The sequence below is a fragment of the Salmo salar genome, chromosome ssa12 (genome assembly GCF_905237065.1).
Source record: "Salmo salar chromosome ssa12, Ssal_v3.1, whole genome shotgun sequence".
Classification (NCBI taxonomy): domain Eukaryota; kingdom Metazoa; phylum Chordata; class Actinopteri; order Salmoniformes; family Salmonidae; genus Salmo; species Salmo salar.
The window spans coordinates 70,934,163-71,002,901 of record NC_059453.1 but is presented as its reverse complement, the minus strand read 5'-3'; the positions used below and the strand labels follow the sequence as shown (position 1 = coordinate 71,002,901).

The window sequence follows — 68,739 nt, the reverse complement described above, 5'->3', positions numbered from 1 at the left end:
TGAAAAACATCTCCACAGCATGATACTGCCACCACCATGCTTCACCGTAGGGTTGGTCCCAGGTTTCCTCATGACGTGACGCTTGGCATTCTGACCAAAGATTCAATCTTGGTTTCATCAAACCACAGAATCTTGTTTCTCATGGTTTGAGTATTTTAGGTGCCTTTTGGTAAACTCCAAGTGGGCTGTCACGTGCCTTTTACTAAGGAGTGGCTACCGTCTGGCCACTCTACCATAAAGGCCTGATTGGTAGAGTGCTGCAGAGATGGTTGTCCTTCTGGAAGTTTCTCCCATCTCCACAGAGGAACTCAGGAGGTCTGTCAGAGTGACCATCGGGTTTTTGGTCACCTCCCTGACCAAGGCCCTTCTCCCCAGATTTCTCAGTTTGGTCAGGCGGCCAGCTCTAGGAAGAGTCTTGGTGTTTCCAAACTTCTTCCATTTAAGAATGATGGAGGACATTGTGTTCTTGGGGACCTTCAATGCTGCAGACATTTTTTGTACTCTTCGCAGATCTGTGCCTCGACACAATACTGTCTCAGAGCTCTACGGACAATTCCTTAGACCTCCCACCTTATGTAGACAGGTGTCCAATCAATTAATTTACCACATGTGGACTCCAATCAAGTTGTAGAAACATCTCAACGGTGATCAATGGAAACAGGATGCACCTGAGCTCAATTTCGAGTCTAATAGTAAAGGGTCTGAATATATACAGTACCAGTCAAAAGTTTGGACACACCTACCCATTCAAGGGTTTTTCTTTATTTTTACTATTGTCTACATTGTAGAATAATAGTGAAGACATCAAAACTATGAAATAACACATATGAAATCATGTAGTAACCAAATAAGTATTAAACAAATCGAAATATATTTGTATTTTATATTGAGATTATGCAGTTATCTCAAATGAACTTATCATCTGCAGCAGAGGTAACTCTGGGTCTTCCTTTCCTGTGGCGGTCCTCATGAGAGACAGTTTCATCATAGCGTTTGATGGTTTTTGCAACTGCACTTGAAGGAACTTTCAAAGTTCTTCAAATGTTCCTGATTGACTGACCTTCATCTCTTTCTCTTTGCTTATTTGAGCTGTTCTTGCCATAATATGGTCTTGGTCTTTTACCAAACAGGGCTATAATCTGGAAAAATAAATTCCACAAATTAACTTTTAACAGGCACACCTGTTAATTTAAATGCATTCCAGGTGACTACCTCATGAAGCTGGTTGAGAGAATGCCAAGAGTGTGCAAAGCTGTCATCCAGGCAAAGGGTGGCTACTTTGAAGAATATCAAATAGAAAATATATTTGTTTAACACTCTTTTGGTTACTACATGATTCCATATGTGTTATTTCATAATTTTTTCTTCTACAATGTAGAAAATAGTAAACATAACAAAAAAACCTTGAATGAGTAGGTGTGTGCAAACCTTTGACTGGTACTTTATGTAAATAAGATATTTCTGGAAAGAATTCTAAAAAACAATTTCTGCTTTGTCATTGTGGGGTATTTTGTGTAGATTGATGAGGAAATAATTGTATTTAATCCATTTTAGAGTAAGGCTGTAACATAGCACAATTTGGAAAAAGTCAAGGGGTCTGAATAGTTTCCGAATGGACTGTATGTACTTTTTGAAAAAAAAAATCCTATCTGTGATCTGAACCGTTCATCAAAAAAAGTATTATTATAATTTGCAGTAAAACCAGGACACGGGCAGATGGATGTTTCTATAGAGCAGAGGCTGAAGGTTATTTCCATTACAGTATGTGGGTCTAGGTCTGTTCAGCCCTGCTGCTTCTCAGAAAATATTAGGGTCAGGCCCTACAGAAAAGAACAGGGCTTTTCCTGTGCAGAGGAGTCAGGGGTGCACACTCATTAAAAATACATTTGTGACAGCAGAGTAAAAAATGACTGTGCCACTGCTCTGGGCCTCCTTTGCCTCCCCGTGGTCGTATATCATCTCCCCTCATTGAACCACTGGCTCCTCTTCCTCTCTCTACACACTTACTGGTTGGTTATTGTGCTCCAGATCATTCTTGCAACAGCCTTAAACACAAACTTCTGTAACCTTTACAGTTGTGTACATGCATGACAGAATGATATTCTATTGCATAATATTGCACAAATCCATTGGAAAAGTCGACAGAGGTTAAAGGACCAAAATGATCCTCAGAACCTATATTCTTTTTCTGGGATATAGGCCACTTAACCAAACCTTATTTCATCCCTGTCCACTATAGAGGACGTGATGTTGACGAGCCGTGACTGATCCCAGCCTGATGGCCAGTGTTGGACAGTAATTGGAATCAATGTTGATGCCCTCATCACCATGGTGACAGGTGCAGGGGCAGCCATGTAAAAAGGTCAGAGGGAGAGAGAGTAGTCCCATGGGATTGTCGATCTTTAAGGAAAAAACATATCTCACTAGCACCAAACCAACCTCTTCACGTACACACTCACAGACACACAGACACTCAACATGCGCACACACGCACAGACACGTGCACGCACACACACTCACTGACAATGTCAATGCAAGTTAATGCAAGTCAATTTCCTTTACTAGTCCCTGTCTCTTCGCTGTATAATTGAAGGTTGTCTTTCAGCATAGGGTTTCTAATCTGACCCCTGTCTCTGTGAAGGTCATACTGTCCTCTGTCGCCAAGGCTCCGACTAGGAGCTGAGATTCTGATGGAACAGAGTGACACGAACACAGTGCCCAGGCCACACTGTGGATCCCACTGGATCCACTGACACCAGGGCAGGAACACACACACCGTTTGGGTCACTCACACACAGAGGAGTGATGGAAGGCCTTTCTCCAGCTGTCTGTATTGTCACACTCCTGTGGAGAACAGATAAATACATAATAATATAGCAGTGTGTTACAGCTCAAGACAATACACTGGAACCTTGGCCTTCTCTTGATTCCCTTCTATCTGTAGTAGGAGGAGAAAAGAGGGACCTATTGACCCCTCCTAACAATAACCACATGCGTAGTGGTAAATACTGTATGCCTTGTATGTGAGGCTGACATGGTGTGCATGGTTAGTTATCTTCTTTAGGGAACAGCCTCATTGTCATTCCTTCTTCTTTTACACAGAATACTTACGAAATTCCAAGGTAATGCTAAAACAAGCATAAATATGGTCAATCCAATACTGATGAGGCATTTTCAACAATGCTGAAAATCCACAGTTTTATGGCTTTGGAATTCACTCACAGAAAGCCTCTCTGGAGGATTATTTCTAATGCAATGCGAGCTCTTTTTAATGCTCAGAACAACAAAGGCAGCCACCGTGTCCTTGACTGGGAGGAATCACAGGTGTGAGTGCCTGAGGATGTGTCACCCAGCAGGGCGCCATGCAGGACTCAGGAGACACAGCTCAGCAGCCCCTGTATTAATCAACAGCTCGTTGGGGCTGCCAGCCCCCTGCTCTCCTCCTCCTTCTCTTCCCCATTCTCCTCCTCCTCCTCCTCCCGGACATCAGCCTCCGTTCTCGTTAGGAGCTCAGCAGGAATGAATCATTAACAGATTGGTTACTCGTTAATTAAGACCTCTCCCAGATGCTCTCACAGAGGGGAGAGAGAAAAGAAAGAAAGGAAGAGAAAAAGGAGGAAGGATGAAGAAGAAGAAAGGTACTCACAACTAGGGTTGCAAAGGGAGGGTATATTACTTTTCGAAGTTTATCAATAAACTACCAGAATTTTGGCATTGTTCAAGGATTTTATGTAATCTATCACAATCTAGCACATCTCAAATCAATTCAAATCACATTTTATTCGTCACATGCACCAAATACAACAGGTACAACCTTACCGCAAAATACAACAGGTACAATACAACCTTACCGCAAAATGCTTACTTACAAGCCCTTAACCAACCATGCAATTTTAAGAAAAATAAGAGCTAAGAAAATATTTACTGAATAAACTAAAGTAAGAAAGAAAGTAACACAATAAAATAATAATAACGAGGCTATATACAGGGGGTACCGGTACCAACTCAATGTGCGGGGGTATAGGTTAGTCCAGGTAATTGGGGTAATATCTACATGTAGGTGGGGTAAAGTGACTATGCATAGATAATAAACAAATAGTCCGGGTAGCCATTAGATGAACTGTTCAGCAGTCTTATGGCTTGAGGGTAGAAGCTGTTAAGGAGCCTTTTGGAACTAGACTTGACGCGCAGGTACCGCTTGCTGTGCGGTAGCAGAGAGAACAGTCTATGACTATAGGGTGGCTGGAGTCATTGACAATTTTTACGGCCTTCCTCTGACACCACCTGGTATAGAAGTTCTGGATGGCAGGAAGCTTGGCCCCAGTGATATACTGGGCCGACCGCTCTACCCTCTGTAGCGCCTTGCAGTCAGATGCCAAGCAGTTGCCATATAAGGCAGTGATGCAACCAGTCAGAATGCTCTCGATGGTGCAGCTGTAGAACTTTTTGAGGATCTGAATGTTGACCTGTTTGAAGGTCTTAAACAGGTGTCATGGCCCTTTTGGGTACTTCAGATGATTACAGGTATATGTAATTATCTCTGGCCCTCTGTGTGGCCTTATCACATGTAAAATATATTAAATAATTAAATAAGATAATTACAAAATAAAATGACAAAGCTGTATCAAATTATCCTAAATATAAACAATCAACTTAGTGAATAACATTGGTGTTTAATATTGTTAGATTCTAGCTTGAAATATACTTATTCATGTTACCAGACTAGAACTTATTGATTACTTTACACGTATAAGGAATCTATATGTTGGGGTCAATGAATGGTAAATAGGGACTTGGTGTATGGAAAGCTACTGAGTGAGAAAATGGGAAGTGCAGAAAGCTCATATTCTGTTCCATGTTTCTAAGGAGGGAGGCGAAGGGAAATAGTTAGTCTCTGATAAGGCAGGCCAGCTGCGAAAACTAGGGAGAAGTGAGGAATTCAGCTTGAGGTCAAGTCAACAGATTGTCACAGGTTCCGTTTATTTGATTGTTGTTCCCTTGGGTTACCGCTGGAGGGCACCCTTGCCTTGTGTTCTGGTTTTCAGGTTACCCTAATTATTACTTATTGGTTTCACCTGGTTTTGATTACCTTCTCTGTTCACCTGGTTGCCTTGCTATTTAGGTTCCTCGGTTGCGTGTATCTGTGCTTAGGGCTTATGTTTTGTTTAGTGCACTCCTGTGCTGTTGCCTTGTTTTTGTCAAGACTTTAAGTAAAGAGCTGAATTTACCTTTACCTCTGCTTGCTGTGTTTCTCTGTGACTGGGTTCGAGTTTGTACAAGCATCATTGTAGCACTGATGAAGTGAGAAGAAACCTCTGGGAGGGGGTCCAGAAGGTCCCACCACAACGATCCTCCAACTACAGTTATATCTCACACACATACACTTCCACGCCCACGACGGTTCCAGCATCAGAAAGGGCCATGACTACACCAGTGAGATGAACCAATTAAGTTCCTGCCTAGCAACAGAGATGAATTGGCTGTCTACATGTGTAAGGAGTTGACTCCGCCTATTAGGAGGTTATAAATATATATGCTTGTGTAATCACACCTTGTCTTTGCAGCTGTATGACCCAGTGGGTGAATAAACTTAGTTTGAGCTTTTTCTAGTCGTCCGTTTGAGTTTGTACTCTTTATCAAATAAAATAGTATTTATCACATGCGCAGAATACAACTGGTGTAGCCTTCACTGTGAAATTGTTGCTTACAAACCTTTCTCAACGATGTAGAGTTTTATGAAATAAAAAATAATAATAATTAGTAACTAAGACAAGAGGAATAAAATAAAATACACAAGAATGGAGATATATACAGGGAGTACCAGTACCAGATCACTGTGGAGCTATATACAGGGAGTACCAGTACCAGATCAATGTGGAGCTATATACAGGGAGTACCAGTACCAGATCAATGTGGAGCTATATACATGGAGTACCAGTACCAGATCAATGTGGAGCTATATACAGGGAGTACCAGTACCAGATCAATGTGGAGCTATATACAGGGAGTACCAGATCAATGTGGAGCTATATACAGGAAGTACCAGTACCAGATCAATGTGGAGCTATATACAGGAAGTACCAGTACCAGATCAATGTGGAGCTATATACAGGGAGTACCAGATCAATGTGGAGCTATATACAGGGAGTACCAGTACCAGATCAATGTGGAGCTATATACAGGGAGTACCAGTACCAGATCAATGTGGAGCTATATACAGGGAGTACCAGATCAATGTGGAGCTATATACAGGGAGTACCAGTACCAGATCAATGTGGAGCTATATACAGGGAGTACCAGATCAATGTGGAGCTATATACAGGGAGTACCAGTACCAGATCAATGTGAAGCTATATACAGGGAGTACCAGTACCAGATCAATGTGGAGCTATATACAGGGAGTACCAGTACCAGTACCAGATCAATGTGGAGCTATATACAGGGAGTACCAGTACCAGATCAATGTGCAGGGTTACAAGGTACTTGAGGAAGATACAGTGCAGTTGGAAAGTGTTCAGACCACTTCCCTTTTTCCACAGTTTGTTACCTTACAGCCTTATTCTAAAATGGATTGAATTATTTGTTTCCCTCATCAATCTTCACACAATACCTCATAATGACAAAGCAAAAACAGGTTTTTAGACATTTTTGCAAATGTATTACAAATATAAAACAGAAATACCTTATTTACATAAGTATCCAGACCCTTTGCTAGGAGACTCGAAATTGAGCTCAGGTGCATCCTGTTTCCATTGATCATCCTTGAGATGTTTCTACAACTTGATTGGAGTCCACCTGTGGTAAATTCAATTGATTAGACATGATTTGGAAAGGCACACACCTGTCTATAAAAGGTTTCACAGTTGACAGTGCATGTCAGAGTAAAAACCAAGCCATGAGGTCGAAGGAATTGTCCATTGAGCTCTGAGACAGGACTGTGTCGAGGCACAGATCGGGGGAAGGGTACCAAAACCTTTCTGCAGCATTGAAGGTCCCAAAGAACACAATGCCTTCCATCATTCTTAAATGGAAGAAGTTTGGAACCACCAATACTCTTCCTAGAGCTGGCCACCTGGCCAAACTGAGCATTCAGGGGAGAAGGGCCTTGGTCAGGTTGGTGACCAAGAACCCGATGGTCACTCTGACAGAGCTCCAGAGTTTCTCTGTGGAGATGAGAGAACCTTCCAGAAGGACAACCATCTCTGCAGCACTCCACCAATCAGGCCTTTATGGTAGAGTGTCCAGACGGAAGCCAGGTTCACCTTCCAACAGGACAACGACCCTAAGCACACAGCCAAGACAATGCATTAGTGGCTTTGGGACAAGTCTCTGTCTGAATGTCCTTGAGTGGCCCAGCCAGAGCCCGGACTTGAACCTGATCGAACATCTCTGGAGAGACCTGAAAATAGCTGCGCAACGACGCTCCCCATCCAATCTGACAGAGCTTTAGAGGATCTGCAGAGAAGAATGGTAGCAGAGTGAACGGTCTATGGCCTTAGTGGCTGGTGTCTTTGGCAATTTTTCAGGCCTTCCTCTGACACCGCCTGGTATAGTCCTTGATGGCAGGGAGTTCGGCACCAGTAATGTGCTGGGCTGTCCGCACCACCCGTTGTAACGCTTTGTGGTCAAGGCCGGTGCAATTGCCATACCAAGCAGGGATGCAGCCAGTCAAGATGCTCTCAATGGTGCAGCTGTAGAACTTTTTGAGGATCTGAAGGCCCCTGCCAAATCTTTTCAGCCTCCTGAGGGGAAAAGGTGCTGCCGTACCCTCTTCACGACTGTGCATGTGTGTGTGGACCATGTTAAGTCCTTAGTGATTTGGACGCCAACGAACTTAAAGCGCTCGACCTGCTCCACAACAGCCCTGCCGATGTGGAAGGGGGCGTGCTCTCACCTCTTTCTCCTATAGTCCACGATCAGCTCCTTGGTCTTACTGACGTTGAAAGAGAGGTTGCTGTCATGGCACCACATTGCTAAGTCTCTGACCTCCTCCCTGTAGACTGACTCATCGGTGTCGGTGATCAGGTCTACCACTGTTGTGTCATCAGCAAACCTAATGATGGTGTTGGAGTCGTGCCTGGCCGTGCAGTCATGAGTGAACAGGGAGTACAGGAGGGGACTGAGCACTCACCCTGTGGGGCCCCCTTGTATGTGTATGTGCCAAATAAAATTTGATTTGTTGAGGGTCAGCGAGGTGGAGGTGGTGTTGCCTACCCTCACCACGCGGGGCCGACCTGTCAGGAAGTCCAGGATTTGTATTTGTATTTATTATGGATCCCCATTAGCTGCTGCAAAGGCAGCAGGTACTCTTCCTGGGGCCCAGCAAAATGAAGGCAGTATATTTCACAACAGATTTCACAACACATTAAGTGTCTGCCCTCAGGCCACTACTCTACTATCACATATCTACAACACAAAATCCATGTGTACATGTGTGTATAGTGAGTATGTTATCGTGTGTGTACGCGTGTGTCTGTGCCTGTGTGTTTGTCTCTAAACAGTCCCCGCTGTTCCATAAAGTGTATTTTTATCAGATTTCTATCTGATTTTAATGCCTGCATGAGTTACTTGATGTGGAATAGAGTTCCATGTAGTCATGGCTCTATGTAGTACTGTGTGCCTCCCATGGTCTGTTCTGGACTTGGGGACTGTGAAGAGACCTCTGGTGGCATGTCTTGTTGGGTATGCATGAGTGTCTGAGCAATTGGCCCAGAATGGAGCAGCACTGCTGGCCCTTAAATGTACATGGACCATATGCATGTCAATCTCTCCTAGCTAAAGTAGTAAAGTAGTAGTAATTTAAACAGACAGCTCTTGCATTCAACATGTCAAGACTTCTCACAAATACAAGTATTGATGAAGGTCAATCTCTCTTCAACTTTTAGCTAGGAGAGATTGACATGCATATTGTCCATGTACATTTAAGGGCCAGCAGTGCTGCTCCATTCTGGGCCAATTGTTATTTTCCAAAGTCCCTCTTTGTGGCACCTGACCACACGACTGGACAGTAGTCCAGGTGGGACAAAACTGGGGCCTGTAGGACCTGCCTTGTTGATAGCGTTGTTAAGAAGGCAGAGCAACGCTTTATTATGGACAGGCCTCTCCCCATCTTAGCTACTGTTGCATCAATATGTTTTGACCATGACAGTTTACAATCCAGGGTTACTCCAACTTGTTCAATTTCCACATTATTCATTACAAGATTTAGTTGAGGTTTAGGGTTTAGTGGAATGATTTGTCCCAAATACAATGCTTTTATTTTTTTGTATTTTTTTATATTTAGGACTAATTTATTTATTGCCACCCATTCTGAAACTGACTGCAGTTCTTTGTTAAGTGTTGTAGTGATTTCACTTGCTGTGGTATCTGACGTGTATAGTGTTGAGTCATCAGCATACATAGACACACAGGCTTTACTCAGAGCCAATGGCAGGTCATTAGTAAAGATTGAAAAAAGTAAGTGGCCTAGACAGCTGCCCTAGACTCTACTTGGATTATGTTGGAGAGGCTTCCATTAACACCCTCTGGATCCAGATGCAGAGGGAGGGGTTCTGTCCCAGCGTCCCTAGCTTGGTGATGAGCTTGGAGGGGAATGAACAGCATTCCCACATTGTTATTTCCCCTCTTGTAAAGGTGGGAGATGGCAATATGAAGTGCAATTGAAATTGCATCATCTGTGGTTCTGTTGCAGCGGTATGCAAATTGGAGTGGGTCACGGGTGAGGGTTTCAGCATGAAATATCCTTTATATTTTTTTTACACAACTTTATTTAGTTTACTATGTCAATAGTTTGAAGAGTTGCAGAGTTAATTGAAAGTAATGCCATTGTTGATTAGATGCTTTTTTTCATTAATTAGGCTAATTTATCTTGAACCATAAGGTCTATCTACTAGAAATTCATGGAAAATATGGAGACAGATGTAAAAAATGAATACAATATATGAATAATTCTGAAAAATAACAGTTATTCAAGTATAAATTACTAAAGTTACGATAGAGTGCCATAGATTTTCTGTTAATTACCAAAATGGCTGAAGATTCTGGTAACTTTGGTAAACTAACAGTAGCAGCAGAATTGCATACCAGAGTGATCTCTCCCCAAAAGCCAATTAATAAATTCTTCCTAGATTCCTAGATTTTTCGAGTTTAAATAAGCTTTGACAATGTATTAAATATAATACCTACAGAATAAATACAGTTGAGTGTAAAAGGGGCAGGGCTGTAAACCAAGGCAGATCAGTGTCCTGTCCAGTCTATGATAAATCAAAGCAGTGGTGGGGCTGTGGAGTGGCTCCTGGCAGGGAAGAGCAGTGCCAAGGTTATCAGAGATATGTCTGAGAGGAGAGACAGATTGAAAGAGAGGGAAGAAGAAAAAGGAAGGGACATGGTGGGAACATCATTATGATGCATGAGGGAGATGTATGATATGGTAAAGCCTGTTTAGGGGTCACCTTAATAAAAAGTACTGTAAGGGAATTTTAATGTTTGTGCTTTTCTGATAACTAATTTCTGTGTTCTATTCATGTGCTGTTCTAATAGCCAATTTATGTGTTCATGCAAGTGACTAATTTAACGAATCCTCACTTATCAGTATCTGCAATTTGGCATGAAAGAAAGATATCTCAATTTCAAGGTCTCAGCCTAGAGAGAAGCCTCGTGGGGTGTTGGTCTGTCACATGTTATGAACCATTATTGGTCGGTCACATTAATGAAAAAACGGTAATGATTAATTAATTATGCTAAATCATGCAAATATAAGTTGTCTGTGAATAGCCGTATATAAGACAACTGCTGGGACTGCCCAAGCAGAGCTCCTGATTGACATGTGTACTATGGGGCATTGAGTTGGTTGGAACCTCTCCAGTGGCCTGACAAATAAAGGGTGATTCATTTAAGATTGACTTCGAGTGTCCCTGTGTAAGAATTTCCACGACACTACTTTGAAAATCATACAGCACTATAAATTGTCAATGATATGTTTAAGAAGAGCTCAAGTGGGTTCTATTATAATGCCTGTCAGACAGGCTCTCCTATAGAGTCAACGGAAACAACTTAGCCAACAATAGCCATGTTGTCTTGTACTGTGCACCTTGTAGAAACAGTGCTCTGTATTGTCTTATATAAAGACAAATGTAAAAGATCTGTTGTTTACACTGAACGAAAATATAAACACAACATGTAAAGTGTTGGTGCCATATTTCATGAGCTGAAATAAAAGATCCCAGAAATGTTCCATAAGCACAAAAAGCGTATTGTTCAAAAAATGTGCACAGAATTGTTAACTTCCCTGTTAGTGAGCATTTCTCCTTTGCCAAGATAATCCATCCACCTGACAGGTGTGGAATATCAAGAACCTGATTAAACAGCATGATCATTACACAGGTGGACCTTGTGCTGGTGACAATAAAAGGCCACTCTAAAATGTGCTGTTTTGTGACACTACACAATGCCACAGATGTCTCAAGTTTTGAGGGAGCGTGCAATTGGCAAGCTGACTGCAGGAATGTCCATCAGAGCTGTTGCCAGAGAATTGAATGTTAACAGCCTGATGAACTTCATACGAAGATGTGTTGTGCTGCATGAGGCAAATGGTGGTCACACCAGACACTAAATGGTTTTCTGATCCACGCCCCTACCTTTTTGTTTAAGGTCTATGTCACCAACAGATGCATATCTGTATTCCCAGTCATGTGAAATCCATAGATTAGGGCCTAATTTATTTCAATTGAATGAATTCCTTATATGAACTATAACTCAGTAAAATCTTTGAAATTGTTGCATTAATATTTTTGTTAAGTGTAGAAAACGGTTTCATTGTCTAGTGTATTCATAGACAAGTGCAAGGGTATAGCATTTGGTTGTAAGTGCAAGTACTGCAGCATTTAGTTTCTAAAAAGTACATTATGCATATATATTTCTCAACCCTGGATAATACTTCAATAAAACACTCCATGAAAAATGTAAATGATATGTCAGAGCTGTAGTTTTTTTTATTAACTTGTCGATAGAATTGCAAGGTTGTGAATGTTTGGTATTCACCCATGTTACTCAAATCAATATGGCTTGTAACTCATTCAGATCAATAAAGAGTTTCTGTATTTTATCAAGAGAACAACTCAACACTGCTGGAACAAACACATTAGTTGTTCAAAAACAGTCAATGTAAAGCTAAGAGTAGTGCTCTTTGACGAAGGCTTAAGTGCATTTACACATGAAAGGCAAAGACAAAAATCATACAAAATTGATCAGGTACATAAAAAAAATATGCATTTAGAATGATTGAGGACACAAGTGATAACATTCTACAAGGAATGTGCCCTGTTAAACACTGACAAAACTATGCAAATCACAACCGGGAATATAGTTGTTCTTCCTGGTTCAAATTTACTGGGCTGTAACAGGCATCTGCTTCTCTCTCAGCTCAGAGGTAAATCCTACCCGTAAGGTATAGAAGGCAGAAAGTCTCTCATATTCTTAATTCTGATTTTAAAAGTATACTCACAGTGAACTAGTTTCAAAAAAGAATGTCAAAGAATCGTTACAGATCAAATAACTTGCACGCTTTCTACATCTTGACCTTTTCAAAACACTCCTGATCCTGAAACAGGATCTAACAGAGGATTATATTTCACTTTACAACAAGAGATACACATCCTCCCTGAAAGCTGTAATGCTCTGTCACATAGTGAGGTAAACCTGGAAATGGCTGACAGCACTGTGTTAAAATGAATAGTCGAATGGAAGGGTTTCCAAACTGTACCACCATTATCCTCTGTATTTGACATTATCTTCAATATCTTTTGATTTGAGTAGATGGTGGTGCTGAGAATTGCTTATGATACACTAACATAAGGCTTACTAAAATAACACAAAACCAGAGCACTGGTTATTCCAAACACTGGCAATAATACTGTTGTAAACGCTCATGTCCATCTTTAAGGGTTAGGACAACACAGACCTTTCATCAGGCATCTTTTAAATAAAGTCACAAAGTAAGAAATATAGTAGCATTTAGGACAGGGTAGATATTAGTAAGAGGGCAGGCAAACGCCACTGTATAATTCTGTATTATCCCACTGTTACTACACCCTAAAATTAAAAAACTTCACTTCTCTCATTTTAGTGTTGGGCTTGTGTCCAAGGTATTTCCAGTGTATGTGACATTACCCTGAGCATCAAGCATACAGTAAGCAGATCATATTATTTTACCATGACAGTGAGTATTTAGAACGAGGCATTACTGGTAAGGGATTGAATAAAGCTCAGGACAAAGGTCTTCTGCAGTTCGCAAATACCCATATGAAAGGAAAAAAAATACATATGGAAAAGCATTATGGATGTCTTCATGACACCATGTAATTCCAAGAGAATAAAGTGAGTGCTGTATCTCAGTAGGAGTGTGGTGGTCCAGGCTTGGTGCCCTCGGCCTGGTTGAAGGGGTTAGCTGAGCTGGTGGACTGGTCCTGCTGGTCAATGGACTGGTAAGCATCTCTGTTTCGTGTTACACTGGGGAAGCCTGCTGTGTAGAGACAAGACAGACCTTTAAAAATATAGCTGATACACAGAACATTAAACTGTCAAATGTTTTTATCATTGTTTCAACATAAAACCCAACATCAACCTCCATGTTAAGGTTGAAAGTTCATACAGAAAATGGCAAATTACATTCAATGACTCCAAGCTGCAGGACTCACACACACAATCATAGCTGTGTTAGACTACCACAGTCAGGTGAGCCAAATGAAAAGGGAGGAACAGAACACCACCCAGGAGATAAAAGGAATGAATATCTACAAAGCCAAACTCCTTGGGAATAGTTTACACTGAAAACCCTGTATATGAGAGTCCCTTCAAAACACCACATCGCAAACAAACTTGATTTATAACACACTTTTGAAGAGGAAATATGTGGGGATAATCCTACAGGCTGCAGTATTCACTCATGATGAACCACTAGTGCATACTGAACAGTCACCCAGTCCTGTATGGTCACTCTGACAGAATACCAATGGCTGCCTAAAACCAAACCTGGGAACATAGAATTGAGTGCCCGACGTGATCAATCTTATAAGATCCAACCTTAATGAAAATCAGATAACGAAAACACTGACGCAAAAATAGATTGAGCATTTTCACTTAAATAGCGTTTATTAAAAATATGACTTTAAAATGTCTGCATAAATTCATTTTCGAAAGTCTAACACTGCAATATTTAAGTGCACAAAGTTGTTAAAATCTCAAATCATCCATTTATGACCTTAAATATTCAACCTTATTCTGATAAATACAGATGCAGTCCAAAATATTCTTTACTTCGTAAAGTCATAAAAACATTAAAATCAAACAAAAGCACAAACGTCAAGCAAGAATATGTAAAGATCATGTTCATGGAGTGAAGCAGATGTCACTTTCAGAATTTTAGGAAGGAGTGACAAGCAGATATGATGTGTGATTGGCAGAGGAGGATGATGGGACACAAACACAGATACTGGAGTCATGTGGCAAGAGGTAAGACTGGACAGTCAGAAAACAGGACAGGAAGTAGAGGCATGCCTGTAGTTCTTCAGCCCAGCAGTTTCCCTTACTTCCTGTGTGAGGGGAGGAGAGGATTGATGGAAATAAAGGAATGATGAAAAAGAAGATGAGGATCAGTAGCGGCGGCCGATAAAGGCACTGTCGGCACTATCCGTGGTGCAGTGACTGTCCACTGAGGTGTCTAAGTCTGAGGGGTCAGAGGCAAGCAGCAGAGGGGGGAAAGATGGAGACAAAACGCAAACAGGGTCAGAACAGAGATACAACAGACAAGACAGAGGATTGTTTCCACTCACAGACAGAAAGCTAAAGACAACATTCAATCACTGGTAGTGCGACAGAGTGCGGTTTAGTGAAATGGTGACAATTGGATGTTTGGTATGGGATGACAAAAGCTGACTATAACAGGGTTTTGTGCCCTGACTTAAAGTTAGACTAAGATATGATGCAGAAAGTAAACAGCATAGTTGGTCAATTTCCACAACAACTGAGAGCATTGAAGTGCGAGGTTCAACTTCTCTGTTTTGGTGCCCAGGCTACCATGCTGCGAACAGCGTGAAGCGAACCCGTGCACGTGCACAGATACTGTGTGTGTGTGGGCGAAGTCTTGCATCTAGTCTCAATATCTGCAGTGCTGCTGATGGCAATGTAATTTTGCTGAGTTTACCTTTAATATTCATGATGAAAGTGGAATAAATAAATGGTTTACTTACTCTGTTATCATGTGTAATAATGTAGAAGGGTGATGCACTTGAATGCTTATAGAAACGCTGGTACAAGAAATAGACTACAGCCTAGTTTCTTGTAAGTAATGTCAAGGGGCAAAGTAATGCGAGAAGTGTTTTTATGACTGTCAATCAAAATACTAACTTCTGGTATTGTAATTCTACATAATGTACTGTACTTATCAGCGTTAAATGGTTTTAAATTGACACACCTTGATTGCCTTGTCCTTGGTGTATAGCACTGCAGGACGCCACCTTGATCCCAGAGCCCCCCCCCCCCCCCCCCATGTCAAGCAATCAGAGAGCATTTAAAAGAGACCTTGAAAACTTAGAACATTAACTATATTAATCACCTAGTTTCCAATCAGTCACATGTACCTGCTGTGCATCATTCAACTTTACCACAGACTTCATTAATGCGCTATTCTTATTTGAATAAACAAGGGAGTCAAATTGGGTTGATCAACTCATACAACTTTTGACAAAACATATCTTTGTCTATTCAGGGTAACAAGGCCTGACAGAACCATCAAATTATCTAGTATGAACACACCATTCAAAAGGATTTCAGGCATGCCCTACTGCTCTATGGGGCAACATAACATGCCATTCCTGTTCCAGTAGGTTTTGAGAACAGTCACCAAACCTCTGCAAAAACACACAGGACTTGTGTTGTGCCAACATCTCAGTTTGACTTAGATCAAGTTGAGAAGGGAATGGTTCTGCCACTGCCATTATAGATTCCACTGTCTAATTGTCCTTTACTGTATTCTTCCAATTAACTGGGAAAGACAGGAACTCCAATCAGATTATTTTGCTAATCGATGATATGTGACCTGGCTAGGATGGTCCACTAGTTAGTGGGCGTCTCAGGCGCATTTGTCTTGTGACCATCTCTGTAACTCAATTAGCTTGACTCTGGTTTGATCTGTCTGCAGTACAGTTTTACACAAAGGCTCTGAGCAGCCAGCCTGTGCACTACAATCCTCTCATGGCCAACGACACGAAACAGCCCAGACAAGATTACAGCCTGGAGAATGTTATTTCCTGTCAACAACTCCTTGGCACTAGGATGATATCACATCACACCATGCTTCGGACTTTGTCCATACCAGTCCAGGGATAGTCCTGAGACTATTTCTACAAACCCCAAAACCTTATTTCTACCATTAGAAGTGACAGTGAGTAACTAGCCCTACTGTAAACTAATGGTTAACGCCTGCTGTCTCTACTCACACCTAGTCATACTCACCAAAGTTGACATTGTAATCTCCTCCGCGCTCTCTGTACATTTGGTAGACGAAGAAGCAAGAGACAGGTTTGAGTAGCAGGCCCAGGATGGCCATGCCCGCACTGAAGCGGAATGTGTCCCTGTTCCTCTCTGCTAGACCCTCGGCCAGCGGATAGTAGATCCCAAAATGGATGATGTCCGTCAGTATCGTCACTGCAATCCCGATAAGAAACTGGAGGAGAAATGCAGAAACTAGACAAATGTGTATAAGAGCCTGATGAGGTAGGATGATTCTTATTGATAGCTAGCCGACTAAACTCAACTCCATGATTTACTATGGTGTTGAGCAGCAACTAATGTGGGCTGACTGGAAATCCGATGTCATTTTATGTAATGTTGTGTGTAATTGAGGGGTTATTCTTTGGCATTTTCTGTCTGAGATGGTACAGGAGTTTTGAGGAAGTGATTCACCATAAGTACAGCATCGATGGAGTCCCTCTGAGCGACGGCCCACACACCCACAGCCAGGACACTGAAGTTACCCCAGGCATAGGAGGGGGGCAGCCAGGCCATGCAGCCCCTAGGAACCACACACAGTACAAAATACCAACACACACTTCCAAATGTTCAGCATACACTAGCGTCTCTAAAAGAGTAGGCCTAATATATATCTCCAAATTGACAATTGTATTTGACAAACTCTGGAGGCAAAGCATGTAGGTGAGAAATGGTTCATTATCAGCCAGTGGTTAAAGTCTGCCTCTTGTGTGACTGACTAACTATGAAGTCTTCAGGTAGAGCATTATCTTTGTGCAGCCATCCACAGAGAAAACGCAACACAAGTGAACCATGTAGACCACTTTCCTCAGTTAGAGTCGGCAACAAGCGAAATTCCACAGGTGTATGAAAAACCCTTGAGGAGCCAACCCACCCACCCACTTACTCACCAGATGGTCAGTAGCCAGTGCATTAGTACTATGGCCTGTGGGGACAAAGAAAGTCAACATCACACACGTGATTTTCAAATTTTTGTGCCCAATGAGGCAATTTGCGTCAACTCCACTTGAATTGATAACGGATGCCTGACATTTCATTAAACGATCAGTGATTTACAATAAATTAAGAACGTGAATTGATTGGAGAAGTTTAAACCACGAACTCAGCATCTCGTGATAAGCCCTGACTGAGTCATTTCACGCACGATAGATTGTTACACAATTGTTGCTATTTTTTAGTCTACAATGACAGAGCGCTTATGTTCCTGTAACTGTAACCGGGCTGATGTGACACGTTAATAAAATAATGTAAATACTGTCGAAGTGCGTATCAAGGAAGAGCAATGTAAATAAAGTCAGCATTGTATGTACGACTTACAACTATTGCAAACATGTTAACAACCGACTTTACCTTGAGGTTTACGGCAGGAATTTCCATATTTTCAGGCCAATGCAGATGTTGTGGTCCCCTTCAACTTGTGAGGTTTCTGAAGATTTAATACATAACTGTCCAACCACTCCCACTAACCAGGCAGCAAACACAAACCATGTGACAACAGCCTGACTCCTTCCACCTAACCCTTTGCACCCCCCATTATTTCATACTGCAAAAAACACACGTGAGCATCAGCTGCTTGGTCTTGTTCACCATTCTGTAAATCAATTATCATAAACATTAGACCATGTAGGCAGTCTAATATGGGCAAATATGTTCTGTTCAAACATACCAACTGTATTACGAGCATTCTGGCTGAGCTGGTTACAGTGGCCACTTTTCATAGGCTACATGTCACAATAGTAAGGTGTTCAGGATAATATAAATCACAAGTTAAATATCTGGTGTTGTTCCCATGAGTCTATAAATGACTGTTCCAGGACAGAAGACAAATAAAATCTTTCTGATAATTTTATTTTCCACTGTCTCTCACCCAGGTGTCTTCCGTCAGCCTGGTCTCATAGACTAGACTTAACATAGTAAACGTAAATCCGGGACACTCAAATTAGTATGATATGTTATGTTTGGTATGGTTGTGAGTGGATGGGTGGCCATAGAACATAAATGTCTAGCAACCCAAAGGTTGTGAGTTTGAATCTCTTCATGAAAATGTTTTGCTGATTTGCAACTTTTCAACAACTTACTACTTTTTTGCTACGGATGGGTGGGCATATAATGTAAACATCCAGCAACCCATAGGTTGCAAGTTTGAATCTCTTCACGGACAACTTAAGCATTTTAGCTAATTAGCAACTTTTCCACTACTTAATACTTTTGAGCTACTTTGCAACTACTTAACATGTTAGCTCACCCTTCCCCTAACCCTAACCCTAAACCTAACCTTAACCCTTAGCCTCGCTAACATTAGCCAGCTACCTAACGTTAGCCACCTAGCCACCTAGCTAGAATTCGTAAGATATAATACATTTGGCAAATTCTTAACATATAGTACATTTTGGAAATTCATAACATATTGTTCGTTTGCAAATTTATAACATATAATATGAATTGAAATTCCTAACATATCATAAGAAATGTGTAATGGACATCGACAAATTAATAAATACCATACGAAATGTAACATATAATACTAAATGGAGTCTCGGATTTACGTACATAATAATAATACGAAATGCTCTAAGACCAGGTTGGTAATATGATTCTATCAGCTCATAACTGCAGAGGGAAGTGCAAACCCACGGTAGACGTATGATATGTTACATATTCTAGCCGGGTGGTTAACGTTAGCCAGCTGAACACACCCCGGTATTCCATCTGTTTAAAACCTCTTGAGGATACCCTAGGATAGGGGGCGCCACAGCGCATTTTGAAAAAAAATCGTTCCCATTTTCAACGGCCTACTAATCAAACTCAGAAGATAGGGCATGCATATACTTATTATATATGGATAGAAAACACTCTAAAGTTTCTAAAACTGTTTGAATGGTGTCTGTGAGTATAACAGAACTCATTTGGCAGGCAAAACCCTGAGACATTTTCTGACAGGAAGTGGATACCTGATGTGTTGTATTGAGTTGAAACCTATCCCATTGAAAAACACAGGGGTTTAGGAATATTTTGGCACTTCCTATTGCTTCCACTAGATGTCGCCAGTCCTTTCACAGTGGTTTGAGCCTTATAGAGTCAAAACTCAGTGAATGACAGGAGTTTGAAATTGGTCACAGGGGATGGGCCATCACCATTATGACGCCGGCGGCCATGTCTGCCCCCACCTTTGGAAACGGTTTTAAAGGCAATGAAATCATCCCCCTCGAATCTTATTGGCTCTCTTGGTGTTAGAGGCCCTGAACATTTATTTTATACAACGTTTGACATGTTTGAACGAACCTACATGCGCGAGGATTACTTTCAGTATGAAGTGCAGAGCTGCGTTTGGAGAGAGCCATAGGACGCGCTACCAACATCAGGCTAATGGAACGTGAAGTATGGCCTTTTTGACCGAAAATACATCTGTTGTGGACCTGGGATGCTTTCTGATGAAGACAACTAAAGGTAGGCGATTATTGACAATATTATTGAAGATGAGATGGTTCATACTGTTGCGTCCAAGATGGCGCCGAGCACTGTATATTAGCTGATTTTCTGAGTATCGCATCTCCTTTTATCGCAAAGTGTGATTACCCAGTAAAGTTAATTTAAAATCTGGTATGACGGGTGTTCTCAAGAGATATTCATCTATAAATGTTAGATTGACAATATACATTTAAAAAATCGTTATAGTATAGCAATTTATTGAAACGTAGCATTGTTTACCGGGACGCTTTTGAGGGGAAATTAGGTAGTCAACGTCAGACAGAGATGTAAAATGCTGTTTTTATATATAAATATGACCTTTATTGAACAAAAGAATGCATGCATTGTATAACATGATGTCCTAGGGGTGCCATCTGATGAAGTTTGTAAAAGGTTAGTGCTACATTTAGCTGTTTATTGATAATATGTGATGGAAGTGGTTGGTCGGAAAATGGCTATGAAGCTGCTTTTTACGATGGACTCATCTAATATAATCTAATGATTTGCTTTTCCTGTAAAACCTTTTTGAAATCGGACGACGTGGGTCGATTCAGGAGAGGTGTATCTATAAAAAAAAAAAAAAAAATTTTTTTATTTTTGTAAAAAATTATGATAATTTTTTAATGCTAATTGGCGATATGATTTTTCGCTGGATTTTGATCCCGCAAACGGGATCAGATGCTCAAGAGGTTTTAATTGACCCACAGTCCCACACAGTGACATGATATCATTGACGTGACATGCAAATAGGGCCAAATGACGTCCCCGTGACATGCAAATGACATGCAAAAAACGTCCCTTTTTCAGGACACTGTCTTTCAAAGATAATTCGTGAAAATCCAAATAACTTCACAGATCTTCATTGTAAAGGGTTTAAACACTGTTTCCCATGCTTGTTCAATGAATCATAAACAATTAATGAACATGCACCTGTGGAACACTAACAGCTTACAGACGGTAGGCAATTAAGGTCACAGTTATGAAAACTTAGGACACTAAAGAGGCCTTTCTACTGACTCTGAAAAACACCAAAAGAAAGATGACCAGGGTCCCTGTTCATCTGTGTGAACGTGCCTTAGGCATGCTGCAAGGAGGCATGAGGGTCAGTCTGTTATATCTGGAGTATTTCTCCTGTCTTATCTGGTGTCCTGTGTGAATTTAAGTATGCTCTCTCTAATTCTCTCTTTCTCTCTTTCTTTCTTTCTCTCTCTCAGAGGATCTGAGCCCTAGGACCATGCCTCAGGACTACCTGGCATGATGACTCCTTGTTGTCCCCAGTCCACCTGGCCGTGCTGCTGCTCCAGTTTCAACTGTTCTGCCTGCGGCTATGGAACCCTGACCTGTTCACCGGACGTGCTACCTGTCCCAGACCTGCTGTTTTCAACTCTCTAGAGACAGCAGGAGCGGTAGAGATACTCTCAATGATCGGCTATGAAAAGCCAACTGACATTTACTCTTGAGGTGCTGACTTGTTGCACCCTCGACAACTACTGTGAATTATTATTATTTGACCATGCTGGTCATTTATGAACATTTGAACATCTTGGCCATGTTTTGTTATAATCTCCACCCGGCACAGCCAGAAGAGGACTGGCCACCCCTCATAGCCTGGTTCCTCTCTAGGTTTCTTCCTAGGTTTTGGCCTTTCTAGGGAGTTTTTCCTAGCCACCGTGCTTCTACACCGGCATTACTTGCTGTTTGGGGTTTTAGGCTGGGTTTCTGTACAGCACTTTGAGATATCAGCTGATGTAATTGGAATTTATTGCCTTGGCCTTGATTTGATTTGATTTAATGAGGACTGCAGATGTGGCCAAGGCAATAAATTCCAATGTCCGTACTGTGAGACGCCTAAGACAGCGCTACAGGGAGACAGGACAGACAGCTGATCATCCTCACAGTGGCAGACCACGTGTTACAACATAGACCTGCACAGGATTGGTACCTGCAGGACAGGTACAGGATGGCAACAACAACTGCCCAAGTTACACCAGGAACACACAATCCCTCCATCAGTGCTCAGGCTGTCCGCAATAGGCTGAGAGAGGCTGGACTGAGGGCTTGTAGGCCTGTTGTAAGGCCTATTTTACCAGGCAAGTCAGTTAAGAACAAATTCTTATTTTCAATGACAGCCTAGGAACAGTGGGTTAACTGCCTTGTTCAGGGGCAGAACGGCAGATTTTTACCTGGTCAGCTCGGGGATTCAATCTCACAACCTTTCGGTTACTAGTCCAACGCTCTAACCACTAGGCTACCTGCCGCCCCGGCAACATGACCAGCAACAACGTCACCTATGGGCACAAACCCACCGCCGCTGGACCAGACAGGACTGGCAAAAAGTGCTCTTCACTGACGAGTCGCGGTTTTGTCTCACCAGGGGTAATGATCGGATTTGCGTTTATCGTCGAAGGAATGAGCGTTACACTGAGGCCTATACTCTGGAGCCACACTGCTCGTTCTTTGCGTGATTTCCTGCAAGACAGGAATGTCAGTGTTCTGCCATGGCCAGCGAAGAGCCCGGATTTCAATCCCATTGAGCACGTCGGGGATCTGTTGGATCGGAGGGTGAGGGCTAGGGCCATTCCCCCTAGAAATGTCCAGGAATTTGCAGGTGCCTTAGTGGAAGAGTGGGGTAACATCTCACAGCAAGAACTGGCAAGTCTTGTGCAGTCCATGAGGAGGAGATGCAGTGCAGTACTTAATGCAGCTGGTGGCCACACCAGATACTGACTGTTACTTTTGATTTTCACCCCCCCCTCCTTTGTTCAGGGACATGTCTATGGAACTTGTTCAGTTTATGTCTCAGTTGTTGAATCTTGATATGTTCATACAAATATTTACACATGTTACATTTGCTGAAAATAAACGCAGTTGACAATGAGAGGACGTTTATTTTTTTGCTGAGTTTATCATACTAAATTGAGTGTCTCGGATTTACATTTACTATGTTATGTCTAGTCTATGAGACCAGGCTGGCCACCTGCTGTACTGGAGTCCTGAACCAAATCTTGTACGTCATTAATATATTGTGGCCACTAGATGGAGGTGATATAGCTTAAAGCCATTTAGAAACCATAGCACCCAATTTGAAGAAGAAGACAATTCTCTGATCAGAGAAACACTCTTTTCACGCCACTTCGATAATGGTCTCCTAACCTGCTACGAAAATCACGTCCAGTCATAGCTGTGTCGATGCCGCTTGAAAAGAGTGTGTCTCGATCTGATATATGGGAAGGTCTCAATTTCATACTCTTCTCTCCTTGTCTCCTTCTCAAAACCAATTGATGAGAAAGGCACAAGTCCCTCCCCTCTGACCTTCTCCTTCAATGGGATTTGAGGAGGATGCAAATGAGATTTTCCCATTGGCTGATTGCTCCCAACCCATTGGGATCCCCATCCAGTTGACTACTTTAAAATGGTGGTAGCCTTCAATGGCAATGTCCATGCTAAAACTATTTAGAAACCAAGTTGAGTCCTCTAACTATCGCTAATGGTGTGACAGGGATTAGACAGTCCTGGTTATCATTAGTGTCCCCCAATTCTTTTAAGGTGTCTGTCCTCTCGCACCCTGCTGGTAATGAACCCATTTGTTGTGACAGTAACATGGCAGATGGCCACTGGCCAACCGTAGCAGGTGCAACCCCTGACCTGACCTCTTGTTGACCTCTTTGACCTCTGTGACATCAGCAACAGTAACCAACGTAGAATTCATGCAATAATGTTTCTATTCAAAGCAGGTATAATTTCTATCATTTTAATTTAAAGACGTATTTAATCTCAAAATGTCGTAGAAACAGCCACATCTGTCTCGTTGCACGTTGGTCGGGTATCCTCTATTACATTTACATTTAAGTCATTTAGCAGACGCTCTTATCCAGAGCGACTTACAAATTGGTGGATTCACCTTATGATATCCAGTGGAACAACCACTTTACAATAGTGCATCTAAATCTTTTAGGGGGGGGGGGGGTTAGAAGGATTACTTTATCCTATCCTAGGGGGGACTGGGGAGGGAGGATAGAAAGAGAGGGAGGTGTTTGTGACAGATGGATATATTACTTTAATTTGTGTTGTAATTTTGCTTTGCACCTGGGAGCCAAGTCAATAATCGGAATTGAATTGAATATGTGGTTGTCACCTTCCATGAGAGTGATAGAGAGCACATACACAACACTCCTCTGAAACATCTTCTCATACACTAAGTGTTAAACAATTCTCCATTCCTTTCTATCTATAGGCTTTATGGGCTGTTTTACAGTCTAGGCAGGTCCCTTATTGATGCTGCTGTTCCCCATGTATCCTGCCACGATTTGGCTGGGTGTGATCCATCATTCGACTGGCTGCTTTCCAACTTTCAGCAGTGCACTCAGTAGCACAACACTTTCTCAGAGGTTATTATAAAAAATACATCACTACTGCTTTTATTCCAAGACTGTAAATCAGAGTGAGAGCAACATGGTCCTCCCAGTGTGCTGGTTGTTTGGGACGAAAGACAAGTGTTACTTACTCTGCCTGATCAAATATTGATACAGGTGTAATTGTGTGGTGGGAGTGGGAGCTAATGTTTTACTCACTAATACACTTCATGTCAGCTAATGCTTTACTCACCAATGCACTTGATGTCATTGATTTCCCTTTCTTTACACTCTGTGTAAAGAGAGTGTGAAAGAGGGATGCAGCAGTGAGACTGTGGAGGATCAAGGTCACCTGCATAGGAGCAGAGAGAGAGAGAGACAGGGAAAGAAAGTGAGAGACAGCATCTGTCCTCCTCCAGGAGGCCCTGGGCTCTGACACACAGCATCCCACTGAGAGCAGGGGGCATACAGCCCCATCCTCAGAGCTCCTGTGGCTCTTTGGAACCAACTCTCCACACAGAGTGCTGAGAAGAATTATCCTCACTGGTGTCATGGAGAATAACATTTCATAAAAGACCCTGATCCCCGTGACTAAACAAACTGAATACATAGAGGTAGCATAATGATAAGAATCTTAACCAAGCCTGCCTGTCCATGAAATAGTCAAAGGACATGAACCCCCACTGACTCATATGAGCCATAGCTCGCTCTGTATCATGTGAAACCCTGTGGTATGATGTAACATGAGGTCTTGGACATTTGACATGGCTAAATCCTACACCCAAAAGATCAACCCTCAACACTCAAGAACACTAGGGACAACCGTCATCATTGTACAAGAATTTAATCACATACAATTAAGTTGAAAAAACACAATATAGACAGAGAGTTCTGTTTGAAGTATTGTATAAATAAAACATAGTTAAACATATAAAAGGAAACTCAAACAAACATTTTTGCTTATCATACTAATTACCTTTTAAAGAGTAGTGTAACATTATCAGTAGAAAAGCAATTGGTAATCAATCCATTCTCAGAAAAGACATTCATATGTACAGGACACAGATAATCAGACACTGCACAGTTGTTGTTGTTTTGGACCTAACGTACATGTACATGATTTTGTGGCATTGAAGTGGGGGAGACGATATGAGTTGGTAGTATGAAAATGCTGAATGAACTATCACTGTCAGGTGATGTATAGCCTGTGTTCTGTCTGTTTTGTCAGAGGGAGTGGTCATGTTCAATGTGTGGTGTGTGTGGGGGCCTCTGGTGTGTGTCTGCCGCCCCTCACACTGTGATGAAGGCACCCTGGTCACTGTTGGCTGACTCTGGCACCACGCAGCGGCCCCTTCGCCTGGTCACCCGACGCTTCCGGTGGAACTTGGCATAGCAACGGAACCCTTAGACAAAGTAATAGGACAATATCAGAGGATGGATAAGCAGGCTACTGACATAAAGAAAGAGACCTTTATCACCTACTGTTTGTTGGTTGTGTTCTCTCAAATTCTCTGATGTTCTGTGGCTTTCACCTGATACATCCCTTACTCACCTTCCTCGCACATACAGTCGTCATAGCACTTGTTGTTGAGGCCCCGGTTGTGAGGTTTACACTCGTGTTGTCTCAGGTCACAGCAGGAGCCTATAGGAGGGGATGGAGGGAGAAACCATGTGACTTCTAGTTGTAAATTCAAAAACAAATGTTTCACCTGTCACATGGCCTTTATCATAACGATCCTTCTGGAGACCATGACCTGAGCGGTCAGAGGTCAAGGATCAGGGGTCAGGAGAGTAGTGGATGTGCGACAGTTTAGTCACTGACCTGGGAGACAGTCCAGATGGTGGTCACATGGCTCGATGGCATCAGTGTCCACTGTCACATTGCCACTGCTCAGGTTCTTACTGCGCCGCTTGTCTTCAGCATGCAAAACAACAAACAGATTGCCAATAAAGTACTTGGACTGAATGATTCAACCCAGGCTTAGACAAACAGATGGACAATCAAGCAAACACTTCAATGTCAAGGAAATAACAGATATATCAAACATGTTTATTCTGTGCTGTGTGTTAAGTACATTCCAAGGGATCATTACAGATGTAGGACAATAATATGATCACCCTGTTGCAGCAGAACTTTCCTGCAATGCAGGCAATGTTACATTTGTAGTGTATTTGAGATTTAAAAAGGATTCTGAAGTTTGTAATTTCCACATTACGAAAATGTATCAACCCCTACAAAAATGTCCATTAATTATAATCCACATAATAATTGAGATTTCTTGTTGCTGCAGGATTATTTTCCTGCTGTAGTAGACTGGCTCAAATTAAGATCCTACATCTGTATGTTTTTTTTCGGGGATGGAGTGAACACATTCATGTGTCACTTTCCACCAACATTAACATTAGCTGTATCTTCTCAAAACATCTAAAGTGCTGACCTTTCTTCCTGGAGGATGGCCAGGCGTCCACTGGCTTCATGTCCTCGTAGTCTGTCCAGTCAAACAGAGTCATGTCCAGAGTGGGCATCACCTCTCCTTGCATCTTGCCCCGGCCAGACTTCTGTAATGCAGAGAAAATACCCCATTACAGCCTCACACCATTGGTCTCTAACTACATTCCAGTATGTTTCTGTTGGGGTGTTGATGTGCATTGCCACCTGGCCCATAAAACAGCTTGTTAGTTGTGGACAACCATGACTTCACACCCCAGAGTGCTTTACAGGCAATCCGTTGGCTACTGAGGACATGGCTACCTACTATACTGTTTATGGCCCTGAGGCAGCATACATACATCATACATCAGATGGTAGTGTTACTACTGGTCAGAGAAGACCTGTGCTGAATCACACAGCTGTGATTTTACCAACACTGTCAACAATGTCCTTCAATAATAAACCCTGAGCTGAAGCAATTTTAAGCAGAAGTCAAATTTAATAACAAAACTCCTCTGAGGATTACTCATCCAAAACCGATATGTCATAAACTTCAACAAAACTCTTTACATAATGCATATCCTCTGGACCTCTGGGCTGTGTTGACAAAATAATAGCAGGTTATTATGACGTCAATTTGACATTGAGAGGTCTCCTGGTGATGCCTAGAGAGACTGGACCAACCAGGCTTCTGGTGCACATTGATCCCAGCTCATTCCATCTCACCCCGAGGAAATATTGAGGAACATCAATTAGATGTGGGATATTAGTGCTTGGCTGTTCATTTAGCCAGCAGCCGGAATCAAATATTAATTAAGAACGCTCCCAGCATCCCTGTGTCATTGAACCCAGGTCCACTCCAAGCGAGGCTATCGCTTCTACTTCAGGCCGGTATCTGACAGCTCCTAAATAAAGACATACACACGGTCTCCAAGGTTCTCCGGCAGCTTGTAAACAGCATACCAAGCAGTCAGACAGACCAGACATCAAACACTCACAGAGGCCAGAAAAGCAAGACAGGGCTACAGTAACTCTGGAATTATAGGCCTGGGAGAGGAGAACACGATGGGCATGGGAGAGGAAAACACCATGGGCCTGGGAGAGGAGAACACGATGGGCCTGGGAGAGGAAAACACGATGGGCCTGGGAGAGGAAAACACGATGGGCCTGGGAGAGGAGAACACCATGGGCCTGGGAGAGGAGAACACCATGGGCCTGGGAGAGGAAAACACCATGGGCCTGGGAGAGGAAAACACCATGGGCGTGGGAGAGGAAAACACCATGGGCCTGGGAGAGGAAAACACCATGGGCCTGGGAGAGGAAAACACCATGGGCGTGGGAGAGGAAAACACCATGGGCGTGGGAGAGGAAAACACCATGGGCGTGGGAGAGGAAAACACCATGGGCGTGGGAGAGGAAAACACCATGGGCGTGGGAGAGGAAAACACCATGGGCGTGGGAGAGGAAAACACCATGGGCGTGGGAGAGGAAAACACCATGGGCGTGGGAGAGGAAAACACCATGGGCGTGGGAGAGGAAAACACCATGGGCCTGGGAGAGGAAAACACCATGGGCCTGGGAGAGGAAAACACCATGGGCGTGGGAGAGGAAAACACCATGGGCGTGGGAGAGGAAAACACCATGGGCGTGGGAGAGGAAAACACCATGGGCGTGGGAGAGGAAAACACCATGGGCGTGGGAGATGAAAACACCATGGGCGTGGGAGATGAAAACACCATGGGCGTGGGAGAGGAAAACACCATGGGCGTGGGAGATGAAAACACCATGGGCGTGGGAGAGGAAAACACCACAGACAACGAGTAGGCTCCCCAGAACAGCAGAGTCCTGTTATTTACCAGTCTAATGAGTGTGTTGGTGGTTTGATAGCATCCTATGATAAGAGGGATGATAGATGAGAAGGAGTATTTGTATTTGAGGAGCAGAGAAGATATCTAACTCTGTGTGTGTGAGCACTGTGATGCCAGGCAGCATGCTGGGAAAAAGTGACTGACAGATGGCTATGAGGAGGAGGGGCCAGGCAGCTACACCTCGCCACCACACTTCTACAACCCCCCTCATACAAATGAGCCCATTGCCTCCTAGACGTTCAATCATGGATTTACCAGACAGGAATACATAATAACCAAGACAGTAACAGAGAGGGTGTTCTACTACTTGACCAATGATGGTGTGAACTTGACCCCCGAGGCATGTGTTACGTAGATTAGCATAACTATATCCATCATATCTAAAAACCCTTGAGACCAGTCTACCATATTGGCTATTATGTTCCAGCCACCCTCAACTGTTAGGTCATTTAAAAAGCCTGTCTCCTCATTTTTCTGAGATGAATAATGAGCTATGTGATACATAATGAGCTATGTGATACATAATGAGCTATGTGATACATAATGAGCTATGTGATACATAATGAGCTATGTGATACATGGAGGTATTTCCAAATAGGAAATACAGTCGCTCTTTCTTTACCATGAACACGTATCTCTATAAACCCTACAACACTGAGGCACAACTGACAATGGTATTTCTAATAAGCACTCGTGTCTTTATGGGGTACCTGTGGTTTGGTGGAGGCTGGGGGCAGCGTTGGGAGATGCTCGCTCATCACCGTGGAAACCGCATAGGAGCCGGAGCCAAAGACCGCGTAGATGGGGGAGGGGGGTTCCGTGGGCGGGGTCAATCTGTGAGAGGGGGAGGTGGCTGCAGCGGCGGAGGAGACAGATCCCTCCTCAGACAGATCCCTGTTCTTCAGAACAGAGCCCAGCTCAGGCTCAGGGAGAAAACCTACAATGAGGGAGAGAAGGACAGAACAGGGGTGGGGGAGGTGAAGGATAGCCAGACATGATCATATACACCTAACAAGATCTCTCCCTGTTGCCAAGAAAAATGTTTTACAATTTTTTTGTTCATAGGAGCCGGAGCCAAAGACTGTCTCCTCATTTTTCTGAGATGAATAATGAGCTATGTGATACATAATGAGCTATGTGATACATAATGAGCTATGTGATACATAATGAGCTATGTGATACATAATGAGCTATGTGATACATGGAGGTATTTCCAAATAGGAAATACAGTCGCTCTTTCTTTACCATGAACACGTATCTCTATAAACCCTACAACACTGAGGCACAACTGACAATGGTATTTCTAATAAGCACTCGTGTCTTTATGGGGTACCTGTGGTTTGGTGGAGGCTGGGGGCAGCGTTGGGACTACTTAAATACTTAATCAATTTATCAATGCCCTATGACAAAATCACAGAATTTAACATTATGTTTCTGTTTTTAAATTGATTAGTATTTGTGCTCTTTTAGAACTCTTTATGGCATTTATAGAGAACTAATCCTAAACAGGCTCACGGCTCATTATCTGATAACCCTAGATCCATTGGGGACTCACCTTTAGTGAGCCGACCCTTATCTCTCCGACCTCCATGTCTCCTCTGGTCAAAGTGGTGCCCATGCCCCTGGCCCCTCCCCTTGCGTGGCCCCAGAGGGTGGTTGTCTCGGGCATGAGACGGGTTCCTGAAGCCCCCATGACCCTTCTCCTGCTCCCTGCCCACAGGACCCATCTCCAGTCTCACCGGGTTCAGGCCCTCCAGACCCGTCCCATCATCCTCAGGCCGAGCTGCGGGGTGCAGGGGCCTGCGGGAGAGAAGCCCAGCCCCAGAACTGGCTTTGGCACCACGGGACCCCTGGCCACCATGCCCCCCTCCACGCTCCCTACCGTGCCCATGCCCGTGACTCTGGAAGCCCTGATCAGGGTACTGGAGGGCATTGCCACTGCCTGGCAAGGGCTGTGCTAGTCTCCTCTTGGCATGTGTGGAGCCAGGTTCAGCGCTGTGTGAAACAGCCAGAGTGGAGAACAGGAGAGCCAGAGGCAGACACCAGGAGGAAGACATCATCTATAAACACTGTAAAAATACAACAGTTTTCAGTACACTCATTCTATATTTTACATGACAAAATGGACAGAAGCAGCTACATTATGATGACACAAACACACTATGGACTAGGCAGGTGAACTATACTTCTCAGAAAGTCCAGAGTACATTCAAATATACAGTATGTAGACAAACTTGTCTCCTTGTCATGTTTTAAATAATCCCTACAGAACAGAGTGTTTCACACCATCAGTCACTGCTGATTGGTGTGATATCCCTCTGTGAGTGCCTGTGGCTTTGAGCCTCTGCGATGGAGTCCTCCACCAGGCAGTCACACTATCCTCCTCTGCCATGGAGTCCACCACCAGGCAGTCACACTATCCTCCTCTGCCATGGAGTCCACCACCAGGCAGTCACACTATCCTCCTCTGCCATGGAGTCCACCACCAGGCAGTCACACTATCCTCCTCTGCCATGGAGTCCACCACCAGGCAGTCACACTATCCTCCTCTGCCATGGAGTCCACCACCAGGCAGTCACACTATCCTCCTCTGCCATGGAGTCCACCACCAGGCAGTCACACTATCCTCCTCGGAAGACCCCAGACAGTACGCTGTTCCCTTGTCCTCTGTTCCCAGAAGCACTCTGTACCACCATATCATAGCCTACTCACCCTTCCACCATCCCTGATGCTGTGCTACGGCAGCACTCATCAGTCCTAGCAGTAATCATTACCCTCTTGTGCTAGCCTCTCAAGCTGCAGTGGCTCTTTAGGAGCCTATATAGGACAGAGAGATACAGACCCTTAGTGCTGTAAAAATGTGTTGTTAAAATGAATTTCCCGGTCTGTCTTTGGCCTTGGAACATCCTCTTCATCATAAGATGCTTCAGCCGTTCTCCACCACAGCCTTGCATTATGTATACCTGTGGGCTCTAGGAGCTGCATCTCCAACCCACCTGTCTATTTATTAGAACAGTAAGAATCAAGTGTGAGGTCGATATGATTGAGAAATAATGACATAACCCAATTAGTGGCACTGCCACTGAATGCACTAAGGAGATCAAAAGGTGATTGGTACAGTGGGACTTTCTGAGAATATGGGCATGGGGCCTGAGGATTAATAACCACTAGCTAACTGACCGACTTCATTTGTATTCAACTCAGGATGTCCTAGTAAAATGTCAAAGTCCTTGTTTCTAACCCCCTGGTCTAGTTCATGTGAGTTCATTTGGGCTGTTTATTAAAAAGAACAAGGTGAGTTTCTGTTCCTCTCTGATGGGTTTGGACCATCCATCGCCCTGGCAACGCAGCATGACTGCTCTGCCCCTGGCAGGCCACTCTTTTATGTTAAAGACAGACGATGGTGCGGCCCATACAGAAAATCTATAGGAGAGAAGTATTGACCTGCTGCTGCTGGGGTGTTGTGGGTCGATAGCCTTGCCTCTTCAATCAACACACACACACACACACACACACACACACACACACACACACACACACACACACACACACACACACACACACACACACACACACACACACACACACACACACACACACACACACACACACACACACACACACACACACACACACACTCCACCCTGAGGTTTACAGTGAGTTATTTAGGTGCTTTGTGAAAACAGGCCAGGACTAGGAGGTTGTGTTATGGGGAGGAGGAGAAGCGACTGCTGTCAAGGGGAATGTGTGGTGCTATTGCAAGCAGGTCTGTATGGGGATTAGACACAAACTGCTTTCTCTTGCCTGTCTCTGGAGGGGGTTCTACCCACAGTGCAGTTTGCAAACAACAGTGGGACGGACGGTAGCTGCTTAGGTGAGACCTTTATCTTCTATAACCTTACAGTGTGTCTGAGAGAGAGGTACAGTGCCATTTCCCATACAAAGTGTTTGGTCAGGCTTGATCTCATCCTCCAGCCCTGTACATTTCACACTGCTGTGGTAGAGAAGGGTATTTTTAATCAAAGAACAGAGAGACTTCCCAGAAAAATGGCATCGCTAGAAAACACTCTAGCTTGTTGGTCTGCTCAGTTCTGGAGGAGTGAGATCCATGAGGCCTTGCTGACAAAATGAACCAACCAACCAGTTCCAAAAGATAAACAGCATCCAAATGCACATGATGTACTGTACATATTGACTGAGCCTAGACTCATATTGGAGATCACAGAGTCCTCTGAAATGAGTGTGCAGATAATGGGGTGCAGACACAGAGGCTGAGCAGCAGCCTGATTGAATGGCACCACAAATATTTTTCTCTCACATAAAGAGAAAAGGAGCGCCACCATAGAAACGGTGTGGACTGGTAGTCGGAGCCTGAATAGCCCTGTCGCCTTAAAAGGAAGGCGGTGGGTAACAGAGAGGGGCACAGAGGCAAAGAGCATCCTTGCCTAGCGGAGCCCCTTCTCCTTTGGCCCTTTCATGTAGCCGTTAACAGGTGGTCCTTTCAGAAGACTCAGGATGGGGGTGGTGATAGAACACTCTGGGGTGGAGTTCTCAGCATCTTCTGATGATAAGCAGCCCCTACTAAACAGTGTATTATACAGCACTGTGTGATATAGGTAGGACGCAGCAGGGGTTAGCATCTGGCGCCAAGGCGGTGGCCAGGCCAGGGGGGCGAAACCAAGTGGCCAGGCCAGGGGGGCCAGGCCAAGCGTGAAACTCTTTCTGAAGACAGAGAGGGCTTTGAGAGCACATGAGGAGGAGTAGGATACAGTATGCGGTGTACCTTCAGTTTATATACATGGAAAACTGTGAACATATTGAACAACCTATTGAAAAACTGAGTAAGAAGAAACCATGGTAGCACAGATTCTGAAGAACGTTGTAGAACGACTGCACATCATGAGTTGCAGGCCACTAGCTGGGTTAAAACAATTGAGATGAATTAGTGTTCAGACAGAGGTAGGTCCAGTGATGATGAGTGCAAAGGGCCACCTCTGAGGCCTGGTTCATTAAACACTGAGATCTGAGACCTCTCTCTGGTCCATGACCAATTGGTCAGTGCTCAACAATATCATGCCCCGACATGCTTCACAGAAGCCCAGCTTACAACAGATCATGGACACAGCTGAAATGATAGTTTGAAGAGGGCCTCTGTGGTAGTGAGGGGAGCAGCGAGGCAAGGTGAGGCGAAGCAGGGGAGGTACAAGGCACTGGGCTGGCAGTGGACTCTGTTTTATGTGCATAGATAACTTCACCTGCTGGGCCACAAGCCTCCAGAAGCCATCTGCTCCTGTCCTGTTGTCTCTCCTAGCAACCAGCGTGGCCACGAAGAACGACCAAACAAAGACCCCAAAACCCCCGGAATCATTCTGGGTTTACATAAAGAGATTACAGGCCCATGTCTAAAAGCACATTTATATCAGATGATTTACCTGATTAGCAGTGTTCCGTCAGGTTGCAGAGTGTGTGCCTTCTGTGTAATGTGACAGTGAGAGGACAATGGGAAGTCAGGAAGGGAGGGGGTGGCTGGGCTCAGGTGGACTCTGGTCCCTGTCCCCGTCACATACGGCTCACTGGAGAACAACAGACTTCACACCAACCAGATCAGAAACGCATGACTAATTCACCATCCTTTCTTTGCTCCCCCAGTGAACAATGCCAATAACCCCCCCCCCACCCCAAAACAAAACTAAATGTGAGGTCTTGTGGTAAACACAGCTGGTGATCCACTGCGATAACTGTACACTCTAGTCAAAATAAGAATGCATAGAAAAAGATCATTCAATAGCCTGTATATTTAAATGCCCAAGAAAGGATTGATTTCTCAATCATTTGGCAAACTTAAAGGGTCAATGGATGCCTTCATGTATCTATTAGCCAATTAAAATATGCTGTTCATCAGGTGTTTGCCATGTAATTAACACATAAGGTTCTCAATGTTTACCAACACTTAACTTTCATAAGTCTGATTTCCATCAGATTTCTCAACAAACACTTTAGGAAAGCTACTGAAAGCACTATAAAAATATGTTTCAGCAAGTAGTATTTCAACTGCCCAATCAAGAGAGCAATAGTAATGGCGTCTTTTTGTAGGCACTGACTCAACCTATGGGAAAATGAATGGAGTTTTTGTAGGGTTTTTGGATAAATGCCAAAAATAAGGTCTGTGGTAAACACGGGTTTAGGAGATCTTATATGTTTTGTTCTATAAGATAATCTTCAGCAGCTAAAGTCACTTTTTGTGAATTTTGAGCCCATAATGGCAACATAATTCCTGAAGGTCATGTTAGCTGACTGATATGTCATAGAACACAACATAGAAGATCTCTTCAGACTGTGTTCATCTCAGACCTTATTATCGGCGATTATCCCAAAACCCTGAACGAACCAGAGGTAACTCATTTCTGGGTTTTAGGACTACAAGCTGGCAGGCTCTATGACCGCTGATTTAAACAGTTTGAATTCTTCAGCCCTCTAGAGAACAATATTGGAGATTTCATACCATCAACTGGGAGCTTTTGCAGTTCTGAGTGTGCAGCATTATCCGCTGAGCCCCTGCAAACTGCTCAGTGTGATGAGAGCCATAAGGAAGGCCCATCTGTCAGCAAGTGAACCGATGCAGAGAAGAGGCACAAACTGATTCAGTGGCAATTTCGTTACAGGTACAACAGATGTGGGGCAAGATCGAACATTGCCACGGTTGCACAGCAACATCACAGACATCCCGCAATGTAGCCATTATCTTCCTGTAGAGCACGCTCAGTGCACACACACACACTCACAGCGGGGCAACCTCCTCCAGATACCCACAGAGCAGAGAGAGAAACACGTTCCAGCAACGCTCTGAGACACAAACAGCACCAGGAGAACAGAGCTACAGACATCCCACTGAGAGGAGAGAGAAAGACAAGGGAGAGACAAAGAGACAGGGGGAGGGTAGGCCAAGAGAACAGAGACAGACAGACACAGCGAGAGCAAGAGAGAGAGACAGAGAGAGACTATTTATCCAGGGCAGGGTTAATTGGAACAGTGACAGTGGAATATCTCTCTCTCATTTGATGTCACACAAGGAGACCAGCTGGGTCCACTGTTCAAAAACCAAAACACAACAACCAATCAGACTGAACCAACCTTGAACCCAAAAAGATGACTGTTGACAGCATATCACACTCATTATAAGACATGGAGATGTTGGTCTACTAACCATCTCCATGTTAGTAGATCACCAATGTACATTTTTACATTTTAGTCATTTAGCAGACGCTCTTATCCAGAGCGACTTACAGTAGTGAATGCATACTTTTTATTTTATTTTTTGGGCTGGCCCCCCGTGGGAATCAAACCCACAACCCTGGTGTTGCAAACACCATGCTCTACCAACTGAGCTACAGGGAAGGCAGTCCATAGTGGAGGAGATTGGCTATATTGGCACAGCTCACTGCTTTACCTAGCCTACCCATTATATGAAGAGGCAGCATAGTGATAGTGTACTAAGAAGTTATCTACGTAAGTGGAATGGGGGAATAACTTTTGTTAATTAATTGCTGGTTAGGCTACCATAAAGTCATGATTAATCTTTCAATATCTTCCTTGAGTATGTTATTATTTTTATGAAATTTCTCTCATTAGTGAACGTGGACTGGATATGACCCCCAGATCGCCCTGCTGGCAGCTTCACAATCAGGTCTCTCCACAGTTCTCATAGTGATCACATTCACATTCCTGCTGATTGGCTTGCTTTTAATTAACACCCTTATTAATGATGAGTCCACAAATATTGTACACCCACTGTCTCTGCTTTATATTCATTTACAGTTGATTAATAAAATGCATGATCTCACATGGAGACAGCATACCTAAAATCTCTGACTCCCTCTCTACATTATTTCAATATATGATTGTCTCTTTTAACACGTTCATTAATACTCTTTGGGCTATTTTCCTGATACAGAACAAAAACAGAATATTTTTTCCCCATATTAGAATGACTTTCCCCTATGCCAAATAACATAACACATCGTTTTGTTCAGACATGACTATCATAATACGCACCACTAAGCAAGTACGAATATTGAAGGCACTATTGAATATAATAAAAAGGCAAACAATTTCACATATTTCTTTCAATTTAGAATATTTGGCTGCCACGGTTTCTATCTTGCCTTCAGTGGAGTTCATTCATATAGCCTAATAACTTTATAGGAGAAACAAAAGTGGGTGTTATTAATGCACTAACTAGTACAAGATGTAGTCTATTGAATGCAACAATATAAAGCAAAATGAATGATACAGATGGCACATTTGGTTGCCTATAGTTCGTTATTGCGACAGAGAACCTTCTTTAACACTTGAATAAAATGACAAATTACCTTACCCGCGTTGGTTAATCCGTTGAGTTTGACTATTATTGCAAAGGGAATTCAGTCATATGGGATGACCGATATAGTTTGATAAAGCGCACAGGACTCAAATTCCGTCTGTGTGCTGGTCGTTGGGATTCTATCTGGTTTTTGAAGAGTCACCGGCTGAAAGCGCGTAACCGTATGCGCGTTCATGCGCGGACTGATGTCCACGTTTGTCACATTAGGTGAGGCGCAAGAGAATAGGTTTCCTGAGCGTGCGATAGGATACATCAATTTGTCGCCAGTGTTGGCTGGTAAAGTGAGAAACTGTCTAAATGTAATCCTTCTTTGATCAAATTATCACCTTCGTTAATTATATAAAGTTTCCTACATGCAATGGGAACTGAACATTGAAACAAGTAGTACGCAAACAGTGTGTACACAAATGTGCATCAAATAATTTCGCAAGAAAAATAAAACTATACATAATTGGGTTTCTTCTTGTGTAAGAATATTGTACAACTTAAGAACCGGCATCCATTCATGTGGCAGTAGAGGGTAATGAAGAAGTTGAGGCACAGCATGTTGTGGAGGACCCCCTGCTTGGCACGGTGCATTATAAGCATATGACTCCCCAGCAAGAGCGCACAGCAACTACTGTGCCACACACACCAGCTCTCCATTCTCACATAGCGCCACCGGCACTAAAAACGCTTTGATGATTCTAGAGCAGTGCGTTGTACTCCCTCGCATCCTAGCAGTTATCCACTCCTCTCAACTCCCTAAAATTCCATAAGTACCGCCCTCCAAAATCAAGAAACACAAAGAGAAATTGCATTACTTTAAAATAAATTCACATTTAATTACAAGTGATTGTAAAGAGAACAATAATTTCCCTAAATGTCTGTGCATCATGAACTTAAGTAATGCAAATGAATTATATTTACACATGTATTTACAAATGATAATACACAATATCAATCCACAGGTTAAGCAAATAAAGTCATGGAAACATTTGGACAGCAACACCTCAACCCAAACAAACTCCTTGAATTTACAAAGGCTGCCAACAATGTTATTGATAAAAAGATAGCTTAAAAATTTGCTATAAAATTACCTTAAATACACTTTTTTGGATTGACAACTCTCAGAACATCCAATGAATAACAAAATATCCGTATCATTAATTTGGTTGTTAGGAGCTCATGTTCACATGAAAATACTGCCACCTTCTGTAATTACACTTTTTAACCCCTCAATAAAGTGCCAAAAATTCCCTGCAACATTTTAGCTTCTCAGGCAATGACAGTCACAAAGTGAATAATCTCAATTGACCTAGCGGCAGTGATGAAAGGAGGCAAATCTTGAGATTCAAAAGGAAGACAGAACAGAAACCCATAGAAAAGCCACTTTCATGTAGCCCCTGGTAACAAACATCCATGTTTCTCCTGCAATAGAAATTAAACCAGGTTGTTTGCATTTTGGACGAGCTATGCTTTTTAATCACTCCCACCTCAAGGCACATCTACCATATATTTGTGAAGCGTCACCACAGATTGCTATAATTACCCTGGTAGCACAGCACTCGCAAAGCATCTCTTCACCACTGAAAGGGGCACCTTGTTGTCATGGTAACCATTGGGATGCTGTGAGTAAACAGCAGGGTACTAATAACCTGTCTATAAATGCAGTTAGAAGAGGATCTCACTTGCATTAACAGTCAATCTGCAAAGAGGACACATCTACCACTGACAACTTTATCTGTTCTGATACCATAACTAGAATTTTGGCAGTGATCTGCAAGAACACAATATGGTGCAAAGTATGGTTGTATATTCAAAAAAGGAAGACATTTAAACATTGAGGTTACAAAGCGATGTTATACTCTACCCTGTTTTGACATCCTTGCTAAAATAGGCTGCCAAGTTTTCAAATCATTCCAAACGCACTGAAATTGATCTTATAAAAACTCCTCCCAGGACAAACAGCATATAAATCATGAGTGGGTGAAATCAACCCGATTACAGCTAGCTGGACCTCTCCAACTAGTACCTGAAACAGTTCCACCTGTCCCATAATCAGACTTGAAAAGGAGAGTGATGAGATCATGAAGGCATCACTGGAACATGATCCAGGGCGGTGGGTTTTTTGTCTGGTGGCACCTCGTACTTGAAGACCACACTGAAGAGCTTGCCTCCCAGTCGGTCAGCCAGCCAGGAGTTCTTGATGACTGCCATCTTGAGGCTCTCGCAGCTCAACAAGGCATAGTAGTTGGTGTGGATGGCCCGGCCCATGCCCTCGATGATCACCAGGTCTGTGTGGCGTTCCCGCACAACCCCAGCCAACACCTTGTCCAAACGGCTGAGGTGGGGAGAGAAATTGTCATATTTACAGGAATAACCTTAAACATGTATATTAGAAGAAATTACTTAGTAACTATACTGAACAAAAATACACATGTAACATCCAACAATTTCAAAGATTTTACTGAGTTACAGTTCATTTAAGGAAATCAGTCAATTGAAATACATTCATTAGACCCTAATCTATGGATTTCACATGACTGGGAATACAGATATGCATCTATTGGCTACAAACACCTTAAAAAAAAAAAGGTAGGGGTGTGAATCAGAAAACCAGTCAGTATCTGGTGTGAACACCATTTGCCTCATGCAGCGCGAAATCTCCTTTGCGTAGAGTTGATCAGGCTGTTGATTGTGGCCTGCTGTCCAACTCCTCTTCAATGGCTGTGCGAAGTTGCTGGATATAGGAGGGAACTGGAACGCGCTGTCATACACGTCAATCCAAAGCATCCCAAACATGCTCAATAGGTGACATGTCTGGTGAGTATGCAATCCATGGAAAAAACGTGGACATTTTCAGCTTCTGGAATTGTGTAAGGATCCTTGCGACATGGGGCAGTGCATTATCATGCTGAAACATTTATGACGACATGACAATAGCAGGATCTCGTCACGAAATCTCTGCATTCAAACCGGAATCGATAAAATGCAATTGTGTTTGTTGTCCGTAGCTTATGCCTGCCCATACCATAAGAACTGGTACATTATTGATACTGACCCACAATTGAAAACCACTTTTAAAAATCCCCCACATATGGTTTTTAAAAGACCCCCAAACGTGAGAGATAGTGATTAAATCTGATTACCCACCAGAGAAAATAAACCTTTTTGGACAAGGTTCCAGAGGGTAATTACAAATGTGGCCGATGTGCTCAATGTAGCTTTACGTACAAAGGCAACTCATTTACCCACCCTCGTACAGGACAAATACATACGATCAAGGGCCTGTTAACCTGCATGTCCAACAATGTTATTTACATGTTGAAAATGTCCTTGTGGTCTGTCTTACACGGATCAGTGAGCACTGCAGCAATATACGGACGTGAGAAAAAAAATCTGGTTGCTGATCATTTTGTACAAGCTGGACATCCTATTAGTTCTCTGAGATACATTGGAATAGAAATGGTCAAGATGTCACACAGGGGAGGGGACATTGAGAGGAAACTTCTTTATGAAGAGTTTGACTTGAAACCATTTTTATAGTTTCAATATGTCTAAATAGTTTTTTTTAATCCTAATTGAATATTGTATGTATATTACTGTAAATATTGATCACATTCCCTGTGTATGATCACATATTTTGATCCATTGAATGTTAATATATGAAACTACGTAACAAATATAAAAATAATTACCTCCTATTTCAGGAAGTGATGTCACTGAGTACTGCCCCTATATATAGGACCTTTCACCCCCACCTGGGATATGGATGTCTGATGTAGAGGTCGACCGATTACTGGAGGACCCCCCCCCAAAAAAGCTGATACCGATTAATCGGCCGGGGGTTTTTTTGTGTGTAATAATGACAATTACAACAATACTGAATGAACACTTATTTTAACTTAATATAATACATCAATAAAATGAATTTAGCCTCAAATAAATAATGAAACATGTTCAATTTGGTTTAAATAATGCAAAAACAAAGTGTTGGAGAAGAAAGTAAAAGTGCAATATGTACCATGTAAAAAAGCTAACGTTTAAGTTCCTTGCTCAGAACATGAACATATGAAAGCTGGTGGTTCCTTTTAACATGAGTCTTCAATATTCCCAGGTAAGAAGTTTTAGGTTGTAGTAATTATAGGACTATTTCTCTCTATTCAATTTGTATTTCATATACCTTTGACTATTGGATGTTCTTATAGGCACTTTAGTATTGCCAGTGTAACAGTATAGCTTCCATCCCTCTCCTCGCCCCTACCTGGGCTCAAACCAGGAACACATCGACAACAGCCACCCTCGAAGCATCGTTACCCATCGCTCCACAAAAGCCGCGGCCCTTGCAGAGCAAGGGGAACAACTACTCCAAGTCTCAGAGCGAGTGACATCACCGATTGAAACGCTCTTAGTGCGCACCCCGCTAACTAACTAGCCATTTCACATCGGTTACACCAGCATAATCTCGGGAGTTGATAGGCTTGAAGTCATAAACAGCTCAATGCTTGAAGAATTGCGAAGAGCTGCTGGCAAACGCACGAAAGTGCTGTTTGAATGAATGCTTACGAGCCTGCTGCTGCCTACCATCCCTCAGTCAGACTGCTCTATCAAATCATAGACTTAATTATAACATAATAACACACAGAAATACGAGCCTTTGGTCATTAATATGGTCGAATCCGGAGACTATCATTTCGAAAACAAAACGTTTATTGTTTCAGTGAAATACGGAACCGTTCCGTATTTTATCTAACGGGTGGCATCCCTAAGTCTAAATATTGCTGTTACATTGTACAACCTTCAATGTTATGTCATAATCATGTACAATTCTGGCAAATTAATTACGGTCTTTGCATATACCCTGACTGCTTGCACGGAATGCAAGAGAAATGACACAATTTCCCTAAATATAAGAAATTCATGTTAGCAGGCAATATTAAGTGAATATGCAGGTTTAAAAATATATACTTGTGTATTGATTTTAAAGAAAGGCATTGATGTTTATGGTTAGGTGCAACGACAGTGCTAAATCATCACCCATTTGGCGAAGTAGGCTGTGATTCGATGAGAAATTAACAGGCACCGCATCGATTATATGCAACGCAGGACACGTTAGATAAACTAGTAATATCGTCAACCATGTGTAGATAACTAGTGATTATGTTAAGATTGATTGTTTTTTATAAGTTTAATGCTAGCTAGCAACTTACCTTGGCTTCTTGCTGCCCTCGTGTAACAGGTAGTCAGCCTGCCACGCAGGCTCCACGTGGAGTGCAATGTAAGGCAGGTGGTTAGAGAGTTGGACTAACAAGGTAAAAATCTGTCGTTCTGCCCCCGAACAAAGGCAGTTAACCCACCGTTCGTTCCTAGGCCGTCATTGAAAATAAGAATGTGTTCTTAACTGACTTGCCTAGTTAAATAAAGGTGTACATTTGTTTTTTTTATTTAAAAAAAATTAAAAAACAGCCAAATCGGTGCCCAAAAATACCGATTTCCGATTATGAAAACTTGAAATCAGCCCTAATTAATCGGCCCTAATTAATCGGCCATTCCGATTAATCGGTCGACCTCTAGTCTGATGAAGATCTAAGGGTCGAAACGTTGTTAATAAATACCACCTGGAAGCATGAGCAGCAGTGTGCGGCGTTTTCCTTTCTGGTTTCCATGAGTTTGCCTACAACTCCAGCACCTGCGGAAGTACCTGGATGTGCGCATGTTCTTCAGCTTTGGTACATGCCCATACCATAACCCCACCGCAACCATTGGGCACTCTGTTCATAATGTCGACATCAGCAAACCACTCACCCACACAACGCCATACACACTGTCTGCCATATGCCCGGTATTCTTGAAACCGGGATACATCCGTGAAGAGCACACTTCTCCAGTGGCAATCGTAGTTGAGCCTTTGCCCACTGAAGTAGGTACCAACGCTGAAACTGGAGTCAGGTCAAGACCCTGGTGAGGACAACGAGCACTCAGATGAGCTTCTCTGAGACGGTTTCTGACAGTCTGTGCAGAAATTGTTCGGCTGTGCAAACTCAGTTTCATCAGCTGTCTGGGTGGCTTGTCTCAGACAGTCCCGCAGGGGAAGAAGCCGTATGTGGAGGTCTATGCTGGCGTAGTTACATGTGGTCTGCGGTTGTGAGGCCGGTTGGACGTCCTGCCAAATTCTCTAAAACGACGTTGAAGGTGGCTTATGGTACAGAAATTAACATTCAATTCTCTGGCAACAGCTCTGGTGGACATTCCTGCAGTAAGGTTGTTTTTAAACATAGTTAACACAGGTATGTAACGTTGAAATAGAATTCATACATACGAAATAAAACAAACCTTAAGTCTAAGCACGGAGAGCTGGAGCCACTCTGGACTAGCGTCAACCTGTCCTCCTTCACGGCAGACCTGAAAAACAAATTAAAGGACATTGAAATGGTGGGAAAGGACCACTGGATCCATAATCCAGTCACAAATGCAGTGCTAAAAGACTTAAATGCTCACTGTATGACTGGATCCATTGCAGCTATTCGTTCAGTCAAGATCTGCAGCTCATTGTTTGTCACATCATTCAGAGCTGGGCTTGAGTTGCTGGCAAGGACTACCTGGAAAACAGCAAATGCAGGGTGTCAAAGTCCCAAAAATATCATAAAGTGGAAAAAAGTAAATCTTGCTTCGGTCACCTTGTTTTATTAAACCCAGTGTGTATTTGAAGGGGTGGTGAAGGTGACAGTGTTTCAAGATATTAGGGGGTGGACAGTGTGGTTCCTTACCTCTGTTCCCCTGCAGAGAAGCTCTCTGACAAATGGGAAGACTCCCAGTATGATGTCTATTCCACTATTATCTACGAAAAATAATGCACACTTATGAGGTGGGCCCTGCAAAAGAAAGCCAGCAGGCATGGTATTCAATTACTGTTCCACAGCATCAAGTCATTCACATCTTTGGGACAAATCCTAAATTGAGATCCAGGCACAGAACTTCTGTGGAGCTTAAGTTAGGATGTGGCCCATAACAAGAATACAGCTAATATAATCAAAATTGAAACACTAACTTCAGGAAACAGTGTAAATCCTTACCTTCAGTCTTTCGAGCCATTGGTCATAGGTGTCGACAAGCCACGGCCTCTCTATGGAGAAAACAGGACTGTCATTATGTAGCCTAAATAGGTTACAGCAGCAATATAAAATGCAGGATCCATTTAAATATCCAAATGTTTTCCCAGTCAACAAGGGCTTTCATACCTTCCAATTGCCGTTTCGCCTGTTCAAAGCCAAACTCCGGATCAGACTCCAGAACACTAAGTGAAAACGTGAGCGACAGTCTTTGTTCATCCAAAATTGCCATATAATTCTCAAGAATATACACACACATACACACATACATACATAATAGACAGAATTTGTCATAATAATCCTACATAGTCCCAAATTAAGGAGTGCAGACTCATTAAGACTCACTCTGAAACAGCCTTGGCTCCCCAGTCAAAGACATTCCCAGCCAGGAGGCCCCTGACCAGGGCAAACTGCCTCTGCTCCCAGCTCAGCTCCTCCAGGGACTTGACTGCCTTCTGGAAGTACTTGAGGGCCATGTCATTCTCCCTCTGCTTGATCTGTGGAAGATGAAGACAAAACTGAAACACAGAAGCCTCCTCCCACTTCTCACAGCTAATCTACCACATTAGCAAATCATATAATGACAGACACTAATCAAGGCAAGTGGACATGAAATTACATTAAAATGCACCCAAGACCACACGTGTAAGCTTCATCATTAGATGACCAGAAAAAGAGAAGCACTGGAGCATGTATTGGGAACCGTGAACAGAGAAAAAGAGTGCTATAGAAGAGCTATAGAATCCAGTCAAACCTTCGAGTAGGGGTCAGGGAAGTTGAACTCGTTTAAACAGTGTTCTCTTGTGTCTAAAAGACTTCTGACAGTGAGGGATCCATAAGCACTACAGGTGAGAAGAGAAGTACTCTACATTAGCAGACAGAAAGACAAACAGATTGCACAGGAAACAGTGAGACTTCATGTACAAGAGTCAATCTCATCCACTACTTGGGAGGCCTTCAGAGATATGCATCTACATAAATGATCAAGAAACAGCTCTGGTAGTCCAACAGCCTTTAAAAAGGATCTGCAGCTGTGGCTCCCCTTACAAAGGCTGGTGGCGGAGGGTCTGCAGCTTGTGCAGGTACTTGTGCCGGAACTTCTCCGCTCGTTCAGCAGCCTCTGGAAGATCAGGCTGGCTGGCCACAGCTCTTTTTACCACCTGTCCAAAGCACATCACCCAGATCGGCAATTTTAAAAGCAACCAGGTTGAGGACTCGCTGTGTCAACAAATGCAATGTGTGTGTATTGATGAATAGACCAGTAGAAGATGCTCTGCCTCTTACCCCATCCAGGGCCTCCTCAAAGCAGTAGAGCCAGTACTCCCGTGCAAGGGCATCCTCTGAGAGGTCCACTGTGTCTGGGATGTAGGAGGACGGGTCCTGCAGCAGGGGCAGGTTCACGAGCTGCCTCTCCAGACGATCCATCTCCAACATGTCAAACTGGAGCCGGACAAGAGACACACTAAGCACTGCACATAGTGCTGGGCTAATGCACTCATCAAAGTGAAACCAAAACGACTCGACTCCTTCAAACGTCACAAGAAATGCCAATATAACCGTTTTCAATACACCACCTAGTGGTCAGTGAGCTGACAATAGCATGTGTCAAGCTCCATATCACTCATGGACAAGTACACTGTTAGTGCAGTCGACACACACATCAAAGTATCAAAGATTAGATGTACCCTATACGGACTCCTCACACCAGTCAGTGCCTTGAGTATGCTTTTAAGTTCAATGTCTAAGGTGAACAGACCTGATTACTATTCTCCAGTGTCACAGGTGACTTTAAGGTTGGTTATAACACAATTCAAAACAGTGACTACTAAAAGCAACACTTCAAACGCTGTTAAACAATGCAATGTGAAAGGAAAAGGCTGGCATTTGGCAGTTAATGCAACAATTGTCTCTCTGAAACCTTATTTAACCCAATGTGAATGTTAGGGCAGGTGTAGAGCTACAAAGCCAGAAGCAAGAGGAAATATTTAGCCCTAATCAAACCACTACACACAGAGCATGGGGAAGTACTTACAGGAAACTGAGGAAAGAGTTACAGTAGGTAAACAGATGTAAGATATGGTGGATATGAAGAGAAGAGATGAAAACAATCAAATGTTAGATGAAATTATCAATGAAGATTGTCGTCACACCAGGCCTGTGGATTTTAAAAAGGACAGCGGTGGTGACATTTCCACAGAAAATATCAAATCTACAATTATCTCAGAAATCAGATAAAAGGGTGGTGGGGGGGAATTGCTAAAATGGTTAATGAAATGTCACCAAAATTAAATGGCAACAAGTGGGTTATGAGCACACCCTAGTGGTCCAAAGCTGACCTTAAGGTATTTTCTTCTCCAAAGGACTTACTGTTCCACTGCGTGCACGTTGCATGGGGTTCAGGTCTGGAGAGGTACTCATCAGGCCAGAGCTCCCAGCATAGTTCTCCCCCCAACTGTACTGGTTAGGATCTAGATAAAGTGACAATTATAATAACAGTGAAAACGACTCAAAAGAAAGAACTTCTCATCAACAGGAAAATGCACACCAAACCAAGAGTGTAATAAGGCATGACTGCCAGTGCCACTTTCTGTCATGAAGAAATTCCATAGAGGAAAACATCGACTTACTGTCTTCCTCTGCTCCCTTGAGAAAGGCACCAATAGTCCCCAGATAGCCTTCATGTCTCAGGAACAGCGCCTGGACTTCACCCTGCAAAAAAATTTAAAAATAATAATAGATACATACATACACATACATACACACACAGTCAGAAGGAACCATTTCTAACTCTCATTACACTTGCAGATTGTATTATGTAAAAGTAGCCTATGGGGACAATATAATCAAACTTGTCATATCAATGTTTTAGTTTTTTCTAACTGCCCACACAAATGTCTCTGAAAATGTAAACAATTTACCTGTGAGGTGACTGGAGTCTACCTGCTGTGTAACAGAACCCAAAGATATTCTGAATACATTGAATTCAGAAAAAAGGGTACATTTCCATGCTACTGTGTAAATACAGCAGGGCAGATTTGATTGCTGGTTTTCAAGCTCTGAACCAGGCCCAAGGGACATATCCCTGATTTTAGTCAGCTGACATCAAATCAAGCTCTTTCAGGGCTAAATCTAGAGCTTAATCAAACGTACCTGAAAGCAAAACCTGGATTGAGAAAGAAATGCTTGTTTAGGCGGTACATTGGGGGGCTTGCCTTGGTGAAGAAGTTGATACTGTAAGTGATGGTGTGCATAGTGACAGGGTGTCCTCGGATGAAGAAACCCCCAAAGTAGACCCTGGTCAAGTTGTGGAGCCGGGCATAGAGGCATGCCAGCTGCCCAATGTCATTGCTGATCATATGGAGCAGGCTCTTAGCCATATCTTCTTTAGAGAACTCTAATTCAGGAGGAAACAAAAGTAAAAGTATGTCAACATACAGCCAAGTGAAGATCCAGAAACATGAAGTCACTCTAGACAACAAGCCAAGGTCCCATTGAAGTAAGTACAGTGTTGGTTTATGTATTGACCGTTTGTGTCAGGTATTATTGGCATTATATTAAAAACATTATCTAATAGAGTGAGTGAATGAATTGCTTGCTTTGCCTCCATGGCTGTCTGCCTCGTCTATTTCTCAACAGTAACCACACAGCCTAGAGGGGACAAGGCCACAGTAACTGGGTAAGAAGTCATCAATCTGTTAGTGCTAAACAGGAATTTAAGCTACATTACAGTATATGGCAGTGGAGGCTGGTGTGAGGAGCTATAGGAGGACGGGATCATTGTAATGGCTGGAATGGAATTTAATAAATGGAACGTATCAAACATATGTTAACTCCATTCCATTTCATCCATTACAGCAATTACAATGAGCCTGTCCTCCTATAGGTCCTCCCACCAGCTTCCACAGGTAGACTGCATGCCAGGGAGTCCGCTCCTGAAGACAGGTTTTGGGGCAAAAGAATAAACGTACTGCAAGGGCTCTGTTCTCACTTTACCTTTGTCAGCAGTAGCAGATTTTCCAAAGCTGCTTGCGATAAGGTCCCCAGTCAAGCCCAAGGACCCATAAGATCCCCCGTAGATGTCTTTGACAAGCATGTCAACACTTGTGTGCTGCCCCTTCGAAGCCAACTGAAGTAGTTCATCAAATCTCTAGGAGGTGAGAGCAGAAGGACATGGGAGTACAGTAGTTTTAAAAAGAGCACTTTAACCCAGATAGCCAAGCTATTTTGTAACATCCATGTTTTTTTCTGGGTCAAAAATGGGGCTTAGGTGGTTGGCGTGGCCATTGGTGCAGTTGCCAACTGAAAGTTTAAGAGGACCTCCTGTTGGCACAATCACTGACATGAACCCTGCAAAATAAATACTTGCGCGCACACACCTGATTAGCTGACCAAAGCCAATTAAATATTTTTTTTTCTACGCAAGATTGTATGTACAGTGCATTCGGAAAGTATTCAGACCACTTGACTTTTTCCACATTGTTACGTTACAGTTACTTTGCATTTCTAAAATGGATTAAATGAATTTTTCCTCATCAACCTACACACAATACCCCATAACGACAAAGCGAAAAAAGTATTTTGAAATGTTTGCAAATTTACAGTGAGGGGAAAAAAGTATTTAATCCCCTGCTGATTTTGTACGTTTGCCCACTGACAAAGAAATGATCAGTCTATAATTTTAATGGTAGGTTTATTTGAACAGTGAGAGAGAGAACATAAAAATCCCCAAAATGCATGTCAAAAATGTTATAAATTGATTTGCATTTTAATGAGGGAAATAAGTATTTGACCCACTCTCAATCAGAAACATTTCTGGCTCCCAGGTGTCTTTTATACAGGTAACGAGCTGAGATTAGGAGCGCACTCTTAAAGGGAGTGCTCCTAATCTCAGTTTGTTACCTGTATAAAAGACACCTGTCCACAGAAGCAATCAATCAGATTCCAAACTCTCCACCATGGCCAAGACCAAAGAGCTCTCCAAGGATGTCAGGGACAAGATTGTAGACCTACACAAGGCTGGAATGGGCTACAAGACCATCGCCAAGCAGCTTGGTGAGAAGGTGAAAACAGTTGGTGCGATTATTCGCAAATGGAAGAAAGACAAAAGAACTGTCACTCTCCCTCGGCCTGGGGCTCCATGCAAGACCTCACCTCGTGGAGTTGCAATGATCATGAGAACGGTGAGGAATCAGCCCAGAACTACACGGGAGGATCTTGTCAATGATCTCAAGGCAGCTGGGACCATAGTCACCAAGAAAACAATTGGTAACACACTACGCCGTGAAGGACTGAAATCCTGCAGCGCCCGCAAGGTCCCCCTGCTCAAGAAAGCACATATACATGCCCGTCTGAAGTTTGCCAATGAACATTTGGAAGATTCAGAGGACAACTGGGTGAAAGTGTTGTGGTCAGATGAGGCCAAAATGGAGCTCTTTCGCATCAACTCAACTCGCCATATTTGGAGGAGGAATGCTGCCTATGACCCCAAGAACACCATCCCCACTGTTAAACATGGGGGTGGAAACATGCTTTGGGGGTGTTTTTCTGCTAAGGGGACAGGACAACTTCACCGCATCAAAGGGATGATGGACGGGGCCATGTACCGTCAAATCTTGGGTGAGAACCTCCTTCCCTCAGCCCCTCAGCCAGGGCATTGAAAATGGGTCGTGGATGGGTATTCCAGCATGACAATAACCCAAAACACACAACCAAGGCAACAAAGGAGTGGCTCAAGAAGAATCACATTACGGTCCTGGAGTGGCCTAGCCAGTCTCCAGACCTTAATCCCATAGAAAATATGTGGAGGGAGCTGAAGGTTCGAGTTGCCAAACGTCAGCCTCAAAACCTTAATTACTTGGAGAAGATCTGCAAAGAGGAGTGGGACAAAATCCCTCCTAAGATGTGTGCAAACCTGGTGGCCAACTACAAGAAACATCTGACCTCTGATTGCCAACAAGGGTTTTGCCACCAAGTACTAAGTCATGTTTTGCAGAGGGGTCAAATACTTATTTCCCTCATTAAAATGCAAATCATTTTCTAACATTTTTTACATGGATTTTTCTGGATTTTTTTGTTATTCTGTCTCTCACTGTTCAAATAAACCTACCATTAATTATAGACTGATAATTTCTTTGTCAGTGGGCAAACGTACAAAATCATTAGGGGATCAAATACTTTTTCCACCTCTAAAATAAAATAAAAAATAATTACAGAAATATCTTATTTCCATAAGTATTCAGACCCTTTGCTATGAGACTCAATTTTGCTCAGATGCATCCTGTTTCCATTGATCATCCTTGAGAAGTTTTTACAACGTGATTGGATTCAACCTGTGGTAAATGAAATTGATTGAACATGATTTAGAAAGGCACACACCTGTCTATATAAGTTCCCACAGTTGACAGTCCATGTCAGAGCAAAAACCAAGCCATGAGGTCAAAGCAATTGACCGAAGAGCTCCGAGATAGGATTGTGTTGAGGCACAATCAACACAATCCTTCTGGGGAAGGGTACCAAAAAATGTCTGCAGCATTGAAGGTCCCCAAGAACACAGTGGCCTCCATCTATCTTAAATGGAAGAATTTTGGACCCACCAAGACTCTTCCTAGAGCTGGCCACCCAGACAAACTGAGCAATCAGGGGAGAAGGGCCATGGTCAGCGAGGTGTTCAAGAATCTGATGGTCGCTCCAGAGTTCCTCTGTGGAAATGGGAGAACCATCTCTGCAGCACTCCACCAATCAGGCCTTTATAGTAGAGTGGCAAGACGAAAGCCACTCCTCAGTAAAATGCATGACAGCCTGCTTGGAGTTTGCCAAAAGGCACCGAAAAGGATTCTCAGACCATGAGAAACAAGATTCTCTGGTCTGATGAAACCAAGATTGAACTGTTTGGCCTGAAAGCCAAGCGTCACGTCTGGAGGAAACCTGGCACCAGGTTGTTGGTGCCAGGTTGGGGATGTTTTTTAGCAGCAGGGAATGGGAGACTAGTCAGAATTGAAGCAAAGATGAACGAAGCAAAGTACAGAGAGATCCTTGATGAAAATCTGCTCAGGACCTCAGGCGGGGGCAAAGGTTCACCTTCCAACAGGACAACTACCCTAAGCACACAGCCAAGACAACGCAGGCATTGCTTCAGGACAAGTCTCTGAATGCCCTTAAGTGGCCCAACCAGAACCCAGACTTGAACCCTTATCGAATATCTCTGAAGAGACCTGAAAATAGCTGTGCAGCGACGCTCCCCATCCAACCTGACAGAGCTTGAGAGGATCTACAGAGAATAAATGGGAGAAACTCCCCAAATACAAGTGCCACGCTTGCAGTGTCATACCCAAGAAGACTTGAGGCTGTAATCACTGTCAAAAGTGTGTCAACAAAGTACTGAGTAAAGGGTCAAAATTAGAGGTCGACCGATTATGATTTTTCAACGCCGATACCGATTGGAGGACCAAAAAAGACGATACCGATTAATTTGCCGATTTTTTTTATTTATTTGTAATAGTGACAATTACAACAATACTGAATGAACACTTATTTTAACTTAATATAATACATCAATAAAATCAATTTAGCCTCAAATAAATAATGAAACATGTTCAATTTGGTTTAAATAATGCAAAAACAAAGTGTTGGAGAAGAAAGTAAAAGTGCAATATGTGCCATGTAAGACAGCTAACGTTTAAGTGCCTTGCTCAGAACATGGGAACATATGAAAGCTGGTGGTTCCTTTTAACATGAGTCTTCAATATTCCCAGGTAAGAAGTTTTAGGTTGTAGTTATTATAGGAATTATAGGACTATTTCTCTCTATTCGATTTGTATTTCATATACCTTTGACTATTGGATGTCCTTATAGGCACTTTAGTATTGCCAGTGTAACAGTAAAGCTTCCGTCCCTCTCCTCGCTCCTACCTGGGCTCGAACAAGGAACAATTCGACAACAGCCACCCTCGAAGCAGCGTTACCCATGTAGAGCAAAGGGAACAACCACTCCCATGTCTCAGAGCGAGTGACGTTTGAAACACTATTAGCGCGCACCCGCTAACTAGCTAGCCATTTCACATCGGTTACACCAGCCTAATCTTGGGAGTTGACAGGCTTGAAGTCATAAACAGCGCAATGCATTGCGAAGAGCTGCTGGCAAAACGCACGAAAGTGCTGTTTGAATGAATGCTTACAAGCCTGCTGGTGCCTATCACCGCTCAGTCAGACTGCTCCATCAAATCATAGACTTAATTATAATAAACACACAGAAATACGAGGCTTTGGTCATTAATATGGTCGAATCCGGAAACTCTAGAAGAAAAAGAAACGCACACCAATTAAGGCGAGGTGCTGGCTAGCGGAGTAGAAAACTTGAAAATAAGGGAGAGCCGCACACCGTAGGAGCTCAGATGCAAAAATGTAATGTCCAACGTTTCGACAGCCAAGCTGTCTTCCTCAGGGTATAATCACAAACACTGCGAGATGACTCGTTAATATAGTGTCAGAAGACACACAGGTGTCTGTAATCATGGCCAAGTGTGGCCTAATATCATTGGTTAACTCTGAAATACACTGCTCAAAAAAATAAAGGGAACACTTAAACAACACAATGTAACTCCAAGTCAATCACACTTCTGTGAAATCAAACTGTCCACTTAGGAAGCAACACTGACTGACAATAAATTTCACATGCTGTTGTGCAAATGGAATAGACAACAGGTGGAAATTATAGGCAATTAGCAAGACACCCCCAATAAAGGAGTGGTTCTGCAGGTGGTGACCACAGACCACTTCTCAGTTCCTATGCTTCCTGGCTGATGTTTTGGTCACTTTTGAATGCTGGCAGTGCTTTTACTCTAGTGGTAGCATGAGACAGTCTACAACCCACACAAGTGGCTCAGGTAGTGCAGCTCATCCAGGATGGCACATCAATGCGAGCTGTGGCAAGAAGGTTTGCTGTGTCTGTCAGCGTAGTGTCCAGAGCATGGAGGCGCTACCAGGAGACAGGCCAGTACATCAGGAGACGTGGAGGAGGCCGTAGGAGGGCAACAACCCAGCAGCAGGACCGCTACCGCTGCCTTTGTGCAAGGAGGAGCAGGATGAGCACTGCCAGAGCCCTGCAAAATGACCTCCAGCAGGCCACAAATGTGCATGTGTCTGCTCAAACGGTCAGAAACAGACTCCATGAAGGTGGTATGAGGGCCCGACTTCCACAGGTGGGAGTAGTGCTTACAGCCCAACACCGTGCAGGACGTTTGGAATTTGCCAGAGAACACCAAGATTGGCAAATTCGCCACTGGCGCCCTGTGCTCTTCACAGATGAAAGCAGGTTCAAACTGAGCACATGTGACAGACGTGACAGTCTGGAGACGCCGTGGAGAACGTTCTGCTGCCTGCAACATCCTCCAGCATGACCGGTTTGGCGGTGGTTCAGTCATGGTGTGGGGTGGCATTTCTTTGGGGGGCCTCCATGTGCTCGCCAGAGGTAGCCTGACTGCCATTAGGTACCGAGATGAGATCCTCAGACCCCTTGTGAGACCATATGCTGGTGCGGTTGGCCCTGGGTTCCTCCTAATGCAAGACAATGCTAGACCTCATGTGGCTGGAGTGTGTCAGCAGTTCCTGCAAGAGGAAGGCATTGATGCTATGGACTGGCCCGCCCGTTCCCCAGACCTGAATCCAATTGAGCACATCTGGGACATCATGTCTCGCTCCATCCACCAACGCCACGTTGCACCACAGACTGTCCAGGACTTGGCGGATGCTTTAGTCCAAGTCTGGGAGGAGATCCCTCAGGAGAACGTCCGCCACATCATCAGGAGCATGCCCAGGCGTTGTAGGGAGGTCATACAGGCACGTGGAGGCCACACACACTACTGAGCCTCATTTTGACTTGTTTTAAAAGACATTACATCAAAGTTGGATCCGCCTGTAGTGTGGTTTTCCACTTTAATTTTGAGTGTGACTCCAAATCCAGACCGCCAAGGGTTGATAAATTGGATTTCCATTGATTATTTGTGTGATTTTGTTGTCAGCACATTCAACTATGTAAAGAAAAAAGTATTTAATAAGATTTCATTCATTCAGATCTAGGATGTGTTATTTTAGTGTTCCCTTTATTTGTTTGAGCAGTGTATTAAAATGGCATACAAAGAACATACAAAAAAAACAAATGGATAGCATACGATCATAGATTCATTTTAGACTACACAAGCTTAAACAATTACAATGGCAAAGTCACAATAATCACAAGAATGGCTTCAGATCAAAGTCTACATTGAGTCCGAAGGGAGCAAGGTTCTTTAGGTTAAAGATCCAGGCAGCCTCTCGTTTTAACAATAAATTGTCGAGGTCACCCCCTCTCCTAGGGAGGGTGACATGTTCGATGCCAATATAACGCAGAGACGAAATCGAGTGGTTTGCTTCCAAAATGTGGGCCGCAACTGGGTAAGTCAAGTTTTTGCACCCAATGGTGCTACGATGCTCTGAGATACGTACTTTTAATTCACGCTTTGTTTTACCCACATAATTTTTACCACAAGGACAAGTTATAAGATAAATAACTGCCTTAGTGGTGCACGTGATAACACCTTTGATTGGGATCAATTTCCCTGTTTGAGGATGTTTGAAGGATCTACATTTATAAGTGCCATTGCATTGAGCACAGCCATTGAACTTGTAATTTCCATCCAGTAGGGGCGCAAATAGACGTTCAGGAATATCTTGGGGTGGTAAATCAGAGTGTACCAATAGGTCTCTGAGATTTCTGCCCCGCGAGAATACGACCAAGGGAAGGTGTGAAAACACATTACCGAGACTATCATTGGATTTTAGAATGTGCCAATGTTTGTGAACGATTCCCTTAATTTGTTCAGAGCGCTTTGAATAGCGGGTAGTTAGAACGCAAGAATGCGTCTTTTTGCGAGACTGACCTTGAAAAAAGGTCATGTCTCGTTTTATTTTGAATTTTCTCAATGGCAATATTAATCTGATCATTTTTGTACCCCCTCTCCTTGAACTTTCTGTGCGTCTCAGCCATATTTCTGTCAAAATCTGATTGTTTTTTGCAAATTCTTTTGATTTGACAGAATTGGCTGTAGGGCAGACTATTTTTCAAGGGAAGTGGGTGACAACTGTCAGCCCTCAACAATCTGTTACGATCAGTAGGTTTCCTGTAAAGATCAGTGTATAGAACATTATTTTCACACAATATCAAAAGATCAAGAAAACTGATTTGACGTGTATCAGATTGCATAGTAAATCTCAGAACAGGAGTTAAGATAAGCATGGAATGCCTGGAGCTGTTCTGCATCACCCCTCCATAGAACAAAAATATCATCAATATACCGTTTCCAAATAATGATGTTAGGCAAGAAAACATTTTTGAGAGGATTGAAAATAGACTGTTTCTCCATGTAACCCACATACAAATTAGCATAGTTAGGAGCCATGGGGGATCCCATAGCAGTACCCTTCCTCTGAATAAAGAAATCATTTAGAAACATGAAATAGTTATGTGTGAGTACTATTTCAGCCAATGTTATAATGCAGGCACTGGAAGGTAGTTCATTAGGGTCACGTTGCAGAAGAATCCGGAAACTATCATCTGGAAAACCAAACGTTTTTTTTTTCCTTTCAGTGAAATACGGAACCGGTCCGTATTTTTATAAGATAAGTTTAATGCTAGCTAGCAACTTACCTTGGCTTCTTGCTGCCCTCATGTAACAGGTAGTCAGCCTGCCATGCAGGCTCCTCGTGGAGTGCAATGTGAGGCAGGTGGTTAGAGCGTTAGACTAGTAACTAGAAGGTTGCAAAAACGAATCCCCAAATCCCCCCTGAACAAGGCAGTTAACCCCCGTTCCTAGGCCGTCATTGAAAATAAGAATGTGTTCTTAATCTGACTTGCCTAGTTAAATAAAGGTGTAAAAAAAAAAAAGGAAAAAAAAAAAAATTAGGCAAATCGACGGCAAAAAATACCGATTACCGATTGTTATGAAAACTTGAAATCGGCCCTAATTAAAATTGGCCATTCCGATTAATCAGTCGACCTCTAGTCAAAATACATATATGTAAATGTGCTAAAAGTTCTATAAACCTGTTTTTCTTTGTCATTATGGGGTATTGTGTGTAGATTGATACATTTTTTTAAATCCATTTTAGAATAAGGCTGTAACGTAACAAAACGTGGAAAAAGTCAATGGGTCTGAATGCACTGTACATGACTTCTCTGTCGAGTGTGATAATGTGATTGGCTCCATTGATATTTGTGTTCATAGGTTGGAAATCAACCTTATAGTTGTCACTAGAGTCTTCAAGCACACCTGTATGAATAAGGCAACAGGTCCTGATGGCATCTCTGCTTTTCTTCTAAAAACATGTGCAGAGGAATTTACTACGGCTTGGTGCCCTATCTTTCAGAGGTCTGTAGAAGAGCTCGACCAATTAAATCGGAATGGCCGATTAATTTCAAGTTTTCATAACAATCGGTAATCGGTATTTTTGGCCACCGATTTGCCAATTTTTTACATTTTATAATATTTTTTAACTAGGCAAGTCAGTTAAGAACACATTCTTATTTTCAATGACGGCCTAGGAACGGTGGGTTAACTGCCTTGTTCAGGGGCAGAACGACAGATTTTTACCTTGTCAGCTTGGGGATTCAATCTTGCAACCTTACGGTTAACTAGTCCAATGCTCTTACCACCTGCATTACATTGCACTCCATGAGGAGCCTGCCTGTTACGCGAATGCAGTAAGAAGCCACGGTAAGTTGCTAGCTAGCATTAAACTTATCTTATAAAAAACAATCAATCATAATCACTAGTTAACTACACATGGTTGATGATATTACTAGTTTATTTAGCCTGTCCTGCTTTGCATATAATCGATGTGGTGCGCATTCGCGAAAAAGGACTGTCTTTGCATATTTAGCTAAAAGAAATCCAGGTTAACAGGCAATATTAACCAGGTGAAATTGTGTCAGTTCTCTTGCATTCGTTGCACGCAGAATCAGGGTATACACAATCTGTCTCGTTGCGAACTAATTTGCCAGAATTTTACGGAACTATGAAATAACATCGTAGGTTGTGCGATGTAACAGGAATATTTAGACTTATGGATGCCACCCGTTAGATAAAATACGGAACGGTTCCGTATGTCACTGAAAGAAATGTTTGAGATGATAGGTCACTAATATGGTCAAATCCGGAAACTAAGGTTTATTATATTATAGTTAAGTCTATGATTTGATAGAGCAGTCTGACTGAGCGGTGGTAGGCAGCAGCAGGCTCGTAATAGTCAAAGGTATATGGTTTAGAGAGAAATAGTCGACGCGTCATAATTCCTGTAATAACTTGCAGCTGAACTTGAAAGGGGTTCCTTCGTTATTTTACCGTTCATGTCTTCCATAGAGAATGTCTTGATCTACTTCAAATAGGGTCTGTGTTTTGTGCTTAAACTGCCTCGGCGTTTTGATACCCGTGTAAATCTCACTAGGTAACGTTTGTCAACATATTTTCATAAATCCACTCTACAATTTTTTTTTATCTTCGCTTATATTGATCAGAGTTATATCCTATGGATATCTACACAGTTATAAAATTGGCAAGGTGGTGTAAGCCTAAACCAAACAGACCTTATTTTAAGTTAATCTAAAAATATCCTATGGAATAAATGAAGGAACCGCTTTTCAGATTTTGCTAGAAGGTGTCATGGGAATTATGACTCGCACTTTGGTAGTCAATTCTTACCATGCCCATTATTAAAATAGGATTTCCTGCATATAGAAATTACAGTTTTTGTTTTCAGCATTCATCACAGGTAACTTAAACTATTTTTATTATTCAAACAGTTGAGAGCATTTGTCTCCTAAGCAGACTCTTCAGTATCGTTGTCACTTCAGAGCTGTGTATATACACACATATTTTTAAAAAAAAATCATAATAATAATAGGCAGATTAAAAAAAATTGGTAGCGGCTTTTTTGGTCCTCCAATAAATCGGTATCGGCGTTGAAAAATCATAATCGGTCGACCTCTATCTACACACACACACACACTCAAAAGTTTGGGGTCACTTCTAAATGTCCTCGTTTTTGAAAGAAAAGCAAATGTTTTGTCCATTCAAATTGATTCAAAAATATAGTGTAGACATTGTTAACGTTGTAAATGACTATTGTAGCTGGAAACAGATTTTTTATGGAATATCTACAGGCGTACAGAGGCCCATTATCAGCAACCATCACTCCTGTGTTCCAATGGTATGTTGTGTTAGCTAATCCAAGTTTATCATTTTAGAAAACCCTTTTGCAATTATGTTAGCACAGCTGAAAACTGTTGTTCTGATTAAAACTGGTCTTCTTTAGACTAGTTGAGTACCTGGAGCATCCGCATTTGTGGGTTCGATTTACAGGGTCAAAAATGGCCAGAAACAAAAGGACTTTCTATTCCATGTGAGAAATTGCCAAGAAACTGAAGATCTCGTACAACACTGTGTACTACTCCCTTCATAGAACAGCGCAAACTGGCTCTAAACAGAACGAGGAGTGGGAGATATTTTCTTTCAAAAACAAGGACATTTCTGTGACCCCAAACTTTTGAACGGTAGTGTATATTCTACCTCTTGGTGATGTCATTCAGAAACACACTATCAACTTTCACTGCTATAGAGACGACACACAGCTGTACATTTCGATGAAACATGGTGAAGCACCAAAATTACCTACCCTGGAAGTATGTGTTTCAGACATAAGGAAATGGATGGCGGCAACATTTTAAAACTCAGACAAAACAGAGATACTAGTTCTAGGTCTCAAGAAACAAACAGATCTGCTGTTTGATCTGACATTTCACCTTGATGGTTATAAAGTCGTCTCAAATAAAACTTTAGGAACTCGGCGTTACTCTAGACCCTGATCTCTTTTGACGAACATACATAAAAGTATGTGGACACCCCTTAAAATGTGTGGATTCAGCCATTTCAGCCACACTCATTGCTAACAGGTGTATAAAATTGAGCACACCGCCACGCAATCTCCATAGACAAACATTGACAGTAGAATGGCCTTACTGAAGAGCTCAGTGACTTTTAGCATGGCACCATCATAGGATACCACCTTTCCAACAAATCAGTTCATCAAATATCTGCCCTGCTAGAGCTGCCCGGTCAACTGTAGGTGCTGTTATTGTGAAGAAGAAATGTCTAGGAGCAACAACGTCGCAGCCGCAAAGTGGTAGGCCACACAAGCTCACATAACAGGACCACCAAGTGCTGAGGTGCATAGCATGTAAAAAATAGTCTGCAACCTAGAACAATCTCACTACCAAGTTCCTAACTGCCTCTGGAAGCAACGTCAGCACAAGCAAGAACTGTTCATCGGGAAAGTCATGAATATGGTTTTCCTTGGCCGAGCAACCGCACAAATGCCTAAGATCAGCATGCACAATGTCAAGCGTCGGCTGGAGTGGTGTAAAGTTCGCCGCCAATGGACTCTGGAGCAGTGGAAACATTCTCTGGAGTGTTGAATCACGCTTCACCATCTGCCAGTCCGACGGACGACGCCGGGTTTGGCGGATGCCAGGAGAAAGCTACCTGCCCGAATGCATAGTGCCAACAGTAAAAAGTTTGGTGGAGGAGGAATAATGGTCTGGGGCGGTTCTTCGTATTTCGAGCAAGGCCCCTTAGTTCCAGTGAAGGGACATCTTAACGCTACAGCATACAATGACATTCTAGATGATTTTGTGCTTCCAATTTTGTGGCAACAGTTTGGGGAAGGGCCTTTACTGTTTCAGCATGACAATGCCCCCATGCACAAAGTGAGGTCCATACAGAAATGGTTTGTCGAGATCAGTGTGGATGAACTTGACTGGCCTGCAGACACCTGACCTCAACCCCACCGAATACCCAGACTGTGAGCCAGGCCTAATAGCCCAACATCAGTGCCTGACCTCACTAATGCTTGTGGCTAAACGGAAGCAAGTCCCTTCCCAGAAGTGGAGGCTGTTAAAGCAGGCAAGGGGGGGGGGGGCAACTCCATCTCTGCCTCCTTGTGTTTCTTGTCTATTTACATTTTGTTCACAAGCTCGGTTGTTTTTCAACGTTAGTTTGAGTCTGCTGCTTCAACTAATAGTCAGATCTCAGACACACATGTGACATGACTCCAGTGACCCTGTTACCATGGTAACCTCTCTACCTTAAACATTTGTCTCTGATATTTTGATTAAAAGACTGGTCACAAAAAATGTAATTAAAATTTAACATACCACATTTCTTGTTTTAGGAACATTACAAAGCATGGGCATTAGATTTCTTTCATTAAAAAAAAAATCTATATATATTTTGACCAACTCCATATTAATGCCCATCATTTTGGAATGAGATGTTTGACGAGCAGGTGTCCACATACTTTTGTCATGTAGTGGAACAAGAACACATTTCAAGAGCAGCCCCCCCCCCCATCTTCCTAACACTGCGAAAATCTTAAACTTTTTGTCCAAAAATGCAGAAAAACAAATCCATGCTTTTGTCACATCTAGATTAGACTAATGCAATGCTCTACGGCTAAAGCACTGAGTAAACTTCAGTTAGTGCTAAATACGGCTGCCAGAATCTTGACTAGAAAAGAAACATTTTATCATCATTTACTCCAGGGCTAGCTTCTCTACACTGGCTTCTGTTAAGGCTAGGGCTGATTTCAAGGTTTTACTGCTAATCTTCAAAGCATTAGATGGACTTGCTCCTACCTAGCTCTGCGATTTGGTCCTGCTGTACATACCTACACGTACGCTACGGTCTCAAGACGCAGGCCTCCTTATTATCAATAGAAATTCTAAGCAAACAGCTGGAGGCAGGGCTTTCTCCTATAGAGCTCAAATTTTATGGAATGGTCTTTACTGAAGACTCATCTCTTCAGTAGTTTATTTTATTGAGTGTAATCTGGCCCAGGGGTGCAAAGATGAATGGCCATCCCTGTCTCTGCCTGGCCGGCTCTCCTCTGGGATTCTCTGCCTCATACCCTATTATTGGGGCGGAGTCACTGGCTTACTAGCGCTCTTCCATGCCATCCCTAGGAGGCTTTTTCGCTAAACTCGACTTGAGTGGGTTGAGTTACTGTCGTGATATTCCTGTCTGTTTTTTCACCCCCTCGGGCTTGTGTAGTGAAGGATCTCTTCGTGGGCTATACTCAGCCTTGTTTCAGGGTAGTAAGCTGATCTCTAGTGATGTGGGGGCTGTACTTTGGCAAACTGGGTGGGGTTATATCCTGCCTGGTTTGCCCTGTCTGGGGGTATAGTCGGACAGGGCCAGTGTCCCCCGACCTCCCGTCTCAGCCTCCCGTATCTATGCTGCAATAGTCTATGTGCCGGGGGGCTAAGGTCAGTCTGTCCCATCTGGTGAAATTCTCCTGTCTTATGTGGTGTCCTGTTTGAACTTAAGTGTGTGTGTATAGTTTTTTCTCTTTCTCCCCCCTCTCTCCTCAGCTATAAAAAGCCAACTGACATTTACTCCTGAGGTGCTGACCTGTTGCACCCCCTACAACCACTGATCAGAAAACCAGTTGTATCAGGTGTGACCCCCAGGGCCTAACATTAACTTTTTGGTCCACCAGCCAGTGAGGCAGGTTCAAGATTTTTTTTACTAGCGCATACACATATATATAGACATATATACACACACACACACACACACACACACACTATATACACTGCTAAAAAAATTATAAAGGGAACACTTAAACAACACATCCTAGATCTGAATGAAAGACAATCTTATTAAATACTTTTTTCTTTACATAGTTGAATGTGCTGACAACAAAATCACACAAAAATAATCAATGGAAATCCAATTTATCAACCCATGGAGGTCTGGATTTGGAGTCACACTCAAAATTAAAGTGGAAAACCACACTACAGGCTGATCCAACTTTGATGTAATGTCCTTAAAACAAGTCAAAATGAGACTCAGTAGTGTGTGTGGCCTCCACGTGCCTGTATGACCTCCCTACAACGCCTGGGCATGCTCCTGATGAGGTGGCGGATGGTCTCCTGAGGGATCTCCTCCCAGACCTGGACTAAAGCATCCGCCAAGTCCTGGACAGTCTGTGGTGCAACGTGGCGTTGGTGGATGGAGCGAGACATGATGTCCCAGATGTGCTCAATTGGATTCAGGTCTGGGGAACGGGCGGGCCAGTCCATAGCATCAATGCCTTCCTCTTGCAGGAACTGCTGACACACTCCAGCCACATGAGGTCTAGCATTGTCTTGCATTAGGAGGAACCCAGGGCCAACCGCACCAGCATATGGTCTCACAAGGGGTCTGAGGATCTCATCTCGGTACCTAATGGCAGTCAGGCTACCTCTGGCGAGCACATGGAGGGCTGTGCGGCCCCCTAAAGAAATGCCACCCCACACCATGACTGACCCACCGCCAAACCGGTCATGCTGGAGGATGTTGCAGGCAGCAGAACGTTCTCCACGGCGTCTCCAGACTCTGTCACGTCTGTCACGTGCTCAGTGTGAACCTGCTTTCATCTGTGAAGAGCACAGGGCGCCAGTGGCGAATTTGCCAATCTTGGTCTTCTCTGGCAAATGCCAAACGTCCTGCACGGTGTTGGGCTGTACGCACAACCCCCACCTGTGGACGTCGGTCCCTCATGGAGTCTGTTTCTGACCGTTTGAGCAGACACATGCACATTTGTGGCCTGCTGGAGGTCATTTTGCAGGGCTCTGGCAGTGCTCCTCCTGCTCCTCCTTGCACAAAGGCGGAGGTAGCGGTCCTGCTGCTGGGTTGTTGCCCTCCTACGGCCTCCTCCACGTCTCCTGATGTACTGGCCTGTCTCCTGGTAGCGCCTCCATGCTCTGGACACTACGCTGACAGACACAGCAAAGCTTCTTGCCACAGCTCGCATTGATGTGCCATCCTGGATGAGCTGCACTACCTGAGCCACTTGTGTGTGTCTCATGCTACCACTAGAGTGAAAGCACCGCCAGCATTCAAAAGTGACCAAAACATCAGCCAGGAAGCATAGGAACTGAGAAGTGGTCTGTGGTCCCCACCTGCAGAACCACTCCTTTATTGGGGGTGTCTTGCTAATTGCCTATAATTTCCACCTGTTGTCTATTCCATTTGCACAACAGCATGTGACATTTATTGTCAATCAGTGTTGCTTCCTAAGTGGACAGTTTGATTTCACAGAAGTGTGATTGACTTGGAGTTACATTGTGTTGTTTAAGTGTTCCCTTTATTTTTTTGAGCAGTATGTGTGTATATATATATACATATATAAATAAATAAATAAATAAATAAGCATCTGATGCCCATGCTTTGTAATGTTCCTGAAACAAGAACTGTGGTATGTTAAATTTAATTACATTTTTTGTGACCAGTCTTTTAATAATCAAAATATCAGAGACAAAATGTTTAAGGCAGAGAGGTTACCATGGTAACGGGGCCACTGGAGTCATGTCAGATCTGAGATCTGACTATTATTTGAAGCAGCAGACTCAAACTAACGTTGAAAAACAACCGAGCGTGTGAACAAAACAATGTAAATAGACAAGAAACACAAGGACAAAGTCTCACTTTGTAGACTTCAGTAAATTCAACCAAGTTATGCCTGCGCTCAGCATCTCCAAAAATCTACAGTATCAGCACTTCACTCAGTGCGCACAGCTCCCCTGCCAGGCAGTGGTGGGATATAGGATGAATACTTATTGTTCAACTAGCAGCTATGAAACAAAACAGCACAAATACTTTGAAAACAGCTACTGCAGCATTTTTCTAACTAACATAAGACAGCTGAACAATTTATCAAATGGGTACCCGGACTATTTACATTGACACCCCCTTTATTTTTTACACTGCTGCTACTCGCGGTTAATCATCTATGCATAGTCACTTTGCGCCTACCTTCAAGTACAAATTTCCACAACTAGCGGTTAGGGCGTTTGCCAGTACCCAAAAGCTTACTGGATCGAATCCCCGAGCTGACATGGTAAAAATCTGTTGTTCTGCCCGTGCAAGGCAGTTAACCCACTGTTCCCCAGGCGACAAAGACGTGGATGTCGATTAAGGCAGCCCCACACCTCTCTGATTCAGAAGGGTTGGGTTAAATGCGGAAGAAACATTTAGTTGTACAACTGACTAGGCATCCCCCTTTCCCTTACCTGTGCCACCACACATTGACTTGGTACCGGTACCCCCTGTATATAGCCTCGTTAATGTTATTTTATTGCTAAAAAATGTTTATTTTTTACTTTAGTAAATATTTTCTAAACTTTTTATTGAGCGGCATTGTTGGTTAAGGGCTTGTAACTAAGCATTTCATGGTCAGGTCGCACGTGACAAAAAAAGCATTTTATTAGATTATAATTTTTTTTTACTCATAAAGGTAATGCTCGCACTGTAGAGCCATGCAAATTGACCACCTGCCAACGTGTCTGGTGAAATAGACATTCTTACCCGCCAATACCTAAATCTACCCGCACTTGGCAGGTGTTAATTTTATGCCCTAGTGACCACCATTTGCCTCATGCAGTGTGACATCTCCTTCACACAGAGTTGATCAGGCTGTTGGTTGTGGCCTGCGGAATGTTGTCCCACTACTCTTCAATGGCTGTGCAAAGTTGCTGGATATTAGCATGAACTGGAACATGCTGTCGATCACATCGATCCAGAGGATCCCAAACTTGCTCAATGAGTGACATGTCTGGTGAGTATACAGACCATGGATGAACTGGGACATTTTCAGCTTCCAGGAATTGTGTACAGATTCTTGCGACACGGCCCGTGCACAATCATGCTTAAACATGAGGTGATGGCAGTGGATGAATGGCACTACAATGGGTCTCAGCATCTCAACATATTTACATTTTAGCAATTTAGCAGACGCTCTTATCCAGAGCGACTTACAGTAGTGAGTGAAAACATTTCACACTTTCTCCGTACCAGTCCGAGGGAATCGAACCCACAATCCTGGCATTGCAAGCGCCACTCTCTACCAACTGAGTCACAAGGGACCCCTCAATACGCTATCTCTGTGCATTCAAATTGATATCAATAAAATGCAATTGTGTTCATTGTCCGTAGCTTATGCCTGCCTATACCATAACCCCACTGCCACCATGGGGTACTCTGTTCACAACATTGACATCAGCAAACCGCTCGCCCACACAAAGCCATACACGCTGTCTGCCATCTTCCTGGTACAGTTGAAACTGTGATTCATCCCGTGAAGAGAATTTCATCGTGCCAGTGGCCATCAAAGGTGAAAATTTGCTCACTGAAGTCAGTTATGATGCCAAACTGCAGTCAGGTCAAGACCCTGGTGAGGATGATGAGCACACAGATAAACTTCCCTTAGTTTGTGCAGAAATGCTTTGTTTGTGCAAGCCCACAGTTTCATCAGCTGTCCAGGTGGCTGGTCTCAGACACAGGTATAGAAGCCCGATGTGGAGGTCCTGGGCTGGTAACACGTGGTCTGCGGTTGTGAGGCCGGGAGGACAAATTCTAAAACGAATGAGGCTTATGGTAGAGAAACTAAGATTCAATTCTCTGGCAACAGCTCTACTGGATATTCCTGCAGTCAGCATGCCAATTGCACGCTCTTTCAAAACTTGACACATTTGTGGCATTGTGTAGTGTGACAAAACTGTACATTTTAGAGTGGCCATTTATTGTCTCCAGCACAAGGTGCACATTAATAATGGGCATTCTGTTTGGACATAGACTGCCCATCCAAGACTTTTAAACGCCGAAAATCCCCTGAACCCTATTCAGAACGAGAGCTTGTAAGTACAGAGGGCAGTCTTCCAGTTAATACAAATAAAAAATTTGCAGTAATGTTAATTGGCAAGATATTAGGCAAGAACGAACAGAAAATAAGACTACACATTTCAGTTCATTTGAGTAGCCTGACTATTTAAAAAGAGTATTGCTTGAAGTGTCAGCATGGGGGTGAAGAGGGGTTTTACCTTTGTTTTTGTGAGTAGAGCTCCAAGGCCCCAGAATGTTCCCCCACCTATGGAGCTTCCGCCAACACGCTCAAATGTATCCTCTGATTCAACCTGTTTGGAAATAAATATTGTTTGTTGAATGAATTGGTACATAGGCCACATGTCACACCAGATCTAGATGTGTGTCAGGCAATGGTACCTTAATGATTGACACCCCTGAGCCGATGTTGATGAGCAGGTAAGGGAAGATGTCAGGGTGAGTGTTCTGGAAGCGGAACTCAGAGTCTGCATGCTTAACATAGACAAAAGCCTCGTGGGGGATGTTCCTCAGCACAAAGTTGCAGCCCTTAATCAGGCATGTCATTTCATCCTCCTTGTCCACCCTTGTCAAAACATGAAGCGCAGCTACATTATAATAAGCTCAACCTTATATTGGTCAAGCTGTCTTTAAAAATAAAGCCATTTTAGATTTTAAGAAAATACCTCAAAACATCATATTCCTTTTCTCACCTGAGCTTCAGTTTCTTCTCTATGAGATCTTTGAACTTATGAGCCCCTCCACCGGTGGCTTTGATGACTTTGGTGTCAGTGTTGACGAGGTGGTCTTTGATAAAGTCCAGGCAGGTTTCAATGTAGGCATTTTCAAACTTGATGAAGTGAAGGCGAGCCAAGATCTCCTCCTGCATTGAGATCTCATAGAGGGGGTCATTCTCAGTGTCCTGGTAAAGAGGGACACACAGATAAGGAACCAGTCCAACACTGTAGACCTGAGACCTCCAGGGCAACCTGAGTGGGCTCAGTAAGACTTGTAAGTCTACACATTCACTGTCCCAAGGTACACACCCTTTTGAAGCCCAACATCATGAATCAGTGGCCTATGTCTACCGCAAACCCCACACTCAAGCAATCCCATATTGGCTACTCTTTAATTAACACAAAGTTAGTTAGTTTACTTTTCTGTAGCTACATTCACACACACCTTTATCAGGTTGGCCCATTGGAGACCTAAGACTAAACAGTACAGTGTGCTGAGAGATAAGCACAACTATTCTGGCATGAATCCTCCAGGCTTAAACACTGTAATAACACTAATAACACTGCATAGCAGTGCACTTGGGCAGCAAATCACTTTAGCCCCTCAATTGAACACTGACATTTGATGTTATTGTTCCCGAGTAAATAGCTTAAATAGCACACTACACGTTGGACGCAAGCTCTTATTTAGCTATGTCCTCTGCTCCATTGGACCTAACGTTTGTTACTGACAGTGTTCCAAAGTTTATTGACACCACATACCTTTGCAGTATGGTCGAATGACCGTACTTTCGCTACTTTGTGTTGAACAGTGGAGTAATAGGCGAGTTTCGTCAGAGAGCCACCTGTGGGAGGAAAACAAGGTTTGTGCAGTCTCACGTGAGATAGATAATTCCATCAGTCAACTATTGACAACTCACCGGTCAAATTAGCTGGTTTAGTTAGCTAGTTAGCCACTTGAGAAGCCTGTAGCTATCTAGCCCATAAACAAACGCTAATTAGCCAGCTAACATTTATGTGGCAAGCCAGTGGCACGAAGGTAACTTCGCAGCTACCGGTAGCTAACTACGGTACTTAAATCAGCTAGTTTAGCTAGCCAGCCACACATCGTTGCTTGCTAGCCTCTCGTGTGCCTGCTGTGTTGTCAAAGTAACAAGACAAGTGAATATATTCAAGTAGCGATATAAATATTAACTTAGTGTATACCTATGTCTATTGCGAACCTCTTTGCATTTTCCAAATTCCTGAAGATCTCATTGGGTGGAAGAGTTATGCTTTTATCCATGCTGTGACTACTCCTGTCTACTCTCTCACTTTCCGCCGCCATCTTGTGTTGCGCAATGACGTTCAGGTACAAACAAATTATAATCCCTCAATGGAAAAATCTCTGGGGCGTTCAGGAGGACGCCACGTTTTGGAACGTTCAGACATGTAGAACAATGAATCACATTGGTTCTATTCATGGAATTTCTATCTGCAACGTTCGATAACGTTTGGCAACTGAACATGGCCCTGGATTTCTGTGATAATGTGGTAGGTAATCTCTGGTTTTCTGTGATATTTTCTGTAAACCTACATACATACACATAGGTGAACATTTGGTAAAGCACGAAGCTATTCGCCACACATTTGATGTGCAACTAAAATCAATATCATATCGTCATAAACCTCCTGCATGTCATGCTGATGTGATGGGAATATTTTCATAACAAAATTGTAATTTGCAAGCATTTAACGTTTAGGCCTACGCCTACACAATTATTGAACTGAAATGTAAACTATCATAGTAATTATAAGAAAAAGTAAATAAAGAACAAGAAAAAAAGTATTTCATTTGATTGTTTTTTGAATTTATTAAAATCGTCTCAATGAGACACTGTGCAAAGTGATTATACATCACAAACAGAACTTGGAAAACTCTCCAAGACATACTCTAACAGAGTATGGGCTGCCAGGTGGAGTATGAGGATATTGCCTACATTTACTGTCTTTACAAAAGACACACCGGATTGTTGAAAATAAACAAGAGTTTTGAGAAAGTTTTTCTTCAATCTGCAATAGACACATTCAAGTAATGTATTATAATTTACACACAAAACATTATAAAGCAAAATTGACAAGTTTGATCTTAAAACAGATCAGT

General features: G+C 42.9%; 3 protein-coding genes across 12 annotated transcripts; all 3 read right to left on the bottom strand.

Moving 5' to 3' along the window:
• Window positions 1-11,961: 11,961 nt before the first annotated feature.
• On the bottom strand, window positions 11,962-18,065 carry agtrap (angiotensin II receptor-associated protein). Of its 5 annotated transcripts, none has more exons than XM_014133581.2 (5): window positions 17,896-18,060; window positions 17,436-17,470; window positions 16,960-17,068; window positions 16,510-16,720; window positions 11,962-13,540 (listed from the first exon to the last, which is right to left on the bottom strand). In XM_014133581.2, exons 1-5 carry the CDS (start codon window positions 17,920-17,922, stop codon window positions 13,389-13,391), a joined length of 534 nt encoding a protein of 177 aa, XP_013989056.1. In that variant the 5' UTR covers window positions 17,923-18,060; the 3' UTR covers window positions 11,962-13,388. The 5 variants fall into 5 exon arrangements, with proteins under 5 accessions (XP_013989056.1, XP_013989058.1, XP_013989057.1 ...); XM_014133583.2 differs by having other exon boundaries at window positions 11,962-13,516; window positions 17,896-18,057; XM_014133582.2 differs by having other exon boundaries at window positions 11,962-13,519; window positions 17,896-18,046.
• A 7,127-nt stretch (window positions 18,066-25,192) lies between these two features.
• Window positions 25,193-37,215, bottom strand: LOC106565906 (draxin-A-like). 5 transcript variants are annotated; one of them, XM_014133586.2, is made up of 9 exons: window positions 37,039-37,206; window positions 35,167-35,262; window positions 34,097-34,252; window positions 30,220-30,733; window positions 29,375-29,601; window positions 26,804-26,924; window positions 26,188-26,280; window positions 25,918-26,007; window positions 25,193-25,768 (listed from the first exon to the last, which is right to left on the bottom strand). In XM_014133586.2, exons 4-9 carry the CDS (start codon window positions 30,722-30,724, stop codon window positions 25,656-25,658), a joined length of 1,149 nt encoding a protein of 382 aa, XP_013989061.1. In that variant the 5' UTR covers window positions 30,725-30,733; window positions 34,097-34,252; window positions 35,167-35,262; window positions 37,039-37,206; the 3' UTR covers window positions 25,193-25,655. The 5 variants fall into 5 exon arrangements, with proteins under 5 accessions (XP_013989061.1, XP_013989063.1, XP_013989062.1 ...); XM_014133588.2 differs by lacking the exon at window positions 35,167-35,262 and having other exon boundaries at window positions 37,034-37,206; XM_014133587.2 differs by lacking the exon at window positions 35,167-35,262.
• A 628-nt stretch (window positions 37,216-37,843) lies between these two features.
• On the bottom strand, window positions 37,844-67,948 carry LOC106565907 (4'-phosphopantetheine phosphatase). 2 transcript variants are annotated; one of them, XM_014133592.2, is made up of 20 exons: window positions 67,803-67,948; window positions 67,359-67,441; window positions 66,573-66,781; window positions 66,262-66,445; window positions 66,081-66,173; window positions 48,129-48,282; window positions 47,348-47,529; window positions 46,763-46,844; window positions 46,503-46,603; window positions 46,168-46,173; window positions 45,420-45,575; window positions 45,183-45,295; window positions 44,890-44,977; window positions 44,481-44,632; window positions 44,265-44,320; window positions 44,100-44,149; window positions 43,794-43,898; window positions 43,525-43,625; window positions 43,360-43,428; window positions 37,844-39,367 (listed from the first exon to the last, which is right to left on the bottom strand). In XM_014133592.2, the coding sequence occupies exons 1-20, from the start codon at window positions 67,921-67,923 to the stop codon at window positions 39,112-39,114; spliced, it is 2,361 nt and encodes a 786-aa protein (XP_013989067.1). In that variant the 5' UTR covers window positions 67,924-67,948; the 3' UTR covers window positions 37,844-39,111. The 2 variants fall into 2 exon arrangements, with proteins under 2 accessions (XP_013989067.1, XP_013989068.1); XM_014133593.2 differs by lacking the exon at window positions 46,168-46,173.
• Window positions 67,949-68,739: the final 791 nt, after the last annotated feature.

Excerpts from the sequence above, each read along its gene's own strand:
- agtrap (XM_014133579.2), bottom strand. The coding sequence starts at position 17,922 with ATGGAAATTCCTGCCGTAAACCTCAAG. Across the intron at positions 16,721-16,959 it reads CCATCGATGCTGTACTTATG|TTTCTTATCGGGATTGCAGT; the intron begins GTGAATCACTTC and ends TTTCTCCTCCAG. Across the intron at positions 14,589-16,509 it reads AGATTACAATGTCAACTTTG|GAAGTAAGGGAAACTGCTGG; the intron begins GTGAGTATGACT and ends CCCCTCACACAG.
- LOC106565906 (XM_014133591.2), bottom strand. The coding sequence starts at position 30,724 with ATGATGTCTTCCTCCTGGTGTCTGCCTCTGGCTCTCCTGTTCTCCACT. Across the intron at positions 29,602-30,219 it reads TAAGGGTCGGCTCACTAAAG|GTTTTCTCCCTGAGCCTGAG; the intron begins GTGAGTCCCCAA and ends CCCTCATTGTAG. Across the intron at positions 26,008-26,187 it reads CCATCTGGACTGTCTCCCAG|GCTCCTGCTGTGACCTGAGA; the intron begins GTCAGTGACTAA and ends CCCCTCCTATAG.
- LOC106565907 (XM_014133592.2), bottom strand. The coding sequence starts at position 67,923 with ATGGCGGCGGAAAGTGAGAGAGTAGACAGGAGTAGTCACAGCATGGAT. Across the intron at positions 46,604-46,762 it reads CAAGGGAGCAGAGGAAGACA|ATCCTAACCAGTACAGTTGG; the intron begins GTAAGTCGATGT and ends CACTTTATCTAG. Across the intron at positions 44,321-44,480 it reads GGAGCCAAGGCTGTTTCAGA|TGTTCTGGAGTCTGATCCGG; the intron begins GTGAGTCTTAAT and ends GTTTTCACTTAG.